General features: G+C 41.3%; 1 pseudogene across 1 annotated transcript; it reads left to right on the forward strand.

Annotated features, from left to right (window-relative positions):
- Positions 1 to 45,627: 45,627 nt before the first annotated feature.
- LOC309825389 (nudC domain-containing protein 1-like) lies at positions 45,628 to 47,955 on the forward strand (annotated as a pseudogene). Its single transcript has 3 exons — positions 45,628 to 45,745; positions 45,876 to 46,055; positions 46,336 to 47,955. The product of its transcript is annotated as a nudC domain-containing protein 1-like (transcript).
- Positions 47,956 to 61,408: the final 13,453 nt, after the last annotated feature.

A 61,408-nucleotide genomic window follows, 5' to 3' on the forward strand; every position in this document is an offset into this window, starting at 1 on the left:
GGGAGGGGAGGGGGAGGGGGAGGGGAGGAGGGGAGGGGGAGGGGAGGAGGGGAGGGGGAGGGGAGGAGGGGAGGGGGAGGGGAGGGGAGGAGGGGAGGGGGAGGGGAGGGGAGGAGGGGAGGGGGGGAGGGGGAGGGGGAGGAGGGGAGGGGAGGGGCGGGGGAGGGGAGAGGGGGAGGGGGAGAGGGGGAGGGGGAGGGGGAGGGGGAGAGGGAGAGGGAGAGGGAGAGGGAGAGGGAGAGGGAGAGGGAGAGGGAGAGGGAGAGGGAGAGGGAGAGAGAGAGAGCAATCCCCAAAACCCAGGCTGTTTCCTCTGCAGCTGTCGCTGGAGAAGGGGTGATCTCCAGATGGCTCTGGGCTGGCGGTGAAGTTGATGGGTGTTGGAAGGTGCTGCTGAGAGAGGCCCCGCGATTGCCCCAAGCAGATTCTCACCCCAGCTGGCAACCAGAGCCACTCAGCTCCCTACCGCACTGTCATCAATCATGAACTGGGAAAAAACTTTCAGCGTAAGAGTTTATTATCAACTCTTAATGAAAATATATGGGTTTCACAGAACAGTCTGAAAAGTATGGAGTGTCGGAATGTGAAATGGCAAAATTGTTTGATCAGGTGCGAGGGCAAAAGTGATTGCCTGATTATAGCTGAGAGCAGAGTAGGGAGACAGGCCATGGGGCCATCAACACACGGGGGATAATGATGACTGTGCAGCTCCAGCTTGGATGGGAGCAGCCTGCTCTGGGAGGTGCCAGGAGGCTTTGCTCAAATAAAGATCACAGAAATAAGTAAGCTTTCATATTGGCTGGGTGAGAAGGGCTCTGCAAACCCAGTTTCATTCGAGTCTCACATCAAGCCTGAAAAGTTGGAAGCATTATCTTCATTTTACAGATGAGGAAACTGCGGCTCAGAGATGTTAAGTAACTTGACAGAGGTCTCACTAGGATTCAAACTCTGTCTGGTTCCAGAGCTTTGGCTCTTAACTAATAGTTGGCAAACTTTGTTTTTGTATATGGTGGTATTCACTGCATCTTTTTTTTTTTTTTTTTTTTTTTTGCGGTACGCGGCCTCTCACTGCTGTGGCCTCTCCCATTGCGGAGCACAGGCTCCGGACGCGCAGGCTCAGCGGCCATGGCTCATGGGCCCAGCCGCTCCGCGGCATGTGGGATCCTCCCGGACCGGGGCACGAACCCGCGTTCCCTGCATTGGCAGGCGGACTCTTAACCACTGCGCCACCAGGGAAGCCCCACTGCATCTTTTTTTAAAAATTGTAGTTGATTTATAATATTGTATTAGTTTCTGGTGTACAGCAAAGTGATTCAGTTTTATACATATATTCTTTTTCAGATTCTTTTCCCTTATAGGTTATTACAAGATACTGAATACAGTTCCCTGTGCTATACAGTAAGTCCTTCTTGTTTATCTATTTTATACATAGTAGTGTGTATCTGTTAAGCCCAAACTCCTAATTTATCCCTCCCTGCCTTGCCCCTTCAGTAACCATAAGTTTGTTTTTTATGTCTGTGTGTCTGTTTCTGTTTTGTAAATAAGTTCATTTGCATTATATTTTAGAGTCCACATATAAGTAAGTGATATCATATGATATTTGTCTTTCTCTGTCTGACTTACTTCACTCAGTATGACAATCTCTAGGTCCACCCATGTTGCTGCAAATGGCATTATTTCATTCTTTTTTATGGCTGAGTAATATTCCATTGTATATACACATCTTCTTTATCCATTCATCTGTTGAGGGACATTTAGGTTGCTTCCATGTCTTAGCTATTGCACATACTGCTGCTGTAAACACTGGGGTGCATGTATCTTTTCAAATTAGAGTTTTCATCTTTTCTGGCAAACATTTTTTTATAAATGGCCAAAAAGTAACTATTTTTGGCTTTGTGGTCACATATAACCTGTGCCTTTATTTTTTGTTTGTTTGGTTTTTTACCTTTGCAATTCTTTAAAACTGTGGAAACCATTCTTAGTTCTTTGGCAGTACCAAACCAGGTGAGCAACTGGATTTGGCCCATGAGCTAGAGTTTGCTGATCCTTGCTTTTAATCATTGCACCGCACTTTCATCTAACTTGTGACCTTGGGCAAGAATTTCTCCTCTCTCTGTTGCAGATGCATCTTTGAAATGGGTTTAAAAGCAAACACAAGAAGGGAAACTGGGAAGTGGAAGGGTGGCCTTAAGTCAACTTCCCAGCACGCTGGGAATTTTAATATTTACTCTAGTCACTGTTCCAGTGACTTCTCTTTGGTTTTACTTTAGATGAATCCTTCCAAACTCTAAGGCTGTGAGAATCAAAGAGCAAGCTACCTCAGCTCCTTTTTGGAACAGGGTGAGTGTAATTAAATAAACATAAAAGAACAGTACAAAATAACACCTAACCATTCACAGGAATTAGATGTGAAAAGGGTGACATCATTTGCTAACTTTAATCTACAACTTCTCTCCTTTAATGACTTTAATGGACAAGGCTAATTTTAAACACACAAAGCAGAGGATAAAGAAATAACTCACTGAATGCTTACTATGCACATCTTGTCTTAATTAGCTCTCCCTCCAACTTTTGAGGGTGGTATTATTATTCCATTTATCCATTAGAATGTTTTGGACTGTAAGTAACAGAAGACCAACCTCAAAGTGACTCAAGCAATAAAGACACAGCTCCCGGACTTCCCTGGTGGCACAGTGGTTACGAATCCGCCTGCCAATGCAGGGGACACAGGTCCGAGCCCTGGTCTGGGAAGATCCCACATGCTGCAGAGCAACTAAGCCCGTGAGCCACAACTACTGAGGCCCCGTGCTGCAACTACTGAAGCCTGCACACCTAGAGCCCGTGCTCCATAACAAGATAAGCCACTGCAGTGAGAAGCCCGCGCACCGCAGCGAAGAGTAGCCCCCGCTCGCCGCAACTAGAGAAAGCCTGGGAGCAGCAACGAAGACCCAATGCAGCCAAAAATAAATAGATTAATTAATTAAAAAAAAAAACTTAAAAAAAAAAAGACACAGCTCCCTTCACAACTGGAAGGTGAAACACCAGGCAGACCCCTGGGGTGGTAGATCCAGGTGCTCTACAGACTCCTCAAGGATCCCAAGGATTCTTAGCTCTGTCTTCTAAAATATAGGCTGAATTTTTAATTTTAAGGGTGATTCCCCTCATCATAGAATCTGTGTTCTCAATAGATGGAGTAGAGAGAGAGAGGAAGAGACAGAGAGATAGGAGTCCTTCTTCCCCACCCATCAGACAAATTCTGTTCCTTTAGTCTAAAGGAGCCAATTTAGAAAAACAGATGATTGTCTTAGGCTCACGTTCCTGAACAAGTCACTGGCAAGAGGGATGGAAATTCCAGGCCTCTCCCTTGGAACCGCGGTGGTTTCGAGATGTGTTAGGTTTGTTCCGGTAAGAAACAGTCCTGACATATCCATGCTTTGCTCTTGTCCATTATGGTCCACAGGGGCTCTGCCCAACATCGCTCATACTGTGGGACCCGAGTTGAAGAAGCAACCACTCTCTGGAACACTGCTGATCACTGTAGTAGAGGAAGAGAGTGCAAGCAGTGGCAATTCAACTCTCCAGCCTGGACACACCATTTCCCTTCACAGCATATTCCCCAGGACTGACCATACTGCCTGCTCAACCACAAGGAGACTGTGTGCCCAGAAAAAAGAACCAGAAACATTTGGAAACTGCACCAATAACTACCACAGGAGTCAATCCGTGCTACTACACCTATGAGGGAAGGGGAAGTGAGTTTTGAAGAGAAAAGCCCAATATATACTACATTACCAGTTACAGAGAAATAAACAGCAGCTCAAAGAGAAAAGTAGTATCCCAAAAGAGAGCAAAGAGACAATGAAAAGACCAGTCTAGCAGGTCCAACATTTGAATAACAGGAGTTCCCAGAATGAAAGAACAAAGAAAATGTAGAGAAAGAAATTATCTAAGAAATAATTCCAGAAGATTTCTAAGAACTGAAAGACATGCATTTCTATATCAAAGGAACTTACCAAATGCCAAGCGTAAAGATTGAAAATGGAACCACAGAAAGGCACCAGCATCACAAAATTCTGGAACACCAGGGACAAAGAGAAGATCCTGTAAGCTTTCAGAAAGAAAACTGTGAAAACTAGTTTCATATAAATGATTTGGATACGAGATTCAGAATGGCATTGGATTTCTCAACAGCATTGCAGAAAGCAAGAAGATAATGGGTCAAAGCTTTCACAATTCAAAGAAAAGACTATTTCCAACTTAACTTTCTATAAACAGTCAAATTCTCAATCAAGTGGGTAAAATAAGACATTTTCAGATGTACACAGCAAAGATGATGATGAAGGGAAGCTTCTGCAGGACAGATGGAGAGACAGCGGCCAAAGCTAGAAAGTCGCCAATTCAAAATAAAGCAGGTCAGAGGGATCCAAAGCAGATTCTTAAAGATTAACTTAACAGACTGTCTAATGCATTTGAATGTTGTTGGGTTTTTTTGCGGTACGCGGGCCTCTCACTGTTGTGGCCTCTCCCGTTGCGGAGCACAGGCTCCGGACACACAGGCTCAGCGGCCATGGCTCACGGGCTCAGCCGTTCCGCGGCATGTGGGATCTTCCCAGACCGGGACACGAACCCGTGTCCCCTGCATCGGCAGGCACACTCTCAACCACTGCGCCACCAGGGAAGCCCCATTTGAATGTTTTGAAAGAGATTTACAAATCTCTTTCTCTGGGGGAAAGTTTAGGATTGTACATAAAAATTATACCCATTTTTTAAGTCAGCTATTAATTCTAGGCAATACAAGACATTAGGCAAAGAGGAAAAATACTCACCAGCCACTACATGGATTGTTTATGATTAACATTTACATAGTTGTACCAATAAAAGTCCTGTATGTATATCAAACAAAAATGACAATAGGATTATATTGGGAGGATGAAAGAATGGGTGGTGTGGGTTTCGTGTGACTGGGACAAGGCAGAAGAGTGAACATAAGCTAAATCTTTATCTTCCCTAATAAGAAGTCGATAATGGCTAAAACTGAAAAAAAAATGAAGAAACAGCAATATAAGCATGTTATTTACAGATATACCAGTAGATACCAAAAGAATCAACAAAAATAGTTGAAATGGTTGTCTCAAGTAGCAGGCAATGGTGGCAGATACACAAGGGATGGCTATTTTCTGCAATAAGACTTGAAGAACTATTTGACGATGTGCACATATACTTTGATACAATAAAAACAAAAATTTTAAAAATTACTAGAGGAGAAATGAGAGACTATTCAGTAAAGAGTGTCCTGACAATAGAGGAGAAATTTCAATTATTTACAGGCTCTTCTGCTACAGCAAAGGTTTCTACGACACCGATTAGCTCAAACACTATTGGTCAATAAAGAGATCATGTTAGTATAATGTGGAAGCCATTTTTACTGTCACTGTTTCCCAGCAAGTTCAAGTTTTTGCAACCCAGGAATGGCAGCTGACCTCAACACAGGCTAAAACACCTCAATGCAAAGCAAGACAATTCTATACACAGAGTTCAGCCCACATTTTCCTCTTCGCTTAGTTTGGTAACATGTCTATTGTGAGGTTCCCCCAATCTCTGCACACTTTCTGTGACTGCTGTACTTAGCAACCTCCATCGTCTCCTCCTCCTCTATTAGGCTATGCTCACTGTTTCCTTTGTTAGATAGATTTATATTTGCTGTAATATATCACTATTTACTGGGCATTTAAACTGCCTTTTAAACTAGGTTAGTAGCTTTACTAGGATTCGTATTGCCTTTTTAGTGCTCTGGTTAAAAAGTAGCATAGGTTTGAGTGGTCTCCCCTTGACTTTATTTTTTTCCATGAGCCCTGTTATTTTTAGCATATGATTTTGCAGAATATGAGGGCTTTTAGGAAAATTTTGTGCTGTAACAGAAATTCTTGTTCCTACCTGCTACCCTATACAACTGATTTAAACTCTAAACATTCTTTCAAAAGCTAAAAAAATACAGGGTAGTAGACAGAATTCTAAGATAACCCTTAAGATTCTTCAAGTAGAAGTCTGTACCCAGTCATAGGCAGCATTCAGGTAATCAGGTAAGCCCCTTCATTTCCCTAGATGGGGGAAGCAAAGGGATGAGAAATGCCATAGTTTGACTGCTCAAATTCCCATCACCAGAAAGAAGAGATGGAAGTGGAAAAGAAATTCCCCCAAAATAGTACTGTTGAAACAAGAGCAACATGAGTGCTGCTCAGCCAGCTTAAAACTAGAACCTGCAAGTACTTTGGAAGCACACTGTGTGCCCCTAATTCATCTCCTGCCCTTTCTTTCCCTACAAAGATAACTACTGTCCTGGCTTTTGTGTTAACCTATCCCTTTCTTTAGTTTTATCATTTATGATGTATGTATGTATCCTGAATTAAATATATATGTCTCATTGTTGCCTGGGTCCATGAAGTTGGATGGAAAAAAATTACATCCTTATTTTCACTCACCTTTTTTATGAGTTTCACTAGTTTTTATTAGTTTATTGCCTTCAATTACGAATGTAGGTAATAAAACATTCTTCTCAGAAAGGGTCCATGGGCTTCACTAGATGACCAAAGGCCCATGGCATATTCCTGCTAGGGTATTTCCCTAGGAGTGGCATTGCTGGGAAACAGCAGATGCTCCATTCTGGCCCTTCTCGCCAGGATTCCTCATTTACCACAGAGCATGGACAATAATTTGAGGGACTCTTCTCAGTTCTCCAAAGGACGGCACGTAACCAGTGCATTCTATTACATGGTAGGAGGGAAGCTGTTTTGTTATCTACGGTGAATTCCTTAGGCCTTAGGGCTTACTTCTCTCCTGGAACCACAGTGTCGACATTCAATTCTTGGCTGGCTTGCTGGGGGCTTCTTTTCTCCTGCACTGGGTGTAACGGAGTCTGACTCATTGAGATTTAGACCCTGCCTCTGCCACTTACTAGGAAGGTGACTTTGAGGGGTTACTTAATCCAACTCTGTCTCAATGTACACACTGTAAAGTGATGGTGATACATCCTGGGCTTCCTTGAAAAATAATTTGTGTAAAGGAACTAGCACAGTCACTGGCTCAAGGTAGGATCACTAAGGGTTGTTTTCTTCCTAACCGCCATCCCATTCCCTATATTATAAGGAATCAGAGATACAGGTGGTAAGATACAGTTAAATTTCCCTTCTTTCCTTCCCTTTTTCCTTGAAATGCTAAGAGTTGGATTTTTTATACATATACATATACGTATATATATATGTGTGTGTGTGTATACGTATAATGTATATATGTATATATATATCTTAGTTGAAAAATTTTAAAGTATATATTTTAATCGAAGTGTGGTTGATTCACAATGTGTCGGTTTCTGCTGTATGGCAGGGTGATTCAGTTATACATATATATACATCCTTTTTTATATCCTTTTCCATTATGGGTTATCACAGAATATTGAATATAGTTCCCTGTGGATACTGAATATAGTAGGACCTTGTTGTTTATCCATTCTATATATACTAGTTTGCGTCTGCTAACCCCAAACTCCCACTCCATCCCTCCTTCATCCCCCTCCTTGGCAACCACAGGTCTTTTGAGAGTTGTTTTTAATTTCATCTTTATTATTCCAATGCAACCATGTTTGATTCTGGTGACCTCCATATTGCTATGACTTTCTGTAGTTCAGACTTTGCTTGGACTTAGTGGAGGCGTCAACACGAGTCACTGTAGCTCTAGAAGAGACGATGGGGTGGTCACATACCTTGTTACTGGCCTTGCCCAAAGCTGCTCCTTCAGTGTTTTACCTCTGTCCTTTAGTCCTCCCCCACCACCCCTAAGTACTCTTTAGTCTTTGAAGGAATCTGCCTCATTTTTCATTAGATGGTTTGTGTGTGCTGGCTCATAGTATTATTAATTTTGTATTTAATTTGTCTAGATTTGCTTGCTGTTTGCAAAGCTTGTGTAATTTCCTTAGGTAAGATATAGTTTACAACAGAATGATACCTTGCAATTTAAATAGCAGCTGTTGAGGGAAGGCAGACTGTTACAAACTACTCTTTCTGTTCGTTTGCCAAAGAGCTATGCTGTGATGAAATGAATAATATATTTTAGGGCATACCTGGATTTGCTACTGCAGTTTGATTTACATGGATAAAGAAAAAAGAATGCTAGTCATTTGAAATTGTTTCCAAATGCAAGACAAGTTAGATTCCCGTGAGAGAATTTTGAAAGAATAAGTGTCTTATTGCTAAGAAAAGGAAATTCTTATCTGTTAGTTCTTACAATGGATATGGCCCATCACCTACTTCTGGGGAGGAGTGTTTCTTTTGCAAGGTGAGAATTTATATGTGTGTATCATTCATTTATTTCTAAAGTGTTTAATGAAGACTCTTTATGTGTTAGATACTTTAAAAAGTTAAAAAAAAAATTTCCCCAGCTTTATGGAGGTTAATTGACTAATAAAATTATGTAGATTAAAAAAAAAGATTCTTGCTGCAGGTGTACAAACCCTGTATAATGTCCTCCCTTTGAGTGTGGGTGGGATCTGTGAATAGGATGAATGCCACTCCTATGATGAGGTTATATGAAGTGGCAAAGGTAAAGAGATTTTGCAGATATAGGTAAGGACATTAATCAGTGACTTTGAGTTCATCAAAATGGAATTGATCCTGGAGGGGCCTGACCTAATCAGGTATGCCTCAAGAAGAGAATCTAGAGGTCAGAGACTTGAAGCCTCAGAGATTATCCTACTGTCTCTGAAGAAGCACGCCACCATGAGTTCCATAGCTGCAAGACAGTGACTTCTGCCATGGGAGCAAGGAAGAGGATGCAGAACCTCAAATGAGACCCCAGTCCCAGCTGACACCTGGACTGCAATCCTGTGATACCCTGATCCGAGGGCCCAGCTAAGCCATGCTTGGACTCCTGATCTAGGGAAACTGAATAATAAATCTATTTTCTTTATTATTTTTTATTGAGGTATAGTTGATGTACAATATTATATAAGTTTCAGGTGTACAACACAGTGATTCAATTTTTAAACGTTATACTCCGTGTACAGTTATAATAAAATGTTGGCTGTATTCCCTGTGCTGTAGCTTCTTTATTTTATATACAGTAGTTTGTACCTCTTAATTCCCTTCCTGCATCCTGCCCCTCCCCGCTATGCTCTCCCGACTGGTAACCACTTGTTGTTCGCTGTATCTATAAATCTATGTTCTTTAAATCTGCTATGTTGATGGTAATTTGTTACCCATCAAAAGAAAACGAATCCATACAGAAACAAATTATTTGTAACCCCTTCTAGTCTTTTAATTATTTTAGTTTGAAGTAATCTCTCCTAAAGAAAACATGGAACCCAAAATCTATAAAGGAGAATTTTGAAAAGATTTCATAATATTTTAAACTGCTACATTATAAAAGTCATCATGAAGAGTGTTAAACACCAACACCATGCTAGAAGCAAATATTTCCAGCACACATATTTAATCACAGAGGGTATGGACTTGGCTTCTGAGTAGACAGACCCACAGTCTTCATCATGACGTGACAAACCTGTATATGTACTGCCCTGCAGTAGGCAAGATGAAGGGCAGGGTGGGGGCATGGATGACGTAGAATACACTGGAATCTTTTCGTGCCATCCTGACTGAGAAGCTGGGTCAGAGATGGACTCCCAGTATCTCAAGTTCAGAGCTGGGACTTCAAATGTATTTTCCCATAAAAATAGTGATTAGATGGCCTACTGAATCTATAGCATAGCAGACACTCCATCTGCAAGTGGACAAGAAGGAAAGTCTCCCCAACTTCTACCAGAGGTGGTAAGAAGTGAGGTGCTGAAGTGACAGAAATAAATTCCCTGCAGCAGAAGCGTCACAGAACCAAATCTGGGTCTGCTCGCTCACGCTCAGTAAAGCCAATCTACTGACACATGTAGCATTCATTGCAAGACCAAGCAAGGAGGTTGGGTCTTTTGAGGATTAGCTGCCTGGACTCCTTGCTTGGCACCCTGCGATAAACTGTGCACTTTCCTTCACCACAACGCGGTGTCAGTAGACTGGCTTTACTACCCCCGTGAGCCAGCAGACCCAAGTTTGGTTCGGTAACAGGAGGAGACATTGGAGCTACACAGCCATTTGACCACCTGAAATTCAGCAACATTTCAATTCACTGGAATGCACCTGACAGGGACCCTCAGTTAGCCTGAGATTTGGCATTGTTTCCATTAAGAGGAAAAAGAGATAGATCTAATACAAAATAAAATCTAATATCTGACCTTGATTGTCTAAAATGCACCTATTCCAAGAAAAGTCCTGGGGACCGTACGCATTCAACCCAGTTTTCACTCTTATTCACAATGACAGCCTGAATTGTGAGATTTAATGATCAAGGCAATGACCCTGGAAGTCTGGACAAATTTAATCAGCAAAAACTAACTTCTGCTCCACGGTTTGTATTTATGCAAGTAGGACAACAGACACAAATATTTTGGAAAGCTTTTTTAACACTAACAATTGGAACAATGTAATGTGTTTAAGTTATCTTTGGAAAATACACCTAACCTTTGAGGGTGATACTTAGGAGTGAATGGTCATGTTCCCACACAGTCTCCCACATGATGCCAGGGGAGAAGCAGAGTCCTGAATGCATGAGAGCCCTTTGGGTGTTGTTTCTGAAGTTTGGGCCATTCCACATGTTGAATAAGAAGGTAAAAGTAATTGCCCAAATAATTTAGGCTTTTGCAAATCTCTCACCTGAAACAACCAGATAATTACAAAAGGCTTGTTTTGTATTCTGGGGGCACTTGGGTGTTTGTTTGGCTCGTTCTTATGAATTCGTTCATTGTCCACTTCAGTTTCCTTGTGTGGAGCTATTCTAAGGCACAGTAGATACCACCACAGAATTCTAATAAAGTGTGTTGGCAATGGAGCCTTGGATCACAGGCCAAGGCCCCAGAGTTACAAGGAAACAACATCAACCAACTGGACGGCCAGTGACTTCTTCATTTAAAGACCAGGCAGATTAAACACAGCTCTTTCTGGCCCTGTTGGGGGCACTGTTTTTTAGACCTCAATCAAGAAATTAATGGGATTCTGCAGGATGCCTCGAGTCCAGCACTTTGCTGCACGCAGGGCAATAATTATGCTCAATTACAGCCTAGCATGGGGTTTCTGGTCCCATAAAAATCTCCCCACATCAAACCAATCTTCAAGGGGAAAAAAAAGAACCTGTTTTGGCAATTTTCTGCACTGGTAAATATCAACCCCTAATTTAGCCTCCAGAGGGCTCCACCATTTCAGGTCTGTCCTCAGCTGCCATGAGACCCCAGGACTAACATGTGAAGTGATGACATCCACGTTTCCAGGGATCTTTGAGGCCCATCCTGACTCTGGGATCAACAAAGGATTCCAACTGCCCTCATCTTATGGAAATGGATCCCTGTCGAGGTGAAAGGATGAGAAAATAAAACGGAAGCAAAGCTCAGAGGTGACTACACAGAAAATGGCCCACATGCAGGGCTGGTTTCATTTCAGTTTAGAGGTTTTGGGCAAGCCTGCTTGTTTGTTCCTTCTTGAAAGCACACACCAACCAGCTATTCTGAAAAAGAATAGATGAAGCCAAGGAAAAAAAAACGAAAAACAAACAAAAAAAATCCGAAGAAGCCTAGGGCTAGCAAGGCAGCAGATGCCCAGGGGTGGCACTCCGGATGAGCCACCGCTTTCTCCCTGCCTGAGACTCTGGGCAGAGGGGATGAATTTCAAAGGCTGAGGGCTGAGTTGGATTTTAAGAATTTGCTCATGTGCTACAGTATTAAGAATGTCTCAACAACATTAGCTTCTTGGTTTCCCTTGTTCAAAATGCACTATTACTCACATTATCTCAAGGGATCCCAATTTGTACTGAATATCTAGGAAGTCCCTGATTTCACTCTAACACTAGAAAGCAGAATTCAGCCAGGTGCAGGAGAGTCTGACGTGCAGGAGAGGGAGTTGGAGGGCAGCACGCTGGCCAAGAAATTGATGTCAAGTAAATTTTGAGTATGACCAGCAATATACAATGAAATAACCATAAATGTCTACAATATTAAAAGATCGAAATTAAGCTTCTGTCCTTATAAACCTATCACAAATGAACCTAATATATTGACTATCCAAAGGGCCCCAGTGTTCTATAAAATGTTATATAGAGTATAACAACTCTTTTGTAAATCTGATATAAAATTAATATGCCAGCTTTAAGCATTTGATTTGTCTTTGCGGAATTAAGAATCAGTTGGAGGATCAATTTAGATGTCCTCAAATGAGAAAAAAAATGTCAATTTGGAATGTCTGAAACATACCTTACTTTTCTTCAATAAACTGTCCAGCAGCAGAGACACAAAATCACACCAATGACTCAGCAGCGCTTTGAGAAACGCACCCTGTGTTTCTACCGCTCTCACCACTAGCTGACAGGCACCTTCATGGAAAACGATGGGGCTCAGAAAACTCAAAAGGAAGTCTACATTTATGAACATAATTTGAGTCTGAAAATAATTGCAGGTGGAAATACCAACACTTTGCATATTGTTTATAAAGGAAGGTTAATCTACAACACATGGCCTGCTGCAGTTGGCTAGGAAGCCAAAGTTTCCACGTGAGGGGCCTTCAGAAGACCTTCCGTTCAAAGCCACAATCATGCAGTTAGGGAGGTTGGCTGGGTCAGCCAGGAACACCTCTGGACGCATCTAAACAAAGTTTGTTCACCGGAAGGGGCCAAGAGGACAGCTGTTTCGGGGGCAGGGGAGGTGTAACTTGGACTCCTGAGGCTCTGGAAAATCTGTATCTCTGAAAGGAAACGGACTCCAGAGTGCATCAGACACGCCTTAAGAGAGGCTGGTGCTAAGTAATACGGAGAGTTTCAGCCCCAGGTGAAACTGAAAACTGGTGAAATTGATCTGAGTTCTCTCTTCATCTCTCTTCTGTGTCCCTGAAAAGTCATGCCCTTTCCTTTTGGCTTCCCTGATGTATCTACATGCCCAGGTTCGCCCAGGCAGAGACCATTTTCTCACCCACTCCCATCAAAATTTAGCTGCCTTCCGCTCTCCTTCTGCAAGGGCTCATCCCTCCTCAGACAGAAGGAGTGGGCCAAGGTGTTAATTGTTGGTAAGGGCTCATTGGGAAGGCCTCAGCAAATCTCATTTGCATTTTAATAGAGGTCTTTTAGGCCTCAATGGAGAAGTTAATAATAATCGGGGTTTCCTGAGAGGCCAGTGAGGAAGATAAATCAGGACACCCCTGACATGTACTACAGGGTCCTCTTCCTTACCGGTCCCGTTAGTGTTCTGCTCCCAAACGTTGCCAGGAGAAGACATTTGTCACCTGCGGTTCCGAGCACTTTCCGCCACCATTTTGTGTGGCGCCCCCTGCAGGCACACCTGGCGCACTGAATCCCTCCCTCTTAAAGGTCCTGAGGCAGCTCCGCATCCTGACCCCACCCACCCCTCCCAAGAGTTCCACAGCTCAGCCCGTCCTCTTGCAACCCCTGTACCATCCCTTCAGAGATCTGGGGCACAGAGAACGTGCAAAGGAGAAGGGCAGAGAGGGAAAGAGTCTGCATCTTAGACTCACTGTGCCGAGAATGAACAAATTCCTCAGGACACCCTCCCTACCCACCATGTGACCGAGGCTCAGCAGCTTCCCCAGGGTGAGCCGGATGGGATCAAATTAACACTAACTAGCGCTGAGTCTCCCTAAGCTTTAAGCCAAAGTTGCACAGTCAAGAATTTCAATTCTTGCAGAGTTTTTGTCCCCTGCTTTAACACATTCCTAGAAATCCTCAGGGTGTGTCTTACATGAGCCATGAGCAAGTCTGGTCACCGTGAGCCTGTGTCCCTGAGGAATCCATACTCTGTAGTCCCCACAGGGCCACTGCCACCCACACTGTCCTTGACCTCTGGCCCCGCTGAGGGTGCAGATCCGTGTCACTAGAAGAGTTCAACAGGGCCTGTTGGGAAGGAAACCCCATTCTAGTGACTGTACCTTTTCTAAATCACTTAGGAAGGGTGCAGAGGACCCTAAACATTGTGGGGGTCTGGGGTTCAACATGATGGGATGGTCATGGCACATGCAGCCCTCCCCCCATAGTTAGTTTCAGGGTGGCTATCAGGGTGCTATCCTTGGAACAGCGTTTGCCATGCTGTGTTCCTTCCTCCCAGGACCCACCCACCCTCCCTAAACCTGAGCTTCCATCAGCCCTTTCTCTTAGACATCAATGGATGTTGCTACAAGCTGGCATCTACAGAACATTTCTGAAAATGACGGCTTCATTCCTAGAAAGGGATGTCAGGCTTCTAGAGTGACTTTACTGGAGGCCTTGGTCCAGACCAAATGCTACCAAGGATCCCCCGCCAGAGCTCAGACCCACGTCCTCAGGCAGGCATTGGAGGGGTTACCAAGGATGCTTTGTGAAGCTCCTTCATACCAAAAGCTGAGACTGGTCTCAGGGCATCCTCCCATAAAAACGGAGGATTTCATCCCTGGCTGGAGTACCACACTAGATACCGCAAGGGAGGTGGGGACCAAGGGAGAAAGAGGTGGCTGGTGGACAGAGTGTTTTAGAGGTTCAGTGTGTGGGCTCGATACCAGCCTCAAGTTAAATGGCGCTTTGTTGATGGGGAGTGAATGCCTGAAGTCTCCAGAGGCGTTTGTTGAGTGTTGAGAATCACAGGGCTGTGTAATTCAGATGTCCAACACTTTCCAGAGGTAGAGGTCAAAGTCTCTGCTTAAATAATGAACCTGGTGACTCTGTTACAGAAAGCTCTAGACACAGGAGCCTCCAGCACATCATTCTGAGCGTCCCATTATGAAGCACTTGCTACAGTCTTCAACCCTGATTCTCCTGCAAGAGCGAGAGCCCTTCCGATGGCAAGAAGGATACCAAACCATCTAAGGGCATGGCTGTGACAAACACTCTCTCTGACCGAATTCCAGTTATGCTTCTCTAAGCCCTCTCCTCCACAAAGGCTCATTATTGGGTCCTGTCCTTGGTCCACCTAAGCCAGTCTTGGCAAAGACTCTTGCTAAATCATCCCTCCATCCTTGGTATCGGATCACCCTTAATATTTGATCAAGTTCCTCATCATCTACCTTTGATGCCTAAATCCTTGGCCTGTCTTTAGCAAGAATTCTGTTAGGTCAGTTTAGTAAGAATCCCCCTACTTTTGATGTCTCCTCTTAGTAATTTTCCATCCACTGACACTCTCATTCTGCTTGTTGACTATAAACCCCACTTGTCCTTGTTGTGTCTGGAGTTGAGCTCAATCTTTCTCTTCCATTGCAACAGAGTTGAACTCCACTGCAGTCATCTTGAATATTACCATCTTAACAAGTGTCAGAATAATTTATATATATATATATATATATTTTTTTTTTTCGGTACGTGGGCCTCTCACTGTTGTGGCCTCTCCCGTTGTGGAGCACAGGCTCCGGACGCACAGGCCCAGCAGCCATGGCTCACGGGCCCAGCCGCTCTGCGGCATGTGGGATCCTCCCGGACCAGGGCACGAACCCATGTCCCCTGCATCAGCAGGTGGACTCTCAACCACTGCACCACCAGGGAAGCCCCAGAATAATTTATCGTTAATAGCTGAGACTCCTGTTCAAGCTGTGCTGGTGAAGGTAGGAAGGACTCCTTCTTTGACCTTCAGGCTCTAAGGACCAGGGCTGCTTTAGGTGGGCTATCTAGGGGTGGGCTTCTAGGATTTAGAGCCTGGAAACTAAGACCAGGGAAGAAGCTATTCCTCCCGGTCATCTTCAACCTCCATCCACACGGCTACCAACACCGAGATTATAGAAACCCTCAATGTGACACCCCCGAAGTCAGGAGGAGCTGTACCCAGGGTCCCAGCATGGTGAGAAAGAGAACCAGAGCCAGGTGGTAGAGGCCCTCGAGTGGACAGAGGGAGAGATGTTGGGTGACACTCAACAGGGAGGCTGCCCAACCCATCCCCAGGTGTGTGAAGCCTGGCGTCACTCAGTGTGTAGAAATATACGATCCTGGGAACAGAGTTCTGAGACATAGCAGAGTGTAAAGGACACACTCAAAAGACCACATCTTGTTCATCCCCAGGAACAGAAGTTTAGGTGAGTTTGATAGAGAACATACAAGGGAGAAAGAAAGAAATGTTCTCCACACACTCTGGGCGGCTGTATTCTTTAAGACTTTTGGTTGCAAGTAACGGTAACCCAGACGGTCTGAAGAGGAGGAAGGTAACTTCCTAGTTCAAAGAACTGAAAAGTACTGGAATAGTTCCCATTTCAAGCAAAATGAGGTCCAAGGGTTCAAATGATGTCGTCTGGAAATGTTGCTTTGCCCTGCTTCCCTGTCTGTCTGCTTCGTTCTCAGGCAGGCACCCTCTCCCCTTGGTGGGGAAAAGGGCCATCAGCTGCTCTGGGCTTATAATCTGCAGTCTCAGGATCCCAGGGAAAAGAGCAAGACTTCTTTTTTAAAAAAAACATTTCCAGCAAGAACCTGGGCGTTGATTCCAATTGGTACAGCTTGGTCATGTGCCAGTCCCTGAGCCAATCACTGTGCCCAGAAGGACATGTGCTCTGATGTGGACCATTTTTAAGTCTTTATTGAATTTGTTACAATATTGCTTCTGCTTTATGTTTTGGTTTTTTGGCCAGGAGGCATGTGGGATATTAGCTCCCCGACCTGGGATCAACTGCACCCCCTGCACTGGAAGGTGAAGTATTAACCACTGGACCAGCAGGGAAGTCCCCAGGACGTGTGCTCTGATAAGCCAGGCCTGAGTCAGGACCTCGCCCCTGCAGCCCGTGGGGGGAGGGATGCGGATTGCACTGTAAACGTGTGAGCTGAGAGTGAGTGAGGTTAGATTTCCTAAGGAAAAGAGGTAAGCTCTTACTCAAAGAAGTAATGCTGAGCAGGCAACACAAGCGACCGGTCGGTGGTCTGCAAAGCCTCCCCTCCCTCAGAACTTGCATCACAGTTAAATGCTGGAACCCTGAAGACAGATGGAGGTGGCTTTCAGTCCTTATTAGTGTGAGCTTGGCAAATGGTTTCATTCCTGTGGGCCTCAGTTTTCTCATTGTATGGTGGGGATACAAGCTGTGCTGTGGGTATACCAGGAGAGTGAAATGAGACAATACTAAATGTTCACTAAACATTATATATAATTGGTCCTCTTCCCAACTTCCCCTACGACCCCAGCTTAGATTAAACTGAATGAGGTTAACGAGCTTATCTCTTTTCTTCGTGGCTGTTTCCCTACTCCCTGAACACTGTAGGCACCCAGCCAATATTTCTGGAATGAATCAATGATGACAGAATTAATAAGTGTCCTGTGAATTTCTGTTCTTCAAATGTCAGCTCCCAAGCCTTAGCAAACAGAATTAGTCATTTCCTTCTCTTTATCTTTGGCATTTTTTATTAACTCTTCTTACAGCCCTTAGCAGCAAGAATGAGAACCAGGAATGTGTGTGACTCAACTCAGGATCCCACTGCTGGTCTAGCGCCTGGCACCCAGAACGGTGTATGTTGATGAATAAAAAAGATCACCTAGGGGCTTCCCTGGTGCTGCAGTGGTTGAGAGTCCGCCTGCTGATGCAGGGGACACGGGTTCGTGCCCTGGTCCGGGAGGATCCCACATGCCGCGGAGCGGCTGGGCCCGTGAGCCATGGCCGCTGAGCCTGCGCGTCCGGAGCCTGTGCTCCGCAACGGGAGAGGCCACAACAGTGAGAGGCCCGCGTACCGCAAAAAAAAAAAAAAAAAAAAAAGATCACCTACTTCAAACTGCTCACCTTACAGATGTTGTCACAGAGACCCAGAGAGGTTAAACAATTTGCCCAAAGCCACACAGCTCCCCACCTGAGCCATGACTTCTAGTTTAATACTCTTCCTTCTGCTTCATACCACCTGGACCCTGGTTCCCTGTGCTGCCATGAGCACTACACACTGCTAAGGATAAAGTGAAGTTCTTGGTCTTCTAGAAGGGAAGGTGTAACAGGAGAACAAACCTGACTCCATATTGTATCTATTCCTTTAGCTTTAATCCTTGTGCTCTGTTGCCTGTGCATAGTCATGCTGGCTCTGAACCTTTTGTAAAACAATGTTGCCTAGAGCCTGAAATATACAGGATAGCCCATTCGCAAGGCTTTGACCTTCAAAGGTATAAAACTTTTCCATTCATAAAGAGATTAAAAAGTTGCAGAACAGAGATGAACATTTGTCTTGATGGAGGTTTATAGGAACATTGTGACCTGACCTACACAGACAGCTGCAAGAACAAAGGATTCCGGCACCCAGAAGTTTGTAACAATGAGCCACACCCCCTCCCCATTTAGTATAAAAGAAGCCTGAATTCTAACTTGAGTAAGATGGTTCTTTGGGACACTAGTCCACCACCTTCTACGTCTGCTGGCTTTCTGAAGAAAGTCACTCTTCCTTGCCCCAACATCTTGTCTCTGGATTGATTGGTCTGTCATGTGGCAAGCAGTATGAGCTTGGACTCAGTAACAAAGGGGCATCTGTAATATGGAAAGTCACCAGTACAGAGAGCAGCATCAAATTCTGAATGAGAGGTCAAGGATCATTCACTTGCTCCATCCCACATATAGCAGCATTTTTAGTCTCAGATTTTTTCTTTGGTGACCTCTGCTTCTTTCTAATAGCTCAGGCAGGGCTCAGCCATTCCTACCAGCTTCCACAACACATGCACACCCATCTAGTACCAAACCACTGAAAGAGGAGGCCAACAGGCCTTATTTGGACTGGAGACTGAATGCTAAAGCACACAGCAATGGGTTGATAAGCTCTTCTCCACACTACACCATCCTGTCCTCCATCTGAAGGAAGAGGCCTGGGCAGAGGTAAAGTCAGTCTCTCCCCTCCCTAACTACTCCCAAATCCAATTTCCCAAAGCCCAGGTGCCCTGCCTAGTTAATTTCTATCAAAAACACAATCTACCATTATTAACACACTCAGGACAGTTTATGCTATTCTCACTGGAGACCATGAAAAGGTTATTTATTTTATTCATTTATTTGGTCATCAAACATTTCAACAGCTACTGTACTATGTGCCAGGCACTGAGCATACCAAAACGAATAAGTGAATTATAAAGAATGTATCTGTCAGCTAAGACATCTAAGTAATCCATTAATACCATTTGTTCCAAAATCCCCAAAGCACAGAAGCTTTCTCATTCCCCATCACCCCACCCCAACTGATATTTAATTCAAAGAAATGCTTTGAAGAGCATGTCATTATCCGCTTTTTAATTAAGAGGAAAGGTTCTTTCGAGGCAAACTCGATCTTCTGACCAGCCAAACGGTGTTTTCCATAAACATTTTTAAAGAACTGAAAACAGCAGCCAGGTGCAGACTGCTCTCTCACAGTCAGAAAGAAGGTTGAGGTGATGTGTTCACTGCTTTCTTAACACCAGGAGGAAAGGCTGCTTCTAAATTTAAAGTATTCTGAATGTTTTGATGTGAGAAGGAAGCAAAACATGTAAGACTCCATCAAAAATCTCTTTTGGAGGAGCTCAGAAGAGCCCAGTGCGATTTTTTTCCAGGACTCAGGAGCACAGAAAATAGATCTCAATGAACTAACTTGGCTGAGCGTAAACCATTTTGCTTCCACTTTCATTTGTAACAAGTTCATTCATTTTGCAAAGTTAATGACCCTAACTTGTTAGTGTTATGTGGGCTTCTGGAACTTTCCCTAGTATCCCCAAACTCCTTCCTTATAAGGCATTAGAAAGTATCCTTTTTAGTATAAAAAGGGACATTTTAGTTTCTCATCTACCCAAATATCTAATTTTTGAGTGAGGAAACTGAGGCCCAGAGTGTTTTGCTCGAGAGCACACAGCTAATGAGCCCTAGAGCCAAGACTAAAATAAGTCCCTTAACTCCAAATTGAGGTACACTTAAAGGAGCCCATTAAATAATTGTAGTCCTTGAAATTTACATAAGCGTCTACAGATTGTTAAGGGCCTTATATGTACTGGGTACTTTACATATACTTTTTTCTTTAAATCCTCCCATAAAACCTCCAAGATAGGGGTCATTAAACTAAACACTAAAGTGTTTAAATAATGCCAGTATGTAGCACTTACAGTAAACCGAGTACTTCCTATATATTTTCTCCAATTTGAACAAAAATCCTGCAAGGTATCATCATCCCTGTTTTATAGATGAGAGGCTTGCTTCTCTGAGAGATGAAGCAAATTGCTAAGTTCACAAAGCTAGGAAATCATGGTGATGGATCCAAATCTCCCCGTGAAAGACCTACTGTATCCCACAGAACACCCCCCAAGCATTAGGTACTTGACTCCAATAACAGTGCAACTAGTCAAGTCATCTGGGGCTGCCAGGTAGGGCCAAGCACTCTGCAGTGTAGTGGTGCCGCATGAAGCGACCTTGCATTAGGGTCTGCCTGAAGCTTAGCTTGTCAAAGTCAAAAACCTGACCCTATCATTTCATGCAGGGGTGGCTTGTGTCCTTAAGACACATTCACATTAGCAATATCACAAAATAATAAGCAGATAATTATTATTATGATAATATCGATAACTATCATTTATTGAGTATATGTTATATATGATATGCTTTATGTCCATTATCTCTAGTTATTATAGACATAGACCTATATGCATAAGAGACAAACCCCATTTTCCACTCAGGACACATCCTTATGTTGAATCGTGGTGCTTAAGGGTATCCTTAAGAATATGAACAAAGAATTGTCACAGAAGGAGGTGAGGGTGTTACCTCATTCTGCAGTGATCTACTCAATATCCTCTAGTGAAGGATCATTGCCAAAAGTTGATTTTTCTCACATAAGTTACAAGTATTTGACAGGCTTAGTCTAAAATCAGAACTGGTAATATGATAATCAGTACTCAAATATTGACTAAGTCTATTTTTTTGTGCTCCTTAATAGTTATGACAGAAAGGTATGCTGGGCTTCCCTGGTGGTGCAGTGGTTGAGAATCTGCCTGCTAATGCAGGGGACACAGGTTCGAGCCCTGGTCTGGGAAGATCCCACATGCCGCGGAGCAACTAGGCCCGTGAGCCACAACTACTGAGCCTGCGCGTCTGGAGCCTGTGCTCCACAACAAGAGAGGCCGCAATAATGAGAGGCCCACGCACCGCGATGAAGAGTGGCCCCCGCTTGCCACAACTAGAGAAAGCCCTCGCACAGAAACGAAGACCCAACACAGCCAAAAATAAAATAAATAAATAAATATTTTTTTTTAAAAAAAAGGTATGCTATGATGCCTAAGGCAACAATGTGATAAGATTTTGAGAAATTTGTCTGTGTCATCATGTAATAACATTTTTACAAATCTCATCGTAACACATGTTACTCCCCGGAAGACTTAAGCAATCTCTTCTATTGCTACTTGATTTTGACAATTTTTTTGTCCTCGTATTTTTGGAATGAAGCAGTGTGTTAGGCCAAGGGAGATATATCCCATCTTACTACACAGTGGCACCAACATCTCATTTTTATTCACAACAGCAACCAAGACCAACCTCATTCAAAAGATTAGAGGGCTTCCCTGGTGGCGCAGTGGTTGAGAGGCCGCCTGCCAATGTAGGGGACGCGGGTTCGTGCCCCGGTCCGGGAGGATCTCACGTGCCGCGGAGCGGCTGGGCCCGTGGGCCGTGGCTGCTGGGCCTGTGCGTCCGAACCCTGTGCTCCGCGACAGGAGGGGCCGCGGCAGTGAGAGGCCCGCGTACCGCAAAAAAAAAAAAAACATTAGAAACACGAACTTATTTGGGAAGTGCCTCAAAAGCCACCCACTCTTTTGCAGCCTTTGGTCTCTTCTGATGGCTCTGTTACGTAAGATCACGACCATAGGACTGAACTAGGACATATCAAGTAGAAGCCACTGGTCCTAAAAGATGGCTAAATAAAGAAGAGTGAAGTCTCCAGTGTAAGTCCATCCTCGTATCCGCTCTAGAGAAAAAAAAATTTCCAAGTACTGGCTCTGGGTCCATGTAGACATTTCCTATATACATGGAGACATTTAACATGATGATCAAAGAGAAGGTCCAATGCAGTATAAATGTCAAGAGTAGGTTCTATCACCCTCCTACACTGTTGGTGGGATTGTGAATTGGTGCAGCCACTATGGAAAACAGTATGGAGGTTCCTCAAAAAACTAAAAATAGAAGTACCATATAGGGGCTTCCCTGGTGGTGCAGTGGTTAAGAATCCGCCTGCCAATGCAAGGGACATGGGTTTGAGCCTGGTCCTGGAAGATCCCACATGCCTCGGAGCAACTAAGCCCGTGTGCCACAACTACAGAGCCTACACTCTAGAGCCCGTGAGCCACAACTACTGAAGCCCGTGTGCCTAGAGCCCGTGCTCCGCAACAAAGACAAGCCACGGCAATGAGAAGCCCTCACACTGCAACAAAGAGTAGCCCCTGCTCGCTACAAATAGAGAAAGCCTGCGTGCAGCAACAAAGACCCAGTGCAGCCAAAAATAAATTAATTAATTAATTTAAAAAATAAAGAAATACCATATGATCCTGCAATCCCACTCCTGGGCATATATCCAGAGAAAACTATAATTCAAAAAGATACATGTGGGCTTCCCTTGTGGCGCAGTGGTGGAGAATTTGCCTGCCAATGCAGGGGACACGGGTTCGAGCCCTGGTCTGGGAAGATCCCACATGCCGCGGAGCAACTAAGCCCGTGAGCCACAACTACTGAGCCTGGGCGTCTGGAGCCTGTGCTCCACAAATGGGAGAGGCCACGACAGTGAGAGGCCCGTGCACCACGATGAAGAGTGGCCCCCGCTTGCCACAACTAGAGAAAGCCCTCGCACAGAAACGAAGACCCAACACTGCCAAAAATAAATAAATAAATTTAAAAAAGAGTATTACACCTTTAAAAAAATAAAAATAAATAAATAAAAATAAAAAAGATACATGCACCCCAATGTTCATTGCAACACTATTTACAATATCCAAGACATGGAAACAACGTAAATGTCCATCAACAGACAAATGTATAAAGAAGATGTGGTATATATACACAATGGAATACTACTCAGCCATAAAAAAGAATGAAATAATGCCATCTGCAGCAACATAGATGGACACAGAGATTATCATATTAAGTGAAGTAAGTCAGAAAGAAAAAGACAAATACCATATGATATCACTTATATGTAGGATCTAAAATATGAACAAATGCACTTATCTACAAATGCACTTATCTACAAAACTCACAGACATAGAGAACAGGCTTGTGATTGCTAATGGGGATGGGGAGTGGGGGAGGGATGGATTGGGAGTTTGGGATTAGCAGATGTAAACTATTACATATATTGATAGAACTGTTTGGCCAACCCAATAGAATGGAAACAACAAGGTCCTACTGTATAGCCCAGGGAACTATAGTCAATATCCTGTGATAAACCGTGATGGAAAATAACATGAAAAAAATGTATATATATGTATAACTGAATCACTTTGCTCTACAGTAGAAATTAACACAACATTTCAAATCAACTATACTTCAGTAAATTTTTTATTTATTTTTTTTTTTTTTGCGGTACGCAGGCCTCTCACTGCCGTGGCCTCTCACATTGCGGAGCACAGGCTCTGGATGCGCAGGCTCAGTGGCCATGGCTCACGGGCCCAGCCGCTCCGCGGCATGTGGGATCTTCCCGGATCAGGGCATGAGCCCGTGTCCCCTGCATCGGCAGGCGGACTCTCAACCACTGCACCACCAGCGAAGCCCTACTTCAGTAAATTTTTAAAAAAGAATAGGTTCCATCTCATTCCTCTTCTTGAGCCAATAACTCACAGCTAATTAGCTGAGAAGGAGCTGCTGGATTCACTCATGATAAGGGCCCTGCATTGTTGTCAAAACTATATATCCAGAGAGTAGAAAAGCTAAAACCAAAATGTTGGCTGAGGTTATATACAGGAAAAGATGTAGACAGGATATAAAAGCCAAGTTATTAGAGTCATAAATGGACCAAACTCAGACATGACACAGCTCTAAATACAGTCTAAACATTAGTAATTTCTGGGAAGTTTTCTGCAGGTTAATTTCATCTATCACATACAGATTCTTATATCTTATCTTGACGTATTGAGTTGATTCAGTTTATTTGGAGGACCTACATGCCATTTTCTTCTACTCGTTCAAAAATTATATACAAACCAACTGAGCCTGGGTCTGGGTTTAATCAGCCAAAAGTTGCTTGGAAATTTGTCTACTCATTTGGGAAAAAAGTGAACTTAGACGCTTATCTCAAACTATAAACAAAATTAAAGTTCCAGGAGGATTAAAGATTTAAGCAAAAAAAAAACCCCAAAAAACTATAAACATACTACAGATGATACATCTAGCTATGGTGACCGGAAAAGGTTGGAAGAACCTCTCCCCAAGAAACAAGTAACTGCAAAGTGTTTATTCATGAAAACCTGCTCAAATTATAGCTAATAACAGCAGGAATCTGAGGCTTCTTGCCTGAGGAGCTCTGATCCCCCACCTAGCTCAGCTGGCAATGACAGTAGGTTTTACTACTAGGGCAGTGCTGGGTGAGAAAATCTACCCTTTGCTGCCTGGGTGCAGACTTTATTTGGGGCAGAGAGCAAAAACTCTCACTGGTAGTGTTGTTAGTTAAAGTAGCAAAACTAGAAAAAAAAATAGAATGGGGAAAACCTGTAGGTCTGCTAGCCTGAGGCTGTGGTTAGCTGTGGCAGACCAACCAGTTTATAGGAAGATCCTAGAAATGAGAAAGCTTTACAAGGGCTAGATACACTCTCCACACATCTTTGGCTGACTGGGGAACTACACATGTGCAGAGGAGACTTGAGAGAGCTTAATATAAAGTGAAAGTCGAGGCAGACTTGAGAACTGGCTTAACTTTGAATGCACTCCTCAATCCACAAACAGATTGATTAGCAGAGGGTAGAACTTTTATAGACTCAAGATACATGAGCACAACTTCTGCCTAAATCATTGGTTGATCACTAAGCTATGCAGACATAGAGGTGACCCCTAGGAAGTCAGGCCAAAAAAATAAAAATGAATTTTAAAAAATTGAGCAAAGACATCAGTGGCCACATACCACAAAGGCAACAGACTCTACCATTTACAGGAAAGGTACAAAAGTAAAAGAAACAAAAGAGAACCTCATGGGTGACAGTCAGAAACCTCAGGGGTAAAAATCAATATATTACCTAAAAAGTCAGTTTTCAACAAAAATTATGAAACATACAAAGTAATAGAAAAGCGTGATCATGTTCAGGCATAAAAGCAGTCAATACAAATCCATTCTAACTGTGCTCAGATGTTAAAAGTAGCAGACAAAGACATCAAAGCAGTTACTATAACTATGCATAAAGAATTAAAGGAAACTTTGTTAGAAGAATTAAAGGAAAATATTATAACAACAATTGACAATAGTGAATCTTAATAGAGAAATATCAACTATAAAAGGAACCAAATGAAAATTAGAGTTGAAAAGTATAACAAACAAAATGAAAAATGAGCTTGAGAGTAGATGTGAGATAACAGAAGGAAAAAATTCATAAATTTGAAGATAGAATAATCAAAATTATCCTTTCAGAAGAATACAGAGAAGAAAGATTGAAGGAAAATGAGCAGACCCACAGAGACCCTTAGGACAACAGAAAGAATTCCAACACACATGAATTAGGAGTCCTGAAGGAGAGGAAAGAGAAAAAGAGGTAGAAAAAAATTTAAAGTAATAATTCTTGAAAACTTCCTAAAGGTGCTGAAAAACATTTAGTGGCAGGTTCAAGGAATCCAACAAACCTAAGTAAGATAAACACAGAGATTCACACATCATAGTCGAATTGCTGAAAGCCAAAGACAATGAGAAAATCTTGAGTTCAGTAAGAGAAAAACGACTGTCATGTACAGGAGAACAACAACATGTACATCAGCTAACTTTCCATCAGGAAAAATGGAGGCCGCAAGGCAGCAGAATGAAAGAAAGAGTCTTAACTAATATATATAGCAAAACTATCTATCAAAAATGAAGGCAAAATAAAGTCATTCAAAGATAAACAAAAATAGGGAATTTGTAGCCATCAGAACTGCCTCCTAAGAAATAGTAAAGGAAGACTTTCAGGCTAAAAGAAGATGATATCAGATAACTTGAATTCACAAAAAGAAATGAAGAGCATTGGAAATTATAAATATTGGGTAAACATAAAAGACTCTATAAACAGGTATTGTTCTCTTTTCTCCCTTAATTTCTTTTAAAAAGTGATTGCATAAAGCAATAATTATAATTCTGTACTGTTGGATTTGTGTTGTATATAGATACAATATATATGGCAATAATAGTGCAGGGCTTCCCTGGTGGCACAGTGGTTGAGAGTCCGCCTGCAGATGCAGGGGACACGGGTTCGTGCCCCGGTCCAGGAGGATCCCACATGCCGCGGAGCGGCTGGGCCCGTGAGCCATGGCCACTGAGCCTGCGCATCCAGAGCCTGTGCTCCACAACAGGAGAGGCCACAACAGTGAGAGGTCCATGTACCGCAAAAAAAAAAAAAAAATAATAATAATAATAATAGCACAAAAGAGAGAGGAAGAATTAGAGCTATATTGGAACCAAGTTGCTGTATTTTACCAGAATGGTCATTATTAAACTGAAGCACATTGTAGTAAGTTTACATATATATTGTAACCTAGAGCACCACTAGAAAATTAATTTTAAAGAATAGTTAATAAAACAACATAGGAATTTAAATGGCATGCTAAAAATATTTAACACAAAAGAAGCCAGCAAAAGAGGAACAGAGGGACAAAAAAGACATGAGACAAACAGAAAGCAAACAGCAAAATGGCAGATGTAAGTCTGACCATATCTATTATTATATTAAGTGTGAATGAATTAAACTCTTTAATCAAAAGACAATCATTATCAGCCTGGTTTAGAAAAGCAAGTTCCAACTATATGCTACCTTTAAGAAAGATACTTTAGATTCAAAAACACAAATAGATGGAAAGAAAAATAATGCGAGAAAGACATATGTCACGCAAACAATTATAAATACCTACATTAATATCAGAAAAAAATAGAATTTAAGACAAAAACATATTACTAAAGAGGGACATCAAGTAATGATAAAAGGACTAAAACATCAGGAATCTATAAGAATTATAAATATACAAGGAACTAATAACAGAGTACTGAATACATGAAGCAAACACTGACAGAATGGAAATAAACAATTTAGTAATTATAATTGGAGATTTCAAGTTCCTTTTCTCAGCAGTTAAACTAAAAATAAAATTAATAATGATATAGAAGACATAAACAACAACCAACCAACTGTACCCAATTATTGATAACATATATAGAAGATTACACAATGGTTTCAATCCACAGGGAATATTTTCCAGGTAGATCATATGTTAAATTATAAAACTAATCTCAGTAAACTTAAAAGGATTAAAACCGTACAAAATATATTCTTCAACCATGATAGAACTAAATTGGAAATCAGATACAGAAAAATTGGGACAACCTTCAAAATTTTGAAAAATATACTTCTAAGTAACACATGAGTCAAAGAAGAAATCACAAGTTTAATTAGAAAATATTTTTTTAAAGCCCAAACATACTAAAATGTATGAGTGCAGGTAATGCAATGCTTAGAAGAAAACTTACAGCACTGAATGCTTAAATGAGAAAATTAGAAGATCTATAATCAATAATCCAAGGTAGAAAAAGAAGAGCATATCAAACCTAAAGTAATTACATGGAAGGAAACAATAAAGATCAGAGTGGAAATCAATAAAATAAAAATAGAGAAAGAAATCAACAAAATCAAGTCGATTCTTTGAAAAGAATAAAATTGATAAAACTGTCACTAGACTGACAAAGAAAAAAGAGATAAAATATAAATTACTAAAATCAGGAATGAAAAGGGGATATAATTACTGATCTGACAGAAATTGAAAGAATTATGAGAGTATTATAAACTACTTTAGGCCAGCTAATTACACAATGTAGATGAAATGGAAAGATCAATAACAAATTAAAAATTGAATTAGTAATTAAAAATTTTCCCACAAAGAAAAGCCCAGGCCCAGATGACTTTACTGGTAAATTTTCTCACATCTTTAAGGAAGAAGATATACCAATCCTACACAAACTCTTTCAGAAAATATATGTATTAGTTTGCTAGGGCTGCCATAAAAAAGTATCCCAAACTGAATGGCTTAAACAACAGAGATGTATTGTCTCACAGTCTGGAGACTAGACGTCTGAGATCAAGGTGTGAGCAGGGATGGTTCCTTTTGAGGCTGTGAGGGAAGGGTATGTTCAGGCCTCTCTCCTTGGCTTGTAGATGGCCTGTTTTCTCCCTATGTCTTCACCTTGTCTTCCCTCTGTCTGTGTCTCTGTGCAAATTTCTCCTTCTTATAAGGACACCAGTCATATTAGATTAGGGCCCATCCTAATGATCTCATTTTAAGTTGATTACCTCTGTGAAGATCCTATCTCCAAATTAGGTCACAATCTGAGGTATTAGTGGTTAGTACTTTAACACATGAATTTGAGGAAGGGACACAATTCAACCTATAACAATGGATAAGGAACAAATACTTTGCAACTCATTCTATGAGGCCAGGATTATCACCCAGATATCAAAGACAGATATATCAGAAGTAGAGAAAACTAAAGACCAACATCCCTCATGAAAACTGATACAAAATTTATGAAAATAATATTAGCAAACTAAATATATAAATACATATATTTTGATTACACATGATAACCAAGTGGGAATTACTTCAGGAAAGTAAGGTTGATTTAACATCTAAAAATAAATTAATATTATATATCATATTAATAGAATGGACAAAAAAATCACATGATCATCTCAGCAGCTATAGGAATAGCATTTGACAAAATTCAATACCTATTCATGATTAAAAAACAAGCAAACAAAAACACTCTCCATAAAGTTCTAGACAAAAACTAGAACTTCCTCAACCTTTTAAAGAGCTTCTAAAAAATCCTACAGCTGTGTTATACTTACGGGTGAAAGAGTGAAAGCTTCCTTCCTAAGATCAGGAATAAGACAAGGATGTCTGTTCTTACCACTTCTATTGAAAAAGTTACTGAAGCCTTTACCCAGGAATACGCTAGAGCAAGAAATAAAAAACAACCAGGGGACTTCCCTGGTGGCTCAGTGGTTAAGACTCTGAGCTCCCAATGTAGGGGGCCCGGCTTTGACCCTTGGCCAGGGAACTAGATCCCACATGTATGCCACAACTAAGAGTTTGCATGCCACAACTAAGGAGACTGCATGCTGCAACTAAGGAGCCCATGAGCAGCAACTAAGGAGCCCACGAGCTGCAACTAAGGAGCCGGCACAACCAAATAAAAAAAATAAATAAAAAGGCAACCAGATTGGGAAAGGAAGGAGTAAAATTGTCCTTATTCACAAAATATGAATATCAAAACTCTGATGGAATGTACAATAAACCTACTAAAAGTAATAAGTTTATCAACATTGCAGAATACAAGCAACAAACAATCTACAAATGAAATTAAGAAAAAATTCTAGTTGCAATAGTCATAAAAAGAATAAAACACTTAGAGAAATACTAACAAAATAAGGGTAAGAGCCATACACTGAGAACTTCAAAAGATTTAAAGAAATGGAGAGACATATCATGTTTACAGGTTGGAAAACTCAATATTGTGAAGATGGCAGTTTTGCCCAAATTGATCTGTAGATTCAAATGCAATCCCTATCAAAACCCAGCAGGATTGTTTTTATAGAAACTAGCAAGCTGATGCTAAACTGTATATGAAAATGCAAAAGACCTGAACTAGCCAATATAAGTTTGAATAAGAAAAGCAAAATTAAAGGATTCACATTACCTCATATCAAAATTTACTATAAAATACAGTAATCAAGAAAGTGTGGTATTGGTATAAAGATAGATATATTAATCAATGGAACAGAATAGAGAGTACAGAAATATACCCCTACATTAATGGACAATTTATTTCTATTTTCAACAAAGATGTCAAGACAATCTGCTGTAGAAAAGATAGTTTTTTCAACAAATAGTGCTAATACAATTGAATATGAATATGCAAATAAAAAAATTTAGTCCTTACCTCACACCATACACAGATATTAACTTAAATGGAGCATAGACTTCAGTGTAGATCTAAAACTATAAAATGTCTAAAAAAGCACAGGAGAAAATCTTTGTGGCCTTGGGTTAGGCATAGAGCTCTTAGATTTGACATGAAAAGCAAGATCCATAAAAGAAAATATTGATAAATTGCACTTCAACAAAATTTAGAACTTTTGCTCTTCAAAAGATACCATTAAGAAAAAAAAAAAGATAAACCATACACATGGAGAGATTATTAGCAAATCATGTATTTGATAAAGGATTTGTATCCTGATCAAGAAAAGAATTCTTACAGCTCGATAATTAGAAGGCAATTAAAAAATATGCAAACAACTTTAGTAGACATATCACCCGAGAAAAAATATGAATGGCTCAACATCGTTACTCATTAGGGAAATGCAAATTAAATCACAATAAGATACAACTCACTGTCCACCCACTATAAGGGCTACAGTTAAGAAACTGACAATACCAAGTGGTGGCAAGATTCTAAAACGGTGTAACATTTAGGAAAATAGTTGGAAAGTTTCTTAAAAAGTGGAACGTATACTTCACAAATGATATAGCAATTCTACTCCTAAGTACCTACTGAAAAGGAATGAAGGCATATGTCTACACAAAGACTTACACGTGAATATACAAAGTAGCATTATTCATAATAAGAAAAAACTGGAAATAACCCAAAAGTCAATCAACTGGTATACAGATAAACTAAATGTGGTATACCTATACAACGGAATGCTATTTAGTACTGAAAAGGAACAATCTACTAATACTACAACATGGATAAACTTCAAAGTCATTATGCTAAATGAAAGAAGCCAGACACAAAAGACAACATATTGCATAGTTCCATTTATATGAAATTTCTAGGAAAGGCAAATCTACAGAACTAAAAAGCAGATCACTGGTTGCCTTAGCCTGAGGTTAGAATGAGAAGTAACTGTAAAGGGACACAAAGGAACTTTCTGAGTTGATGGAAATGTCTTAAAACTGGATGGTTGCGTGACTCTCCCCATTTGCAAAAATAATTGAACAGTATACTTACCTTGGGTGAATTTTTTTGCATGAACACTAAATCTCAAGAAAGCCTTAAAACTAATTAAAAGTAAAAAATATTAGAAAAGAAATAGAAAAGTTAACATATGTGTATTAAATGCTGCAGAAACAAGTGATGTGGGAATGGGCACAGAAAGATAAAAAAAAACATTTTAAAGGAATAATGACAATTTGCTAAAGCTTGGAAGGGGTGGGTGAAGGAGAGAAAGGAATCAAAAGTACCACGAGTTTTCACATCAGAAGTTGGTAGGCTGAGCTGCTCTCGGGGTGTAAAATATCACTAGGAAGTCTGGTTGAGTTTGACAGGCAATTGGAAATGCAACCCTGGAGCTCAGACAGATGTCAGTTTGAAGATTGCAGATTTGGAAATCATGCACAGGGCTGAAATCATGGGACTGAATGAGATCATGAGAAAATTAAGAGCAAGTGGGACAGGACAGAACCTTGTAGAATACACATCCCCAAGGAGCCTGAGAAGGAAGAGTTAGAAGGAATTTAAAGAAAGAAATATCGCCTATGCCTTCATGAGACTCACCTGCCAGAAAGTCGCAGTGGTGGCCAACTCACAAAGAAACACAGGCAGGAAGGAGGCAACAAATCCACCAAGACTGTAGTATTTCTAGAAAATAAAGATAGAAACATGATACGTTTTGCCGTTTTTGCCTCACTCCTTAAAATAGATTTAGTAAGAGGTAGGATGGGGCTTCCCTGGTGGCGCAGTGGTTAAGAATCCACCTGCCAATGCAGGGGATATGGGTTCAAGACCTGATCCAGGAAGATCCCACATGCCGCGGAGCAACTAAGCCCGTGCGCCACAGCTACTGAGCCTGCATTCTAGAGCCCACAAACCACAACTACTGAGCCCGTGTGACACAACTACTGAAGCCCATGCGCCTAGAGCCTGTGCTCCGCAACAAGAGAAGCCACTGCAACGAGAAGGCCGTGCACTGCGACAAAGAGTAGCCCCTGCTCGCCGCAACGAAGACCCAATGCAGCCATAAATAAATAAATAAAAACTTTTTTAAAAAGAGGGGGGTGAACAAAGGGTCATGTTGCCAACAAAAATAGAAATGAGGGTTTTTTTTCATGATAACCAGGAAAAATAAGGAAACAATGAACAGGCTGGGGAAACAACATAAACAGGCCTGAAAGAGTTAAGCAACCTTGGTTATTCTTTAGCTGTTACTACCTTATTCTTTAGCTGTTACTACCAACAAGCGCTTGTAGCTAGACTTGTCCTTCCCAAAGCTGATTACTCTCTGACTCCATACAAATTACCCTTTGCACCTGGCATTCCTTCTCCCCCTACACTCCCTTGTAGCACTCTTCATTTCAGAAAGGTCACGGGCCGACATCTTCAGGGACACCAGACACAGGTGCTGAGCCACCTGATGCCAGCTTTGGCCATGAATTTGCAGAAGAAAAGAAATGCAAGACCTTCACTACTTTTGATCCTTATCATATACCCCAGACTGTGAGCCCCACGTATAAAATCTTCTTTGATTCCCCAAGGAGGGGAGCACAGTTCTTGAGGCATTAGCCTAGTGTCTTCCCTTTGCCTGGCAAAGAAAATAAAAAGCCTCTCCATTTCTTATCTTCCAATTCTCTGTCTCCGTATTTTTATTCGGCATCAATGCACAGGGAGCCAGATTTGGCAACAGTCAGGGGAAGGAGAGACAAAGGTGGTCCCTCCTCAGCTGCGTTTTTGCTTTCTGCAGTTTCAGTGACATAGAAAATTCCAGAAACAGAAGTTTCAAATTGCGAGCTGTTCTGAGTAGCCTGATGAAATCTCTTGCAGTCCTGCTATGTCCTAGCGTTTGAGAATCACCCCTTTGTTCAGCCGTCTACAGGGCGTAAACGCTACCTGCCCGTTAGTACAGGAAAAACACAGCATATGTAGGGTTCACCCCTCTCCGGGGTTTCAGGAATCCACTGGGGACCTTGGAACGTATCACCCATGGGTAAGGGGGGATTACTGTACATGCAGAAGAGAAAAAGGGGGAGATGGGGAGTTTTATGTGGGGCTAAGCTGACATTCTCTGGGTGCTGTCCCTGCCCCAAGAGGATTCTCTGGCCCTCATCCCTGTCTCCACCCTGCTTCCCGTCCAGAGCCTGACCTTGTTTGCTGGGACAGCGACACAGCCCTCTTCGTGCATCTGCACCCCTCCAGCGCAAGCACCCACCGCTCTGCCTGTGGCCTCCCTCCCCTCGTGGGGCGGGGCGGGTGGGGGAGGGGGAGGAGGGCGGCCCGGCCAATAGCTCCTCGGATCTTAAAGAGGTGCAGGTCCTCAATATAATCATCAAAAACCCAGCTATAAATGCAATACGTACGCCTGTAACCACAGCTTTTGGCTATAAAGGACATTATTGGAACAATTGAAAAAACCTGAATCTGGATGGTGGTAATATGTCGATGTTAATTTCCCAATCTTAATGATTGTATTGCGGTTATGAAGGAGGATGCCCTTCTTTGTAGTCACTAAAATATTTGGAGTGATGGAGAATCATGTGGGCAACTTACCCTCAAGTGGTTCAGGGGAAAAAATGTTCTTTGTACTATACTCGCAACTTTTTTATAAATTGAAATCGTTTCCAAAAAATTTTAAAGCTGTATGTTAGCGGGTAGGTTGGTTTGACGTTATGTTTTTGGTTTATGGGTTAGTAGGACCAAACGAAACCGGCGAGGGAGGTATGGAAGGAGGGAGGCTGGGTCGCCTGTTTCCCCGTCCTGGTTTTTGTAGACCTCCGGGTTGAAAGACTGGAAGTAACCCTGTTTGCCTTGCAAAATGTAAACAAAGACATTACCCTTAAACAGTGTAATAATGTGCTTTCCTCATCCCAGCTAACAGCAGGGGCTCCCGCAATCAGACCAAATAAGTTTAGTCTCTGTCGCTGGGGAGGTTCGCTCCCACAAAGAAAGGCAATTTAAGTAATTAGCCAGCCTTACGGCAGGATCATCTCCTGGGCTCAGTGGGGTCCAGGGAGCACATAGCTGTTGGGGGAGGAAAACGATCCTTCATTTTCACACTCGCTTCTTCTAACCCAAACTTTCAAAGCATGCTCAGAGAGGACACTTTTCCTCAGTGCCTCTCAATGTCCCAGATGAAAAGAAGCTGATGGCTGAGCCAAACCAGCACATGCTGACAAGCTGTTGTTTCCTCTTCGGGTTTGTTTGCTTCCCAATGAAAACAGCTCTGTTGTTTTTCCAGACTGTAAAAGTGATCCATGCTTGTTATTAAAACAAATTTAGACAATAACAAATAAGGGTAGTTTGGGCTTCCCTGGTTGCGCAGTGGTTGGGGGGCCGCCTGCCGATGCAGGGGACGCGGGTTCGTGCCCCGGTCCGGGAGGATCCGCGTGCCGCGGAGTGGCTGGGCCCGTGGGCCATGGCCGCTGGGCCTGCGCGTCCGGAGCCTGTGCTCCGCTACAGGAGAGGCCACAACAGTGAGAGGCCCGCGTACCGCAAAATAAATAAATAAATAAATAAGGGTAGTTATAAAGTAGAGAGTTAAAATTATCTATAGGGACTTCCCTGGTGGCACAGTGATTAAGAATCCGCCTGCCAATGCAGGGGACAGGGGTTCGATCCCTGGTCCTGGAAGATCACACATGCTGTGGAGCAACTTAAGCCCGTGCACCACAACTACTGAGTCTGAACTCTAGAGCCCGCGAGCCACAACTACTGAAGCCCGCGCGCCTAGAGCCCGTGCTCCACAACAAGAGAAGCCACCACAGTGGGCAGCCTGCGCATAGCAATGAAGACCCAACAAGCTAAAAATAAATAAATAAATAATGCATTAAAAAAAAAATTATCTATAATCTTCCCAACCAGAGAGAGCTATGGTTCATAATTTAGTGTATTATCCTTCAAGTTTATATAATTATAAATAAAAATATGGTTATAGTAAACTAGCTGCATTATAACCATTATAATCTTTGTTTTCCTCTTACTCTATCATGGGCATCTTTACATGTTAATAAATATATATTCATGATGTCACACCACAAAGAACCCTTTGCCCAGACAACCCAATAGAAAAATGGGCAGAAGACTTTAGCGGTCTTTGGGGGCAATGCCCAATAAACATTAAAAGAATGCTCTAGTCATCAGGAAAATTCAAATTAAAACCACAGTCACCCACCAGAATAGCTAAAGTGAAAGAGACAGATAAAAGCACATGGTGGCAAGCATGTGAAGCAATTAGAACCGTCACGCAGTGCTGGTCTGTTGTAAATTGGCACAACCACTTTGGAAAACTGTTTGGCAATATCTCTGAAAACTAATCATACGTATACGTAGAGTTCAGCAGTTCTAGTCTTAGGTAAAGAGAGAACAGACGTGCATATACGTCTTCACTGAAACATAGGTACAAGAATGTGCATAGCCTCACTATTTATGATAGCCTCAAACTGGAAACAACCAAATGTCCAGGTATTGTAGAACAGAGGTGAGACAGGCTGGGACCTGGGACCCTTTGCTGCAGTGCTTGCTCCTGGACAAACATCTCCTCAAGCAACAGAATACAAAGAAACTATAAGAGACCAACATAACTGTGCTCATGCCCAGTTGGGGCAAATTATGAACAACGAGATACAAAAAGACCAAATCCACCTGCCACTTCTGAGGAGCCAGGAGCAAAGGCAGGGAACTTTGCATGATCCCTGCACACAGCACCACCAAAGGGGTGGGCAGACCCCCTAAGCCACCCCTTCAGCCCGACCTCTGGACACACCTCTACCCTCACCCCATATAAGGAACTAGTTTGCACCCCCCACACACACTCAGGGAGTGAGCAAGGGAAACTGTTACTTCTCTGTGCTCCCTCCTGCTTCAGCACCAGTCTCAATAAAGCCTTGTCTGAATTTCTTGTCTGGCCTCTTTTATCAATTTCTGCTAATTAAAGAGTCCAAGAACCCTAGTTGGGGGGCTTCCCTGGTAGTGCAGTGGTTAAGAATCCGCCTGCCAACGCAGGGGACATGGGTTCGAGCCCCGGTCCGGGAAGATCCCACATGCCGTGGAGCAACGAAGCCCGTGCACCACAACTACTGAGCCCATGTGCCGCAACTACTGAAGCCCGTGCACCTAGAGCCCCTGCTCCACAACAAGAGAAGCCACCGCAATGAGAAGCAAGTGCACTGCAATGAAGAGTAGCCGCTACTCGCCGCAACTAGAGAAAGCCCGCGTGCAGCAAGGAAGACTCAATGCAGCCCCCCCAAAAAAGAAAGATGGCCAAGAAGCACATGAAATGATTAAAAAAAAAAAAAAAAAAAAAAAAAAAAAAAAAACCCTGGTTGGTAACAGGTGAATTGTAGTACATCTATAATGGAATACTATACAATAGTGAGAATGAATGGCTTCCAACTACACATAACAACATGGATGACTTTCACAAACATAACATAGAGAAAAAGAAGCCAGCCACAGAAGACTACACACGGTGCAACTCATTTATAACAACATCAAGAGCAAGTTTACTAACCATGATTAGGTCAGGATGAGGTTAATCTTCTCAGGGGATGGGGACTGCAGGGGGGGCACATGGGGACTTCTGCGCAATGGTAAACTTGTCTTTCTTGATTTGGGTACTGGATAGAGAAGTGTATTCACTAAAGTTTATCCAGCTGTGCCCTTAGGATCCGTGTATTTTTCTGTATATAGCATGCCAATACATATACTATACACGGTAATACTACCAATAAAATGAAATGAATCAACTTTCCAAAGCCTGGAATCAATTGGATTATATTCAGACATTTTTTTCTTACAATCAAATGGTAGGAATTTCCTAATATTTAAGGCAAAACCTACATCCAGACTGCATACAATATTAATGGCATTTCCATTTTTAACCCTCTTTAGCTATTATGACCCATATCCGCCTGTCCCCTCTCCATGGGCACTGTGTTAAGTAGTAAAGAACATCCCAATCCTCGGCCCATAGAGCCGCCCCCCCAAAAGCTAGAACAGTGGTTCTCACCAGGTGGTACTTTGCAATCACCTTAAACTCACGTGCATCTAGGTGAGTGTGAGCTAGGTTGTTATTAATTGTACATTGCCGAGATGCTATGGATTGCCACCTAGATTCTGCCTCAGGGCTGGGGCACTCATTTCCCAGCTCCAGGGAGGGTTACTTCTTCAGGACTCAGGAGAGTCCCTTCCCAGAAATTGTTCTCGGTAGAATGAAGCTGCCCGCTTGGTTTATGCTTCTTCCTGGGGCAGCTCACATTCAGTGACTGGTGTGGACAGAATAAAAAGGCTGGCCCGTGCCTCAGTGGGGGATGACTCTGAAGGCCCACCCCAGCTCCAGGGTGCCCCACGATTTGGCTACAGCCTCTGTTCAAACTGCATCACAGTTCAAAGTTTCCCTTTATCCAATCTTGCTTTCCTTATTTCCTCCCAGATGTTATGTCTGAGAACATCTCCTGTAAACTTCCTGTACACAAATCTCCATTTCAACGTTTGTTTCCTAGGGGACCTGACCTGAGACGTTCACCTATGAGAAAGCATTCAAAATACATGTCACATCGTTGTAAACCAGCGTTGTCTAGGATAGGCTTTACGGAAAAGGCAAACCCTTAAGTCCACACAGAATTACAATTTGGGAGAAGCCAACTTAAAGCTTGCCGGATAACGAACCACCAGGAAGTCTCAGGTCAGAAGCATAGATGGGCAAAGTAGATTGGGGAACCATTGCTCATGTTGGCCTCACCAGAGCAGAATGGCTTTGTTGGGAAATAGAGACACGAGGTTTAATAGACCCGTGAGGCTGGTTGGGAAAAAAAACTTGGCTTGAAATTGGTCTTAAGAAAACAGGGACCTTGTGCTGATTTTCAACGAGTGATTGATAAAGGTAAAGCTGCTTTTGGATAAATCTAGCAACAAGGTACAAGACTAATTGCAGGTGAGATTGACAGCTTGAAGACCAGTATGGCAGATGGGGCCACAATCCCAGGGAAAGGCACCACTTGCCCAGACTGCAAATAGCTCACAGAGTGTTCATAAGATGAGAACCATCTTTCCTATCTGAAGGGCCGTCATGAGAAAAAGGAATCCGCCTTGTTCAGCGGGGCAACACCGAGGAAGCAAACATCAGTGAAATGCAAGGAAACGCGTTAAACCAGAGAGCTATCCAACAGTGAATCGGACTTCTCTTTGGCAGAGGTGAGCTCATATCCCTGAAGATTTTTCAGAAGAGGCTGGTGGCTTACTCATTAAAGATAAGAGAAAGCCAGCAATGAGTAGAAGGTTAAACAAGAGTCCTTCCATCTTCCTTTTAAGTCCTCTGTAAAAATTCAAAGAAAAGCTTAACTCCACCAAGAAAAAACTGGCTACATTTTAGTGATTTATGGAGATGAGGGGTGAAGAAATATTTTCAATTGCCTTCAAGTTTTCAAACACAGAGGGTAAAATGCAATTGGTAAAATTGACCCCAATGTGAAAGTGTAATGATTGGCCCTTTTTTAAACCATAAAGTTTAAAAATAAACTAAACAATAAAGGATTCCACTTGAAGTAGAAAGGATGCCTACGGTGTCTTACATCAACCACAAGATGGGAGCAACGCGGTGGGGTTACATGCCTCACTTCCATCCAGAGCTCACTCCCGATTTTCAGAATGGAGCTTCCAACTGCCAACTGGCTCACAGAGGCTCCCTTTTCCTTCACAGCTCCTGCACTATTAGAGGCGAAAAGGGATTCTGGGCAGCAGCAATCCAAGACTTCAAAGTCTCCTACTACTCCTTTCACCTCATTGCCACCTGAGCGGGGATGGAGAGTATCCAGAACTTCCATCATGAAAATGAGGGTATCTTCCTGCTTAGCTAGACAGCTTTCCTCTTAGCTGCTGGTTACAAGTGGGCTCACTCATCCTAGGTCTTTTAAAGAAGCCATTCGTTTGCTGAGAGCTTCTCTGATGACTCAGATTTATTCTGGAGTTTGTCTCTTTGAAGATGTATCTTTATCCAGAGTTAGGAAAGGACTGCGTGGTATTTTATTATATTTATTATAATAAAGAGATTTTGCTTTCTCAAGTTTGATTTTATTATACTGATATGCCCCCTCTTCCCCAACCACTTCTCTGAGGACTGGATTTCATGGTTTCCCACTTAAGAAGTTGATATTTTTGGTTCATACTCAAAGGAGAATAAAAGCAGAAGGAATTTGGCTCACGCCTTCTTCACACTGTGCACCTCCAGCTTTTGCCATGTGTGACATTAGTTCCCGGAATGCCAATCCAGTTTACAGAATCCCTCACAATCACATGAGAGCACAGGTCATCTGGTCTACTACACATCAAAAGAGTTAAAAGGCACATGGGCACCATGGTGTGTTTTGGGGTTTCCTGCCTCAAGTTCGTGTGTCTGAGACCAGTTTTGCCCCTGTTGCAGTACTAACCACAGAGTTAGAAAGGGGAAATGTATTTTCAATGGAGAACTTCACATCGAAGAGGAGAGCACTCTTTCAGCAAAAACAGAATATGACCGCAAATGTTTTTCAACGAGGTGAGAAAGAAACGCCAAGAGACAATTTTAGAAATGCTTCAAGACAAGAGTAAGCTCTCCAAAATTGTCATTAGAGTCAACCTGGGTGGAACACCAATGGTGAGGTTTTCATCTCTGTTTGATTTCTCCAGGCTAAAGGACAGATATGATTGTGGTAGGGAGGGTTATGCTTTTCAAGGGCACCTACCACCCATCGCCTAGAGAACAGAGTTTAGCATAAGGTCCTTACTTGTAAAACAATGATGCTGTGTATTCATACACGTTTCTGTTCTTTCAGTGACAGATCTAAACAGCTTTTCCCTTTGGAATCCTTCCGTGTGATGTTGGCTCATTACTGTGTGAATGAGGTCAAGGTCATTAGTTCAGCATCCTGGGGACCAATCTGCTGCTCTGTCTCACTGCCACAGACCACAACTTTAACCTCATTCAGCATAGGCAGGAATAAGTCTCCCTCACTTGCCTATGCATCCAATGTCCACCTTCACTGCAGGAATCTACTATTCTTGATTTTTATGAAAACTTAGAGTTTCTTTCTATGTATGTTAGGAATATGCACATAGATATTTATTCCAATTTTTCACACACAAAAAATATTCTGTTCTAAACCTTGTTTTTTCTCAATGCATAATATTTTTTGGAGAGCCTTCCACATTGGCACATAAAGAGCTTCCTTCATTCTTTTTCATGGCCTTGTAGTATTCCATTTGTTCCACAATTTATTCAAGTCTCAATTGGTAGACATTTGGGTTATTCACAGTGCTTTGCATTTTTTAAAAAAGGGTCAATGAATAACCTTATACATACATCCTTAGGGTGTTTCTGTAGGATAAAGTCCTAGAAGTAGAACTGGGAGGGATATACATTTGTAATAGACATTTTGCCAAATTGTTTTTCATAGGAATTGCCTTATTTCTTTAACATATAACATGGAATTTTAAAAAAGGATGTGACCTTACCTCACACTATAAAAAAAAAAATTAACTCAAAATGGAACAAAGACCTGAATGTAAGAGCCGAACTACAGAACTCTTGGAAGAACACATGGGTAAATCTTCATGCTGTTATATTTGGCATTGGATTCCTAGATATGATACCAGAAACACAAGCCACAAAAGAAAAAATAGATAAACTGAACTTCATCAAAATTTAAAACTTCTCTGCATCAGAGAAAACTACCCAAAAAGTGAAAAGAAAACCTACCGAATGGGAGACAATATTTGCCAACCACTTATCTGATCAAGATCCATTATCCAGACTACAGAAAGAATAGTTACAATTCAACAACACAAATAACACAATTAAAAAATAAGTAAAGAACTTGCATAGACCTTTCTCTAAAGAAGATATACAAATGGCCAAACAAGCACAGGGAAAGATGCTCAACGTCATCAGTCATCAGGGAAATGCAAATCAAAGCCACAGTAATGCACAATAATTGAATATACTTTATGCCCATGAACTGTACACTGAAAATGGTTCCAATGGTAAATTTTATGTTATGCATATTTTGCCACAATTTAAAAAAATTAAAACATAGACCCTAAAAGCAAAACAAACAAGCAAACAAAAAAAAACCACACACAATGAGATACCAGTTCAAACTACCAGTATGGCTATAATGGAAAATAAAAAGAAAGAAAAACACGTGGTATTGAGAATGTGGAGAAATTGGAACACTTGTACATTGCTGGTCAAAATGTAAAACGGTGCAGCCACTCTAGAAAACAGTCCTCAAGTTACCATTTGACCCAACAATTCTACTTCCAAGCCTATACCCAAGAGAAATGAAAACATATGTCCACACAAAAACTTACACGCAAATATTCATAGTAGTATTATCCATAATAACCAAAAGGTGGAAACAGCCCAAATGTCCATCAACTGCTGAATGGATAAACACAATGTAGTGTATCTATACAATGGAATGTCATTTGGCCATAGAAAGGAAAGAAGTACAGATACACACTGGAACATGGATGAATCTTGAAAACATTGTATGAAGTGAAAGAAGCCAGTCACAAACTACCACATATTATATGATTCCATTTACATGAAATGTCCTGAACAGGCAAACATATAGAGATAAAAAGTAGATTGGTGATTGCTTAGGGCTGGGGTGGTCGGGGGAGTGGGAAGTAACAGCAAAGAGGTGGATGAAAAATTCTGAAATTGACTGTGGTGCTGGTTGCACAACTCTGTGAATTAAATAAAAACCATTGAATTGCGTACTTCAAATGGGTGAATTGGGTGGTATATGAATTATATCTCAAGCTGCTACCAAACAAACGTCATCTAATTACTAAGGAATCTGGTTACCTGATAGTGGTGGGATAGCAAAGGTCAGGTTTTCATGATTATCCTCACTTGAGCCTATTGATCTTGACAGTCATCACCGGTCCAGCACATCCAGGACATTTCCTGCAAATGCTCCATTTGAAGCACTGGGAGCTGAGAGCACCACCTGACATTTGGTAATTTTCAACCAGTAAAAATGTGCTAACCACCACTTTCACCTGATTCGTTATCATTTAACTCTTGGCTTTTCTCCATATTGAAATGAACTATAAAATGAAATAAATGGGGCACTTTTTAGGAAAATAATTCTACAGACTACCCAAAGGTGCTTTAAAACAGTAGTTTTAGGGAATTCCCTGGCGGTCCAGTGGTTAGTACTCCATGCTTTCACTGCCGAGGGCCTGGCTGCACAACGTGGCCAAAAGTTTAAAAAAACAAATAAAAACCCACAGTAGTTTTAGAGACGGGTCAACAAGTTATGTGATTACTGAATCAAGTGAGCAGATAGGGGCAGGGAATGCTTTGAAAGCCATTCATCATTCATCTATGGAATAGCACAATTTATTTATTCTATTGTCAACTAAATCTTTTGACTTACCTCATAAAGAGCTTCTACAAGTCAATAAGTGGAAGGCCAGTAATATACTGGGGAAAGAACATGAAAACACAGTGCATTAAAAAAATGTAAAAATAAGATTTAGATGTGAAAAAGTGTCTCTCCTCCCACAGGAGAAAAATGCAAGTTAAAACTACCCATAGTTCCTCTGTCAGAGTGGCAAATACTAAAAAGCTTACGCATACAGTGGGTTTTCACAGAGAGTAATAAGATCCTTGCATTATTGGTGAAAAAATAAATTGCCACAGTCCCTGGAAGGCAATCAGATAGCATCTAACAAAAAGTACAAAGCCCATATCCTGCGATCCAGAGATTCCCCTTCTAGGAGTGATGCTACGAATGCACTTTTCTTTTTCCTTTGTCTTTTCTCCTCTTCTAATCTCCATTCTATGCCTCAAGTGAAGTCAATAAATGGGTAATAATGCCCTTAAACTCTACAGAATTAATTTCTTTTTGACTGTAGGAACTGGCAGCTCAAAAAAAAAAAAAACCCCAAACACTAGATGCCTTAATAATTAAAGAGAAACCTTAAAAGTTCTTTTTATGAAGGTTCACAGCTATAAAAGTAATAAATGAAGCTCCCAAAATACTGCACTGTAGGTCGGGTTAAGAATCCTATTCAGTAAGAGCTGGCATTGCTGGGCCTAGGAAGCTGAGCCCAATTATCAGCATATGTGCTACCATAGCGTCCCCTGCTGGCCCGATGCAAAACCAAATTTACGTGGTGGGTTTTAGTCAACAGTTTTCTTCAATAGCTGCTCTAAAAACAGGGCGTCTCCTGCGACTTGCTGATTATTACCTCTGCTCTCCTCTAGCTCTCAACTCTTTCTTGCATCAGATAGGCTTGCCTCCTACCTCTCAGTGAAGAGCAAGATCCCTTGAAATCTCACCTCCTAAAGAGATTTGCTCCTTTCACTACTCTTTCCTGGCTGTTTCCTCTTGGGTAGTTCTAGTTCTACCTGTTCTCCTCTTTCAGTGTGTCTGTCTGCCGCTGTACTGGCCACATACCATGTGCCCCCAGGGCACGGCGGCCTCGCACCCACCAACAACCTGCCATCCCCTCACTCACTGCCCCACCTTATCTGCACCTGGCCACTCCCCACTCATTCCTCAATCCAGGGTTTCTTACAAGGAGGTCTGTGGACCATCTACATACTATTCCCAGACTGCTTGCTTAAAATGCAGATTCCTGGGCCCCCGAATCCAACCTTCTAGAATCCTGACGCCTACATTTATAACAAGCAAGTACCCCAGTGAATTCTTATGTGTTCGCACACACACACACACACACGCACACGCAATATAAAAATCATCTTTTTTTTTTTTTTTTTTACCAAACCATACACTCTTATCCAGAAACTTGCCACACCCCCTAACCATTTAAAGAATTAATTGCAAATGACCCATTCTTGGCTTTCAAGCCTTTTGGTAAATTGTTCAAAATATCTACTTCCTGTCCCTTCCTGTAAGTGGATTATATATCCCTACCCTAGTGATGGCAGGTTTGGCCATATGAGGTGCTTTGGCCAATCAATGTGAGAAGTAACACATGCCTCTTTCAAGCAGTCACTGGGAGAACTATTGCAGAGTTCCCTCAGCGAGAACTGATACCCTCCACATAGGGGCTGCTTCTTCAGCCGGGGCCCAGAACAAAGATGCAAGGAGCAGAGCTACAGGCAACGCATAATGGAAACCTGATATAAGTGAAAAATAAGCTTATTGCATTGCTGTGATTTGGAGTCCTTTGTTACTGCTGCTTTGCCTAAGCTGACTGATACGAATACTTTACAGGCTGCTTTCCTAACTCTATTTCCCATTACTCTCTAATACTTATTCCATCTAAACTCCAGCCAAACTGGATGACTTGCTTTTCCTCATTCACAAATTACTCCAATTCTATGCAGCCATTTGTTATCTCCTGCCTACGAACCTACCTCTCAAAATCTGACTTCAATCTTCAAAGTCCATCTCAATTGCCACTTTCTGTGTAAAGCCTTTCCTCATCCCTTGATGGGCCTCCTTTCAACCTTATATAATGGCAACTATTATAACCTGTTTATTTTTTTTGGTTTTTTTTTTGATACTTTTCTTATCATGTCCCCTCAAAACACCATAAGTTCCTTAAAGATTATCTTATTCATAATGTGTTCAATGAAGCTTTGCAAATAGTAGGAATCCACACAAGTATTTGTTTAATTAAATTAGCACTTTCAACTAAAGAACTGCTGTTTAGTATATTTATGATGTTTTTAAAGGTAGACTGTATGAAACACTTAACATACTCATTGAGTAAGCAAAATTAAGATGCAAGTAGAATTATTTCTAATAGCAAACATTACTGCTGAATGAAATATAGGTCAAAGTTTAATGAACTTGTGTGCATGTGTGTGTGTGTGTGTGTGTGTGTGTGTGTGTGTGTGTGTACGTGTGTTATCTGCAAAAATGACCAGGTCTTGACCTTCATCCCTTGCTAAATCCAACAGGTTTTAAACTAAAACTTTATCAAAGAAAAACAATGTATCATAAAGTTAGTATTCCTATGATTACATGCTAAGGGCAATTTTTACATTTATGGCCCAAATTAGCTAATGTATTTTCTTACATTCAGGAAGATGTATTTCCCTGCTTATGATTAAAATTCAACAAATATAATTCCAATTTCAAAACAAATACCCAATAACAAAGTGCTGCCCCTACAAATCCTCGTAACAAATAGAGTCCTATCTCTGGTGATGAGCATCTATCTTCCTTTCCACTCCTCTCCTAGGAGAGGAGGCATTAACCTAATGCCCTCTGAAACATTTTGGCAGTAATTGCAATGGTTCTTCAGGTTTTTCTGAATCTAATTTCGTTTTTTGAATCTAATTTTAAAAGTACAGGAGACAGTGATGGGAACCATGCCGCCTCCCAGCCACGGTGATACGTGTGAAGTGTGGACCTTTCAACACGAACTTTATTAATTCTCATGTTAGGACCCTGGAAGGCGATGGAGGTGGCCGCTAATTGCTCCCTGTGGGTGAAGAGACCTCTGCTGGATCCCCACTTCGAGGGTTATAAGCTGTCCCTCGAGCCGCTGCCCTGTTACCAGCTGGAGCTTGACGCAGGCTTGTCTGGAGCGATGCTCAGTCTATGTCTGATTATTCCTCACCACTGAGATAAGACTTTTCTGTGTACTCTGCCTATGAATTAGGAGTTTTCTCTGGTCTGCCTAGTGGGAACAGTGACAGCTCCTAGCCTTGTCTGTGGCAGAAATAAAACTTCAAGATGATCAGTATACACTGGAACACATGCATGCTTTTGGAATGTATAATTACCTACATTGTGATTCATGGTATCAAGACAGTGTCTACTACGTTCATAACGTTGGAAGAATTATGAATTTAACAGTGATGCTTGGGCTTCCCTGGTGGCGCAGTGGTTAAGAATCTGCCTGCCAATGTAGGGGACACGGGTTCGAGCCCTGGTCTGGGAAGATCCCACGTGCCGCGGAGCAACTAAGCCCGTGAGCCACAACTACTGGGCCTGAGCATCTGGAGCCTGTGCTCTGCAACAAGAGAGGCCACGACAGTGAGAGGCCCGCGCACCGCGAGGAAGAGTGGTCCCCGCTAGCCGCAACTGGAGAAAGCCCTCGCACAGAAACGAAGACCCAACACAGCTAAATAAATAAATAAATAAAACAAAACCCAAAAAACAGTGATGCTGGACACTGCCTTAGGAAAACCACGAGAGGTGTTTTCGACTTCCTACAGATTTGACAGCATATGATAAGCGCCTTTGCACATCCATCCATTTCACATCTTCTACTTGGGTTACCTTGTCAGATGGAACTGGAAGATTGTGTCTCATTCGAACAGGTGAACGTGGAAATAGTGCATCTGAAAAATGGGATATTATGTTTAATGAAGAGCTTGGCAGTCCTTTTATCATAAATCACAGTATCTCATTGCTGAAAGCTGAAGAACATTCGATAACTATGCTGCTTCTTCGAACACAGAAAGAGGAATTGGATATGGAAGGAAGTGGTTTCTATGTTTCCTTGGAGTGGGTCACTATTAATAAGAAAAATAAAGATAATAAAAAATATGAAATTACTAAGCATAATATTCTCTGTGGAAAGTCAGTGCCCCATTATGTCGCTTTTGAGCCCGATGGGAATGGTCTAATGATTGTCTCCTACAAGTCCTTTACATTTGTTCAAGTTGGTCAAGAGCTTGAAGAAAGTAAGGATGAAGACATGTCAGAGATAATCAAAGAACCTCTGTACTACTGGCAACAGACTGAAGATGATTTGATAGTAACAATACCGCTTCCAGAAGACTGTACTAAGGAAGACATTCAAATACAGTTTTTGCCTGATCATGTCAACGTTGTGCTGAAGGGTCAGAGGTTTCTGGAAGGAAATCTCTATTCATCTATGGATCATGAAGAAAGCACTATATGGATAATTAAAGAGAACAATAGCTTGGAGATTTCCTTGATTAAGAAGAATGAAGGACTGACATGGCCAGAACTAGTGGTCGGTGATAAACGGGGAATTTATAAGAGACTCAGCTCAATGTGCTGCAATAGCTGAACGTCTGATGCATTTGACCTCTGATGAACTGAAGCCAAATCCAGATAGACCTCCTTGTAATGCTCAAGAGTTGGTGAGAATAATGTGGTACTTTCTTTGAAGAGAGCTCCAGTTTATGCAGATTTGATGGCAGTACATTTAAAAACTACTCATTTGAGATCTGAGGTTACAGGGCAATCAACTAGCTTGAAAATCCAAGGAAAAACAGGTACCACCAAGGAGAGATTGGATAGGAGAGCTGGTTCATCTGAACATGGGGAGAAGAAAGGATTGCCATATAAGTGGGTGAATCTTGGAAGCAACCAGTACCTTTTCTCTGTCATAGTGGATCCTAAAGAAATGCCCTGCTTCTGTTTGCACCATGATGTTGATGCTCTACACTGGCAACCACACTCCAGCAACCAAGACGATACGTGGGAGCATATCGCAATTTTCAATGCTTTAGGCTACGTCCAAGTATGAAAGAGACCCCAAAATTTTTTTGCCTGTGCTCCAAATTATTCTTATGCAGCCCTTTGCGAGTGCCTTCAACCAGTTTTCATCTATCGTCAGCCCACACCCATGTCCACTGTACTTTACAATAATAGGAAGGAAGGCAGGCAAGTAGGGCAGGTTGCTAAGCAGCAAGTAGCAAGCCTAGAAACCAGTGATCCTATTTTAGGCTTTCAAGCAACAAATGAGAGATTATTTGTTCTCACTACCAAAAAGCTCTTTTTAATAAAGGTAAATACAGAGAATTAATTACTCCAACATGTTGGCTTCTCTGTACTGGAAAAGTATTCAGTGGTAGCTGGAAGGCTAGGCAGTTGTGCTGTAACCTGTTAAGTTTTATTGTGTTAAAATTATCTTGTATGAATTTATTTCTTAAAGGATATGGGAAATATATTCGAGACTATGAGTCTATAAAAGCTATGGAATGAAGCTGCAAATTTAGAGAAAATTAGCTTCTGTAAAAAATGTAAAGATAGTATTAGCAAGTATAATTTTTTAAAAACAGAGGCTAGAATCTCATCTTTTATATGAAAGATGTACAATTCATTGTTTAAAAATAAAAATATTGGGGCTTCCCTGGTGGCGCAGTGGTTGAGAGTCTGCCTGCCGATGCAGGGGACACGGGTTCGTGCCCCGGTCCGGGAAGATCCCACGTGCCGCGGAGCGGCTGGGCCCATGAGCCATGGCCGCTAAGCCTGCGTGTCCAGAGCCTGTGCTCCGCAACGGGAGAGGCCACAACAGTGAGAGGCCCACGTACCGCCAAAAAGTAAAATAAATTAAAACAATAATAAATAAAATAAAAAAATAAACAAAAATATTTATCGTGTAAAAAAAAGAGTATAGGAGACATTATTTTTGAACTGCTTTTCTATTTCATGCTGTATGAGGTTTTACTCTAAGCGGAAGGTAAAAATACTTTGTACTTATTAGGGACACCACGTTGTTTGCCAGAGCACCTCAAATTGGCCACCTGTGCTAGGAAAATACGCCATGTATTCAGCCCCTTCATTATCACAGGAGGGGAAACATTTCTTCTACCAAAAACTCAAACGACACAGAAATGCGTAAAGATTCCTGACCTCTTTTCAGTCATTTGCTATCTTCAATAGCAGCAATTTCTAAACCATATTCCATGGAACAGAAACATCTCTACACGCACGGATAAATGTTTAGCCCAAAAAGCAAGGGTTGGGTGGTTAGTGGTTAAGAACCCGCCTGCCGATGCAGGGGACACGGGTTCGAGCTCTGGTCTGGGAAGATCCCACATGCCACGGAGCAACTAAGCCCATGCGCTACACTACTGAACCTGCGCTCTAGGGCCCGCGAGCCACAGCTACTGAGCCCGCAAGCCACAACTACTGAGCCCGCGCACCACAACTACTAAAGCCCGTGCGCCAAGAGTCTGTGTTCTGCAACGAGAAGCCACCGCAATGAGAAGCCTGCGCACCCCAAGGAAGAGTAGCCCCCACTCACCGCAACTAAAGAAAGCCCGCGCGCAGCAACAAAGACCCAACGCAGCCAAAAATAAATAAATAAATTTATTTAAAAAAAAAAAAAAGCAAGAGTTTACAGGGGGGATCCTTGATCAGATAAGTTTGAAGAAGACTGCAAATTGGACCCCAACCTTTCTAGGAAGTCATTATTTACAAAGGATATTAAATCTTTCACGTGATCCTGCAGTGAAAGCAGGAACATGTAAGCATGTTTCCCAATTTATTCAACCATGGAATCAGCTTTTGGTTTTATGTTTTGTTTTGTTTCGGAACGCCCATTGAGTTAATCTCATGGGACACTGGTATTCAGCAGGACTTGAATTAAGAAATAGTTTCATGCAGGTATGCTTAAGTAATCCATCTAAAATAAGTGTCAGGAAAGAAAAAGATCTGAGTTGAAAATTCAGGTTTACACAAGTACATCCAAGATTGAGTGGTTTCTCAACACTGTCCAAGAAAATAGGGTTAATAGTCCTGAATTACCACCCAAAAGAAAAGGTCGCATAGTTATGTCCTTAATTTGATGGTTGAAATACTTCAATGCATTCTTGGTTGAACTTCTGGGATTATTTTTTCAGATTGGGTTTAGTGCAGCTCAGACGAATGCTGATGGTCAAGGCCAGGCTTCTTTTTCTCTCCATTATATTTATAGAAGTTTCATAATTGATGTTCTTTAAAGCACCTGATCACATTCTCCACACTGCTCACCAAATAAATCACTTGTAAGGCTCTTTGCCTACATAGGCTCATGGAGTATATCATTCTGCATTAGGCTTAACTATTTGCATTCTTTTGGGGTATATACCAGAAATGTTTCCTGAAGCAGGAAGTGATAACTGCTCTCTCATTAAAGCAATTTTTAAATGCACCCACCAAAGTCATATTTTTTTAAAGGACTCGTCATCTTGATTAGGGTCCAGGTCATTCTGGAATAGTACAGACACTTAGAGATGATGTAGTAGTTGATCATTTAACTAAAGCATGATTACCTGCTATTTTTTGGTTTGAAGGTATAGTTACTTACCTGTTAAGGTTTTTTCTTAATCTTTATGAAAGCAGTACCTGTTGTATATTTTATATTCCCTTAGCTCTTGGGGTGATTTGGGTCTATGTGGCTAGATTTGATTCCAGATGTTTCTCCTCAATGCCAATTTAAAACTAAATGTGTGTGGCAAGATTCAAGTGGAGATGCTCAAACAAGAGGAAGGTGTGAGCAGCCCAAAGGCCCCTTAAGAATGTCACATGGAGGACATCACCGAGAAGGCTAGATAAGAGGCTCCTGACTTCCCCTCCACAGAAGTGCACCACAACAGAGTAGCACCCACTCACTGCAACTAGAGAAAGCCTGCACACAGCAATAAAGACCCAACGCAGCAAAAAACAAAACAAAAAAACCAACAAAGAAAACAGGCCATTCTATATAGATGCACAAGCACCACCAGTGACTTTCCCCTTTGGCTTGGCACAGAGTAAGCAAAAACACCCAGCTCTTGGTTTCTCCCCGATAGGGGCTAGACCACATAGCTAACGTCCTGACTTTCCCAGCTGCTGCCTGAAGGTCAGGCTTCCAGTTAGCCTGCATCAGGGAGCTGAAGAACCTCCATAAGACTATCATTGGATTTTTCAGCAGAAACCTTGTAGACCAGAAGAGAGTCGGATGACATAGTTAAGATGCTAAAAGAAAAAAACTGCCAACCAAGAATATTCTAGCCAACTTATCCTTCAGAATTAAAGAAGAGATAAAGATTTCCCAGACAAACACAAGCTGAAGGAGTCCATTACCACTAGAATGGCCTTATAAGAAATGTTTAAGGGAGTTCTTCAAGCTGAAACAAAAGGATGCTAATTAGTAACATGAAAATATATGAAAGCATAAAACTCACTGGTAGAGGTAAATGTCTACGTGAATTCAGAATACTCTCATGTTGCAATGAGGATGCATAAATCACTTATAACTCTAGTATAAAGGATAAGAGAAAAAAGCATTAAAAATAACTATAGCTATAATAATTTGTTAATAGATACATAATTTAAAGAGATGCAATTTGTAACATCAAAAACATAAAATGTGGGAGGGAGAGTAAGCATATGTAGAGCCTTTGTATGCATATGAAGTTGTTATGATAACCACAAAGTGAAAACCTACAGTAGATACAAAAGAAGATAAGAAGAAAGGAAGCAAAGCATACAATTACAGAAAATCATCAAATCATGAAATAAGAGAGCAAGAAAGGAACAAAGGAACTACAAAAAAAGCCAGAAAACAATTAACAACATAGCAATAGTAAGTCGATACATATCAAAAAGTAAATGTAAGTAAACTAAATTCTCCAGTCAAAAGATATAGAGTGGGTGAATGGATTTTAAAATTATAATAATGATAAGACCCACATAAATGCTGAAAAGAGACTCACTTCAGTTTTAAAGATACACATAGACTGAAAGTGAATGGATGGGAAAAAAGCTATTCCATGCAGATGGGAACCAAAAGAGAGCAGGGTAGCTATATTTACATCAGACAAAATAGACTTTAAGTGAAAAGCTGTAAAAAGAGGCAAAGAAGGTCATTATATAATGATTAGGTGACCAATTCATCAAGAAGGATATAACAATTATAAATATTAATGTGCCCAACATCCAATTGAATAGATAACAACACAGTAGTTGCAGGGGACTTCAATATCCCCCTTTTGACAATGGAGAGATCATTCAAACAGAAAGTCAGTAACCAAACTGGACTTGAACTACATGTTAAAGATGAACATAACAGACATATACAGAACATTTCATCCAAAAGCAGAAGAATACATACTCTTCTCAAGCACACACAGAATATTCTCCAGGATTGGTCATATGTTAGGCCATAAAACAAGTGTTAACAAATTTAAGTACACTGAAATTTTAGCAAGCATCTTTTGTGACCACAGTGGTTTAAAACTAGAAATCAATGACAAGAGGAAAATTGAAAAATTCACAAATATGTGACGATTAAGAAACATGCTCCTGAATGGATCAAGGAAGAAATCAAAAGGGCAATCAAAAAATATCTTTAAACAAAAACACAACATACCAAAACTTATGGGATGCAAAAGCAGTTCTAAACATGAATTTTATAGCATTAAATGCCTACATTAAGAAAAAAGAAAGATCTTAAATAAACAAGTTAATTTTACACCTGAAGGAAACTAAATAAAGAACAAACTAAACCCAAAGTTAGTAGAAGGAAGGAAATAACAAAGTTCAGAGCCAAAATAAATAGATTAGAAACATAACAGAAAAGATCAATGAAACTAAGACAAACAAAATTGACAAACCTTTAGCCGGACTAAAAAAAAAGAGAGAAGACTCAAATGATTAAAATCAGAAACAAGAGGAGACATTACAACTGATACCACAGAACTACTAAGGATCAAAAGAGACTTCTACGAACAATTACTTGCCAACAAACTGGACAGTCTAGAAGAAATGGATCCATTCCTACTAAGACTGATTCATGAAGAAACAGAAAATCTGAACAGACCAATTACTAATAAGAAGACTGAATCAGTAATCAAAACCTCCCAATAAAGAAAAGTGCAGGACCAGAAGGCTTTGCTGGTGAATTCTGCCAAAGAGTTAAAAAGAAATAATACTTATCCTTCTCAAACTCTTCCAAAAGATAGAAGAGAAGGGAACACTTCTAAACTCATTTTAAGAGGCCAGCATTACCCTGACACCAAAGCCAGAAAAGGCCACAACAAGAAAATTTCCTTGGCCAATATCTTTGATAAACAAAGATGCAAAAATCCTCAACAAAATATTAGCAAACTAAATTCAACAGCACATTAAAAGAATCAAACACCACGATCAAGTGGGATTTATCTCTGAGATGCAAGGATGGTACAACATATGCCAATCAATAAATATGATACACCACATTAACAGAATGAAGGATAAAAATTATATGATTGTCTAAATAGATGAAGAAAAAGCATTTGACAAAATCCAACACCCATTCATGATTAAAAACTCTCAACAAATTAGGTATAGAAGGAATGTACCCCACATGACAACCCCACAGCTAACTCCATACTCAACAATGAAAAGCTAAAGGCTTTTCTTCTAAGATCAGGAACAAGACAAGGATGCCTACTCTTAGCACTTCTATTTAACATAGTCCCAGAAGTCCTAGTCAGATAAATCAAGGAAGAAAAAGAAATAAAATGACATACAAATCAGAAAGGAAGAAGTAAAACTGTCTATGTTTGTAGACGACATGATCTCATATATATTAAAAAAAAACCTAAAGATTCCATCAAAAAACTGTTAGAACTGATAAATGCATTCAGTAAAGTCGCTGAGTACAAAAATTAATACATAAAAATCAATATATAAAAATCAGTTGTATTTCTACTCAGTAACAATGAACCATCAGAGAGAGAAACTAAGGAAAAAAATCCCATTTACAATAACATCAAATATGGTAAAAATACTTAGGAATAAATTTAACCAAGGAGGTGAATGATCTATATGCTGAAAACTATAAAAGACTGATGAAAGAAATTGAAGATACAAATAATTGAACAGATAGTCCATATTCATGGATTGGAAAAATTAATTGTCCATACTTATCCATCTATGGGTGCAATGCAATCTCTACCAAAATTCCAATGTCATTTTTCAAGAAACAGAAAAATCAATGCTAAATTCATCTGGAACCACAAAAGACCCTGAATAGCTAAAGCAATCTTGAGCAAAAAGATCAAAGCTGGAGGCATCATATTTCTTGATTTCAAACTATATTACAAAGCAACTGTAATCAAAACAGTATGTCATTGGCATAAAAACAGACACATAGATCAATGAAACAGAATAGAGTGCCCAGAAGAGAAACAAACCCATACACATCTAGTCAATTAATTTTTTTTTTTTGCGGTACGCGGGCCTCTCACTGTTGTGGCCTCTCCCATTGCGGAGCACAGGTTCTGGATGCGCAGGCTCAGCGGCCATGGCTCACGGGCCCAGCCGCTCCGCAGCATGTGGGATCTTCCCGGACCAGGGCATGAACCTGTGTCCCCTGCATTGGCAGGTGGACTCTCAACCACTGCGCCACCAGGGAAGCCCTAGTCAATTAATTTTTGACAAAGGCACCAAGAATACAAAATGAGGAAAGGATAGTTTCTTCAATAAATGGTGTTGGGGAAATTGGATATCCATATGCAAAAGAATGAAATTTTTGGATTTGACACCAAAAGCAAAAGCAACAAAAGCAAAAATAAACAACTGGGACCAAATCAAACTAAAAGGTCTTGCACAGCAAAGGAAAACATCAACAAAATGTAAAGGTAACTTATAGAATGGGAGAAAATATTTGCAAACCACATATCAATAAGGAGTTAATATCCAAAATATATAAGGAACTCATACAACTCAATAGCAAAAGAAACCAAATAATCTAATTTAAAAATGGGCAAAGGACCTGAATAGACATTTCTCCAAAGAAGACATACAAGTGTCCAATTGGTATATGAAAAGAAATTCAGCATCCCTAATCATCAGGGAAATACAGATCGAAACTGCAATATCACCTCACAGCCTGATGACTTTATAAAAAAGACAAGTGATAACAAAAGCTGGTAAATATGTGGAAAAAAGGAAACCCTTGTACACTGTTAGCAGGAATGTAAAATGGCATAGCAGCCACTATGGAAAATAGTAAACAGGTTCCCCAATAAATTAAAAAACAAAGCTACCATATAGTCCAACAATCCCACTTCCGGCTATATATCCTAAGAAAACAAAATCACTATCTCAAATCGATATCTGTACTCTCATGTTCATTGCAGCATTATTCACAATAGCCAAGGTAAACCTAAAAGTCTGTTGACATACAAATGGATAAAGAAGATCATATATATATGATATACATAATATATATAATATACATTTATAATATATAATATTATTCAGACTTTAAGAAGAAGGAAATCCTGCCCTTTGCAACATGGATTAACTTGGAAGGCATTATGCTAAGTGAAATAAGACGTACTGCATGGTACCACTTACATGTGGAATCTAAAAAGGAAAAAGTCAAGCTTCTAGAAACAGAGAGTAGAACCGAAGTTGCCATGGGCTGGGGGTTGGGGGAGATGAGGAGTGGTTGGTAAAAGGGCACAAACTTTCAGGTATAAAGTGAGCAAAGTTCTAAGGATCTAATGTATAGCATGGTGACTATAGTTGAAATTTGCTGAGAGTAGATCTTAAGCTTTTTGACCAAAAAAAAAGTAAGTATGTGAGGTGATGGATGTGTTAATTAAATTTATAGTGGAAATCCTTTCATAATGTATACGTGTATCAAATCATCATATTACATATTACAACTTATTTTGTCAATTATACCTCAATAAACCTGAAAAATAAAAATTTGCTTGTTAATTTGTTTCTTGATAATAATAACTGGTTTATGGCCCCAGGAAGGAAAATTTGGGCCAACAGAGCAAACCGGATAATCTGGCTCTTCACTTACCTCTGTGAAGTATCCTAGCATTCTACTCCAGGAGTAAAATTGATTCAAGGTAGGAGTTAACATCCTGATCAAAAGACCCAAGATTGTTGGCTCATATGGCTTCCTTTATGCAAGCACACAGGTCTAGAGTAAAAAGCACTAGATTGGGAATCAAAGAATGTGAAATTTGTCAGCAGCCTAGTTGTCAGGAAACTTGGAGTACGTTAGGGTGGCCATATAATTGAATGAATATAAATTACATTCTTTATTGGAGCACTATTAATGATTATACCAGGACAACAAGATGTAAACTGGGACTGTCCTCCACAAACTGGGACACATGGCCATCCTAATTCTGTCACTAGAAACTCTCTAGAGACCCTTCCAACTGTAAAATGATGAACCTATGATTAATGAACCAGTTTAAAATTTTATCTCTAATGGTTAGAATTGACAAATGCTTAATGACTTTTCAAAATAATTAAGATGAAGAGTTTTAAATAATTAGAGCAAAGTTTTGAGAACACTATCTCCTTAAGATTCTATTTTCAGTCTTTCATGACTCTTCCAAGATATTAAGAAACTATTGTTCTTAGTTCCTCTTTTTCAACACTTCTGTGAATACACTATCCTGAATGCTTTAGCTCTCATCCTCTCAGTCACTAAAAAATATTTTTCATGTTCTATTTTTATGTTTGGCTTTAAAGCAGCCACATTTTTGAGGAGCAGAGGAAAAGGGAAAGGATGGCGGTGGGAAGTAGAGGAGGAGGGCTGGGAATGATAACAGAAGTCCAGGGCAGGCATTTCCCCCCAAATCCTCTTTCTGGAGTGGACCTGAGATGGACAAAACCAATCCTGGCTTCAGAGTATTTTTCTTTTTTTCTTTTTTTTTTTGGCGGTACGCGGGCCTCTCACTGTTGTGGCCTCTCCCGTTACGGAGCACAGGCTCCGGACGCGCAGGCTCAGCGGCCATGGCTCACGGGCCCAGCCGCTCCGCGGCATGTGGGATCTTCCCGGACCGGGGCACGAACCCATTTCTCCTGCATCGGTAGGCGGACTCTCAACCACTGCGCCACCAGAGAAGCCCAAAGATGAAACCAACTTTCTTTTTTTCATGTTAACACTTTTTCCTTTTTGCGGTACTTGGGCCTCTCACTGTCGCTGCCTCTCCCTTAGCAGAGCACAGGCTCCGGACGCGCAGGCCCAGCGGCCATGGCTTACGGGCCCACCCACTCCGCGGCATGTGGGATCTTCCCGGACTGGGGCACGAACCCGTGTCCCCCGCATCGGCAGGCGGACCCTCAACCACTGCCCCACCAGGGAAGCCCCAGAGTATTTCTTGTACTGTGACATCTTCACGTACTGTGATTCTGCTGTTTAAAGATAACGTGTTTTCCACACAATCGGGCCTCCAAACGCAAGCCAGTGCCTATGCCAGCTCTGGGCCTGCTTGACCTCTGCTCTCTAGCTCGGAAGAGTTGACATCCGGAGGCTCCAAGTCCCAAGCTCCCGGTTACGCCCTGCAATGGGAGTCAACGGCAGGAAGAAAAGGAAAAGCAGGGCCCTTCTTTGTCGTCCTCGTCTCCGGCTGCATCGTGTGCGTGGCTCTGCTCTTCTCGTTGTTCTACAGAAGATCTGCTTTATCAAATACCTGAGATACATCTTGGAGACTCAGGCATGAAAGAATGAGTGCAAATGTTTGAATAAAAGGAAACTTTAGAAATCAAATACTTGTTGGGACTTCCCTGGCGGTCCAGTGGTTAAGACTCAGCACTTCCATCACAGGGAGCGTGGGTCTGACCCCTGGTCAGGGAACTAAGATCCCGCATGCTGCGCGGTGTGGCCGGAAAAAAAAGAACAACCAAATACTTGTTTGCACAAGGACAGATCTGAATTTTTCATGTATTTTTACTGAAATAGAAGTACATACTATAAGTAGAATATACATATGGTTTTACACAAATGCATTAAAATAAACCATACATACTTTACATTAGGTTATTCATAGTCTATAAAATAATCTTTCCCAAATCATATAGTATAAAAATAAGCAGTTTCCCTGGCTTCCCTGGTGGTGCAGTGGTTGAGAGTCCGCCTGCCGATGCAGGGGACACGGGTTCGTGCCCCAGTCTGGGAGGATCCCACATGCCACGGAGCACGTAGGCCCGTGAGCCATGGCCGCTGTGCCTGCGCGTCTGGAGCCTGTGCTCCGCAACGGGAGAGGCCACAACAGTGAGAGGCCCGCATACAGCAAAAAAAAAAAAAAAAAGCAGTTTCAAATTGCCTGCAAAACTGGGATAGTTCTGGCCCCAAATTAGAATAGAATTTGTACCATAAGTAGTAATTAGAATTAATTTTATAATTGTGTTTAAAATTTAAATATGCCAGGTTCTGAAAATCAGAAAATATTCATTTTATTAAACAGATGGAAGAATAAAATTATCAAGTTTAAAAACAAATCTGAGGTAAATATCTGCATTAAATTACACTTAGGCAAATCTATCTCAGATTGTTTCCTTAATTTGTTTATTTATTTAACATTTCATCTTTCTAAAGTACTCTTTCATCACCTCTGGCCTTCTGGGTCTAGTAATTAAGGTGACTTTTATATAAAATGATCTCTACTACAGGGATGGGAGTATTTGCACTTAGCTACTGATTACTCAATATAGACCCATCAGATAAAATTAAAATGCTGCAACTTGATCAAAATGATGCACTCTTGTCTTATGTTAAAATACAAATCACAGTATGTTGACACTTGATAATTTCAGCTTTAATTTACTAGCCAAAGGGGATTAATAATATACTATAAAATTTTAGTACAGTTGACCCTTGAACAGCTGTTCAGATGTAACCGCACAGGTCCACTAATATGCAGATATTGTTCAACAGTAAATATTACAGGACTATAAAGGTCTGTGGTTGAATATACGGATATGGAGGAACCATGGGAGATGGAGGGTCGACTATAAATTATCCTCAGATTAACCCCCGTGTTGTTCAAGGGTCAACCATATAGAAAATACCTTGGATGCAAAACCAACCTTCCCAAGAATTTACCAGTATGACTATAAAGAAAGGCAAAATAAATATATATGCCTGGTTCCACAAAAATATTGCTGCCTAACCTCTAACATGAATCTGAATATTAAGACCCACTTCAGATTATACTAGTTGAACTTTACCCTACATTGTATCCTGGCATTGACTTTTTTTTTTTTTTGGCCACTATCAGGTATTTCATGTTCTACTAACAAAGGGAATTAGCATTTTCAATGTCCTGTCTGCATTCTTTCTAGCCTCCTTCTGCTCAGGTTTTTAAAAATAGGTATTTCAAATGCAGTCAGAGCCTCCAGCGTGTGGGAAAAGCTCTCCCACCCATGTTTCCAGTGCACATCCTGCAGGCCCCCGGCAGTCAGTAGTTTAAGGAGATCATCCTGGATGGCTGCAAATGCTTTATTCAAGTTCCACATATGTCGCCAAACCCCAATCACTTAGCTGCATGTGCTTTTTGTTGTACATACTCATCCCCAAATTTACTGTATAGATTTATTTTTTTAAATATCTTTATTGGAGTATAATTGCTTTACAATGGTGTGTTAGTTTCTGCTGTATAACAAAGTGAATCAGCTATATGTATATATATATCCCCATATCCCCTCCCTCTTGTGTCTCTCTCCCACCCTCCCTATCACACCCCTCTAGGTGGTCACAAAGCACCAAGCTGATCTCCCTGTGCTATGCGGCTGCTTCCCACTATAATCTATTTTACATTTGGGAGTGTATATATGTATATATGTCCATGCCACTCTCTCACTTTGTCCCACCTTCCCCCTCCCCACCAGCATCCTCAAGTCTCTGTTCTCTATGTCTGCGTCTTGATTCCTGCCCTGCCACTAGGTTCTTCAGTACCGTTTTCTTAGATTCCATATATGTACGTTAGCATATATACTGTATAGATTTAGATGGCGGGGTAAAGAAAAAGGACCCTGGTTGTGATTATTTTCTTTAACAAGATGAAGTTAAAAAAATCTAATAGTATTTTAGCCCAGTACTTTTAGCATCCCCAATTTTTTAGATTATAAATTCACAAGAGTAAATACACTAGTGACTATTTTTAAATAAAACACTGAATAACTTCATGCTATAAAAATTATATGCTCACAGGCTTCCCTGATGGCACAGTGGTTAAGAATCCGCCTGCCAGTGCAGGGGACACGGGTTCGAGCCCTGGTCTGGGAAGATCCCCCATGCCATGGAGCAACTAAGCCCATGCGCCACAACTACTGAGCCTGCGCTCTAGAACCTGCGAGCCACAACTACTGAGCCCGTGTGCCACAACTACTGAAGCCCATGTGCCTAGAGCCCATGCTCTGCAACGAGAAGCCACCACAACGAGAAGCCCGTGCACCACAACGAAGAGTAGCCCCCGCTCGCCCCAACTAGAGAAAGCCCGCACGCAGCAACGAAGACCCAACGCAGCCAATAAATAAATAAATAAATAAAATTTTAAAAAATTATATGCTCACAGTTTTAGCTTGGATTTGTTTTGCAGCTTATTTAATGCTGTCTGAAAATCATGCAGGTAATGAAAACTACACATTTGAGCATGCATTATAGGAGGCAACATAGTGGAGACTCTAATAAGGCCAGTCGTTGAGAAAAGCATGCCGATTTATCTGATACACTCAGCCTCCAGAAACCGTCATGAATTCAAATATAATTTCTTCAATGCTGCTTTCAAATCTCACTGAAAACTTCTTTACAGAGTCTGGATGCTAAGCTGTAATGAAAGCAGAAGCGAAACTATGGTCTATGCAATCTCACTGTTACCACCACACCACTCTCTGTAAAGCACCAAACACACATACAGTGTTTGGCATTGTCTCTTGAACTAGAGAACTTTTAGAATCACAGAATTTGAGAGGTGACAGGAACTTAGAAGGCGTTAAGTTTAGTTCCTCCCTTTCCATTTGAGAATAGGAAGGGGAGGATGGAACAAGGGAATCAGCATTTATCAAGGCCCCCAGGCATGTAGGACTGGGCACTTCCAACTTTACTACCTCAATTCTCACAGTCCCAGGTAGGTAGCATTAACCTCCATTTTACAGCTAAGGAAATGTAGGCCTACCTGGATTAAATACCTGCCCCCCCTCCTGCCCCCCAGTAAATCCACTAATGGAGAACAGGGGAATTCCAACTTCGAAGTCACTGCTCTTCCTGAGGGTAATGATTCACAAAGCGCAGTCCTAGGACCAGCAGCAGGGGCATTACCTGGAAACTTGTTAGGAATGCAGATTCGCAGGCGTTGCCCAGCCCTTCTGAATGAGAAACTCTGGGGTGGGCCCAGCAAGCCCTCCAAATGATGCTGGTGGGCCCTCAAGTTTGAGAGCCACTGCTCTTTAGCATGTTGCCTCTTGGAAGCCTTACCTGGAGCGTACGTATTAAAATACATACAATTCTACACTGAGCTACTGCAGAGGTCAGAAGAACTTAGTGTATTACCCCTTATCCCTGAATATTATGACAGGGATGGCCTTCAACAAAATTTTGCTTTTGATGTTACGGTCTAACTGCTTGACATTGAATTTTTTCATAAGAAAAAAAAAAGTGAGAGCTATTCTGAATAAACAAATATTGCCAGTAAGATTCTGAAGAACTGTTTTCATCTTATGTCCCAAATAAATAAGACTTGAAACAAAAATCTTCTGCCTGCCTTATA

This window comes from Grampus griseus (genome assembly GCF_964374135.1).
Source record: "Grampus griseus genome assembly, chromosome: 7".
Taxonomy (NCBI): Eukaryota; Metazoa; Chordata; class Mammalia; order Artiodactyla; family Delphinidae; genus Grampus; species Grampus griseus.